The 72089-nt window shown below is 45.5% G+C and overlaps 2 protein-coding genes, 1 non-coding gene and 2 pseudogenes across 3 annotated transcripts; 4 read left to right on the top strand and 1 right to left on the bottom strand.

Annotated features, from left to right (window-relative positions):
• The first annotated feature begins 2387 nt into the window (after positions 1–2387).
• On the top strand, positions 2388–2524 carry LOC136512216 (small nucleolar RNA Z247). Its single transcript, XR_010773008.1, has one exon. It is a non-coding gene; the product is annotated as a small nucleolar RNA Z247 (small nucleolar RNA).
• A 24219-nt stretch (positions 2525–26743) lies between these two features.
• Positions 26744–32871, top strand: LOC136483703 (uncharacterized; annotated as a pseudogene).
• A 392-nt stretch (positions 32872–33263) lies between these two features.
• LOC136483696 (purple acid phosphatase 18-like) lies at positions 33264–37487 on the top strand. Its single transcript, XM_066480838.1, has 5 exons — positions 33264–33588; positions 35534–36202; positions 36524–36712; positions 36829–36917; positions 37010–37487. The coding sequence occupies exons 1-5, from the start codon at positions 33379–33381 to the stop codon at positions 37227–37229; spliced, it is 1377 nt and encodes a 458-aa protein (XP_066336935.1). The 5' UTR covers positions 33264–33378; the 3' UTR covers positions 37230–37487.
• A 4250-nt stretch (positions 37488–41737) lies between these two features.
• LOC136456645 (receptor-like protein EIX2) lies at positions 41738–44260 on the top strand. The gene has a single exon (XM_066456570.1). It carries the CDS (start codon positions 41738–41740, stop codon positions 44063–44065), a length of 2328 nt encoding a protein of 775 aa, XP_066312667.1. The 3' UTR covers positions 44066–44260.
• Positions 44261–45480: 1220 nt separating this feature from the next.
• LOC136456644 (4-coumarate--CoA ligase-like 1) lies at positions 45481–48193 on the bottom strand (annotated as a pseudogene).
• Positions 48194–72089: the final 23896 nt, after the last annotated feature.

Genomic DNA, 72089 nt, shown 5'->3' with positions numbered 1-72089 from the left:
CTTTCTTCTTGGTGGAGGAAGAGCCATCTTGTGGTGTGATGTGCATATACATTTTATGTGCATTGATCTTTCCCAATATTTGTGTTGGTGTAGTAGTGGAAAGATCACCTTGATGAAGCATAGTCACAATATGCCTATATTTGTCAATGGGGAGGACACTCAAAATCTTTCTTACAACATCGGATGGTTGCATTTGTGTGAGTCTAAGCCCATTGACTTCCTCTACAAGAACATTCAAGCGTGAGTATATTTCATTAGCACTTCTTTCGGAAGCATCTCAAATGAATTAAGCTTTTTCATAACAAGATGATAGCGTTCCTCATGCTTACTCTTTATTCCCTCATGGAGCGCACAAATGTCCGACCATAGTGCATGGGCGTCCTTGTGGTTCTACACACGGTTAAACACATCTTTGCAAAGGCCTCTAAAGATGGTGTTTCTAGCCTTTGCATCCCATTTTTCATAATTAACTTCATCGCCTTGAAGGTTGGCGGGATCCTTAGGTTTTGGGAAGCCTTATGAGGCGGCTCTAAAAATTCCAACATCTAAGGCTTCTAAATAAGCCTCCATGTGGATTTTCCAATAAGGAAAATCATCTCCCTCAAAGATAGGAGGAGACCATCCCTGTGGGACATCTTTCTCTAGGTGGTTAAGCCTAATTTTGCGAGCACGAGGCTCTGATACCAATTGAAAGGATCAAGATGCCCAAGAGGAGGGGTGAATTAGGCTAATTCTAAAATTCTTTGCAATAATTAAATCCTACACTTAGCCCACTTAAATCCTTGTGCCTAGAATGTGTTTCTATTGTTCTGCCGCACAAAAGTTTTGTACCCTAAGTTCTAATCCTACTCTAGCATGGCAATTCTAGGAATGTAAAGACAAGAAATGAATTGCTCAAATGTAAATGCTTAAAGTAAAAAGAGGGAAAGGAATACGGCAATGTTTTGCCAAGGTATCAGAGAGTCGCCACTCCCCACTAGTCCTCGTTGGAGCACCCGCGCAAGGGTATAGCTCCCCCTTGACCACGCAAGGATCAAGTGCTCTCTATGGGCTAATTCTTCGACACTCCATCACGGTGAATTGTCCACAACCGCTCACAACTTGAGTTGGGTCATCCACAAGCTCCGCTGGATGATCACCAAACTCTCGATCACCACCGAGCCATCTAGGTAATGGCGATCACCAAGAGTAACAAGCACAAACTCTCACTTGACCACAACAAAGCCTAATGAGAAGGGTGGATGCACACTTGCTACTCTCCTTGCACTAATGAGGCCTTAATCTTGGATTCTCATATCTCAATCACCTCACTAGACTCTTGCTCTCCTTAGCACTCTCAAGGGTGTTTCTCAGCTAAACAAATGGGCAAGAGACCTCCCTTGGATGAGTGGAGTAAGTATTTATACCCCCTCATTCAAAACATAACGTTTGGAGGTTGAGTCATCATTTGCGGGGTGACCGAACGCTCCGGAAAGGGTGACCGGATGCTCCAGTCAGTTATCCCCATCACGGTGTCAGAAAGAGCCGTTAAGTTCTAACTGGACTCTGACCTGCGTTTGGTCATCACTGACCAGACACATCTGGTCATGAAAATTGCTCTTTGGAACCTTACTAATGTTGATTGGACGTTGGCATCTAGAGTCCGGTCACTTCGCTGTTCAGCATCCAGTCAGTTACAGGATCTTGACCAACGTTGGGTCAGCACTGATCGGACGTGTTCAATCAGGAATCTCCCTCTCTAGAACCTCTCTGGAGTTGACCGGACATAGGCACCCAGTGTCTAGTCACTTTTCACTCATCATCTGGTCGCAACCAGACGGCTCTAGTTGATCAAATGAACTAACCGAACTCACCCTTCAGCGTCCGGTCACAACCAGACCAGCGTCTGGTCAGTCATTTGACCTCACAACCAAATGGCTCTAGTTGATCAAATGAACTGACCGGACTCACCCTTTAGCATCCGGTCATAACCAGACCAGCGTTCAGTCAATCATTTGACCCTCCATTCACTTCCAACTCAAAATCATATGTGAATGAAGTTTGCTCCAATTGATCTTAGGGCTACTCCAGAGCTACCTAGTGCTAGATTTGATAAGTGTGCACCACACCTAACCCACTAGACTCACCTAGGTTAAGCTACTAGTCCATACCCCCCTTAATAGTACGGCCAAAGGAAAAACAAAGTCCTAAACTACTCTAAGTGTCTCTTCAACACCACCGCCGCTGAGATCTAGAAATCCATCCAGGATATGACTGCATCTCAATCTCGTGGTTGGTGATCAACACACGCATGGTTTTGGCCACAGCATAGAAAGGATCGTACTCCATTGCTGAGTTTTTCAGCAAGATGAAGGCTCTCGCAGGATGACATGGTGGCGGCCGGCAAGAAGCTGGAGGATGAAGAAATTGCCTCGTACATCCTCGCTGGGCTTGACATGGATTTCAATCTTGTTGTGTCCTCCATGGCATCGCGCATGGAACCGCTCTCCCTCGACGAGCTCTACACCCAACTGGTGAGTTGGGAACAATGGATGGATCTGCTTCATGGCGGCGGCAGCTCTGGGTCCTCGGCTAATGCGGCTGCATGTGGTGGTCGTGGAGGCTTCAACCGCGGCGGTGGCCACGAGCGCAATGGCCGTGGCCATGGGCGCGGCAACAACGGCGACAATGGTGGTCGCCCTCAACAAAACTCCAATGATGAGCGCCCAACTTGCTAGCTTTGTGGCAAGGAAGGCCATACCGTGCTACGTTGCTTCAAGCGCTTCGACGCGTCCTTCACTAGACCGTCGGAGCCATGCTCTGCATCAACGGCCACAACCTCCTATGGCATAGATACAAACTAGTACACTGATACTGGTGCCACCGATCACATTACCGGTGAGCCGGAGAAGCTCACGACCAGGGACAAATACCACGGCAACTACCAAGTCCACACCACCAACGACGCAGGTATGAGAACCAATCAAATTGGTAGAAGTATTGTTCATACCCCAAAACACAATCTTGTCCTTAACAATGTCCTTTACATTCCTGAAGCTAGCAAAAATCTTGCCTCCGTTCATCGTTTTACATCCGATAATCATGCTTTTATTGAGTATCATCCTGATTATTTTGAGATCAAGGATCATGCAACGAGGAAAACGTTCCTTAGAGGGAATTACGGAGGTGGGCTCTACCCGTTGAAGTCTAGGTCATCCTCCTTGAATAAAGTGATGTTTGGCACCATCAAGTCTTCACTGTCTAGATGGCATAGCCGTCTTGGTCACCCGCCGTCTACGGTAGTCCACCAAGTTCTTAGCGAGAACCAAATTCCTTTTGTTTCTGAGTTGAATAAACAAACTATATGTGATGCTTGCCGAAAAGGCAAGAGTCACCAGCTGCCCTATCCTAGATCTACAAGCATTTCATCTAGTCCTCTAGAACTTGTATTTTTTGATGTATGGGGTCCGGCGCCTACTTCTGTAGGCAAGAACAGTTATTATGTGAGCTTTATTGATGACTTTAGTAAGTTTACATGGGTGTTTTTGTTGCACCATAAATCTGATGTCTTTCAAAAATTCCATGAGTTTCAAAAGATGGTAGAACACCAATTTGATAGAAAAATCATAACTATGCAAACAGATTGGGGTGGTGAATATAAAAAAGGAAACGCTTTTTTCCAGAGCATTGGCATCTCCCATCATGTTTCCTGCCCCTATGTGCATCAACAAAATGGGTCAGCTGAGTGCAAACACCGCCATCTCGTTGAAGTAGGCATGTCATTGCTTGCTCATGCTTCCATGCCTCTTCAATTTTGAGATGAGGCGTTCATCACCGCAACCCACCTCATAAACCGTCTCCCTTCTAAAGTCATCAACGGTCAAACACCCTTACAATGTCTTTTTCATCATAAGCCAGACTATTCCTTCCTTAGAACCTTTGGTTGTGCATGTTGGCCTAATCTTAGGCCCTATAATTCTCGTAAGCTTCAATTTAGATCCAAGCAATGTGCGTTCTTGGGCTACAGTAACATGCACAAAGGTTTCAAGTGCCTTGACGTTTTTGAAGGTCATGTTTACATATCCCGTGATGTAGTCTTTGATGAGGATGTCTATTCCTTTGCTCAACTCCATCCTAATGCTGGTGCACGGCTCAGATCCAAAATCCTTCTCCTTTCACCTGCCCTTCTCAATCCTAGTTCTTAGGATAACAATTCTTCTAATCAATTTGATAATGGTTCCCTGCGCACTAATGGTTTAGATGAGCATGCAGGTTCTCGAGAAAATTTGGCATCAAATGATTCAAATTTGGGAGCAAACAAAGGTGATTTTATGCAGGCTCAACACCTTCCTTTTTCGGCAGGGACAAGCGCTAACTCCCAGGTGGATTCTCCTTCGTCACCTGCCCCGTCTCCGATCAGATCCCCCTCGGATCCAGCGTCGACCAGTCCGCGCCTGCGATCCCCGCATCGGCACCCTGCTCCGCCTCTCTGCACGCGCCACCTGGCCCTGGTGTCTCCGCTCCCATCCACCCGGTACCGAGGACGAGGACACAACGCGGGCGCATCCTCCTCGTTACCGGCGCCACTAGGATCTTCTACGCCAACTACGCTGGCTTCGCCTAGAGGCGGATCAGCTGCACCAACCACACTAGATGGACCTAGATCATCTGTGCCAACTAGTTCTGTGCTATCTCCTGTACCGCCACTGCCACAACGACCTTCCATTCGCCCGCAACAAGGTATTCGAAAACTGAAAGTGTATACTGATGGTACTATTCGCTATGGTCAATTAGCTGCCACATCTGAAGGTCCTCCCAATTTACGAGATGCTTTATCTGATAAAAATTGGAAGCATGCAATGGATGTTGAGTTTGATGCTTTACGCAAAAAATAAAACTTGGCATCTAGTACCACCACAAAAGGGAAAGAATGTAATAGATTGCAAGTGGGTTTATAAAATTAAGAGAAGGTCAGATGGGAAGATTGATAGATACAAAGCATGGCTAGTGGCTAAGGGGTTCAAACAAAGATATGGCATAGATTATGAAGATACTTTTAGTCTTGTAGTAAAGGCAACCACAATTCGATTAGTTCTCTCACTTGTTGTTTCGAGAAATTGGTGCCTGAGACAACTAGATGTACAAAATGCCTTTTTGCATGGTTTTCTTGAGGAAGAGGTGTACATGAGGCAACCTCCAGGATATGAGGACAAAACCAAACCACACTATCTGTGCAAACTAGATAAAACCCTTTATGGATTGAAACAAGCTCCTCGAGGTTGGTACTCGCGTGTGTGTCATAAGCTCCAAAGTCTTGGATTTGTTCCCTCCAAGGGTGATACCTCTCTGTTCTTTTATCGGAAAGGAAATCATGTCATATTCATGCTTGTCAATGACATTATTGTGGCTAGTTCCTCACAGGAAGCAGTTGATGCTCTACTCCATGATCTGAAAGAAAATTTTGCTATCAAAGATCAAGGAGAGCTGCACTATTTCTTGGGTATTCAGGTTCAGAGAAAAAATGTGAATTGTTGTTAACCTAAGAAAGGTATGCTTCTGATATACTCAAAAGAGTCAATATGCAGCTTTGTAAACCTATGAAGACGCCACTTAGCACTATAGAGAAATTATCAGTTACCAGTTGGAACTCAGTTGGGAGTAGAAGACTCTACCAGATATAGAAGCATTGTGGGAGCACTCCAATATCTGATCTTAACACGTCCTGATTTGTCTTTTTCAGTGAACAAAGTATGTCAGATTCTTCATTCTCCTACTACAGTCCACTGGGAAGCTGTTAAAAGAATCTTGAGATATGTACAAGGTACAATTGGGCTAGGTCTTAGGTTCAGAAAATCTAACACTATGTTTGTGAGTGCCTTTTCAGATGCATACTGGGCCGTTTGCCCCGATGACAAGCGTTCTACAGGTGGCTTCGCTGTTTTCCTTGGCTATAATCTTGTGTTGTGGTGTGCAAGGAAACAAGCAACAATTTCGAGGTCAAGTAGCATGTCTATGGTGTGACAACATTGGTGCCAAGTATCTTTCGGCTAACCGTGTATTTGATGCCCGCACTAAACACATAGAAATTGATTTTCATTTTGTGCGTGAGCAAGTTGCAGCGAAGCGCCTGGATATTAGGTTCATCAGTACCACTGACCAGATTGCAGATGGCTTTACCAAAGCACTTCCTGAAAAGCAAACCGTGATGTTCAGAGATAATCTCAACTTATCAGATGCATTGCTGTTCTGGTGTGACGTCGATGGATGATAGTTTGTTGCTCTCTCGGTCAAGTTGGTTGCGGCTCCATGTTTTATCTCTAAGTTTGTTGTATACTTGTGTTGTAAGCTAGATGAGATAGGGATCATGTAGATCAACTTGTTGTACAAGATGTAAGCCACGCCGGGGGCTTTTTCTGGCTCTATTTAACACGGAGCCGTGACCCTGATAAGGATCAGGTTACAGCCATTTTCACAGAGAGGTGAAGTCGTGACGAGCTTCAACACTCGTAGATGAGACATTTATTGTGGGTGCTGGACAGGCAAAGCTCCAGCCAAGTCGCTGGACAAAGCCAAAGGTGGATATTTGAAGTTTTGAACGGTGGCTCACATCAATCCGTTGGAACCGAGAACGAGCTAAACAAAGAGACCATTTCAGAGTAACCGGTGCTATCGTAGCAGGATGTTGCAGAACGATATAAAGCATTCATCCAATCACCTATAGGCTACAAAACCCAGTCCGTCATTGCAGTCTTCCAGGGTTTCACGGAAACTATCCAGCCTTTTCAGGAGTAGTAGGTACATCTCGGCGGAGGGCGGACTCGGCCCCAGCCGCCGGCCGGCTGCTGCTCCGAGGAGATGCAGCCTGTTCGATTAGCTGGTTTATATCGTGGCTGGTTCATTTATGTAAGAGAGAAGTACTGCTGACTAGTTTATTGGAACAATATCCATGTGAGAGGGCTGGCCAGTCCAGCCAGCCGAACACGGCGATGGCCGTGGCCGTGGCCGTCGCCGTCGCCGATGGGCGTGTCATGCGCACATGCCTCTGTGTTGCAAGAGGAGGGTGACATGACAATGAATTGCATGGTTGCCCGTGGGCCTTGGCCATGGTGGACTCACCGACACGAAGGTGGAGGTGACTCAACCATGGCTCGGCGTATCCTGGTTCCCAGGGCTAGAGGAGGCTAGCTAGGCCTAGGCTGCCCAGCTGCTAGTCTCTCTCATCAGCATATTTGCTTGGTCGTATTTGACTTATATGCTATGACTTATCAGTTAACAAACAATATCTTTCTTTCATATAAGTTATGGCTTATAAATTAAACCAGCGCAAAGGAACCAGACGAATGCTGCCGTGTGGTGTGGCTACTGGCTAGGCCACCAGCGCCCCTCTCCTGTTCCTGAATGCCGCTGACCTCTCCACGCCCATCCCACCGGGCCATGGCCATGGGCACCAAAACCACGCGAGCAAGCAAAGGAAAGCCGATGACCTTGACCAGACCTCCTGCCGCTGGGCCGCTGCAGCGAGCGGCCTCTGACATGACCGTACTAGATAAACCACGCCACCACGTCCTCACGACCTCACTCCTCGCCCTCGGCCCTGCCCGGCAGGGTGAAAACCATGGATCGAGGATCATGGATGTTATTATGCCATGAACCCACGACCCCCATTCAATTCAATCCTTCCTCTACCGCTTCCTCATCGTAAAAAGAAAAAAAAACTGATTTGAATCAAATACATAAAAAATAATAATAATCATGAAATATATTATCTACAATGATTAATATCAATACTATTTTTTTCTTTACACTAGAGTATGTAGTTATTATTTTTTAAGGAATTGTCTAAAACTATTCAGAGCGAGATTTACACAACAGGGACCACTACAGTCCAAGTCATCTCCGATCAGGCAACCACTGCCTTCTGTGGCTCTTTTTCTTTCCCCGGCGGGTCCGTATGGTTCCGTTCTCGTTTGACTCACGTACTTCATTCAGCTCCTCCGGCCCCAAGAGACGAACGCAAGTATATCTTTGTTCCAGGTTTTTTTTTCTTCTAGTTTTGACCAACGGAATTTTAATAAGACAACGTATAAATTGGAAATACATTTGATGTTCATATCTAATACTACACATCATTAAATAACTTGGCCATATATACATTAATTAATGCACATAAAGCCCTTCCTATACACTGTGATATAGGAGTATTTATTTTTCTGTAGATATTCATAATTAAAGTGACACACCAGAGACCGTGTGGATATTCAAGTGTTCATGTTGCAGGGAACATGATTTACTTGCTCTGATCATGACACATCTAGTTCATCCTAACCTAAGCCAAAAAGTTTTTTTTGACTGTTAATTAATATATAGTATTCATGTAAATTAACAATGTAAGATTGACACTGCGATTACAATGATAGGTGGCGGCGTTTGGGGAATGGGAAATGGTGGTTACGATTGGGGTGAGGGGGGGGGGGGGGGGGGGGGGGGGTGGAATTATGGGATAGATTTGATCCCATATTTGAAAAATAGGAAATGAAGATATGATAGAGAATTATAGACTAGCATACGTATCCCATGTCTTCTCTTTTTATGCCAATCTATTTTTCTTTTCCTATCTTAGTCCCCATCCAGACGCATCCCTAATGTACAAGGTGCGCTACTCTTTTTTGCCCAAATACCACTTTCATTTCATGGGTCGTTGCCTAAGCACCGTTTTGCTCTATCTTTTTTCTATATTTTTCCCCGAGTAGAATCCTTCAATGCAACACTAGTGGTAGTGAACAGTGTGTACGTTATCTGTTTAAGTTATTTAAGGTAAAACCTATTTATCTGAGCTAGAAGTTCACAACTTAATGCGAGTGTTTACATTTTATTAGATTTATATTAAAATTTAACTATACTATTTTTTAAGTAATAGACGATGTACTCCATACTCATAGAGGATAAGACGTCTCCACAAGTCCTTGTCACTAGAAATGCTCGCAGCGTTGCCGTCTATGGCCAGTGTGTGGGCAGTTTGCAGCGTTGATGGATCCTTTTTCCATATGAGTTGTTTTGTCGAGTGTAGTAGGATAAGTATTTATTTCTAGTAATACATGTTTGTTCCTAGTAATGAAATTTCTTGGATCAAATTATCCCCAAATGAGAGCATCTATTGAAGGTGAAGGATCGTGCTGCGTTGAGAGAGTTGCTCTGCCGAGCAGTAGTTCATCTATCTCTTATCCATCCAACAACATCAGCGACAGATCGTCCTCTTCTATGCAGCGCAAGGAGTAGTGACAGGAAGATAGCCATTGTTGGTTGCCAAGGAGGTAATGCTCAGATACATAAACAAGTATCATTGGAGATTGGTAATATTCAGCAACCTGGATGGTAGTTTAGCAGGTAAGGTTTAGTTCCATAACTGAAGAACTATTGCAACATTGTGGGCGGTGAGAAATTGTCAACAGAGCATACTGCTTACAACTGAAAGGATCAATATGCCTAAAAAGGAGGGTGAATTGGGTTAATTCTAAATTCTTTGCAATAATTAAGCCCTACACTTAGCCCACTTCACCCTTTATACCTAGAATGTGTTTCTATTGTTCTACCGCATAAAAGTTTTGTACCCTAGGTTCCAATCCTACTCTAGCATGGCAATTTTAGGAATGTAAAGACATGAAATGAATTGCTCAAATATAAATGCTCAAAGTAAAGAGAGGGAAAGAAACGCGGCGATATTTTTCCGATGTATTGGAGAGTTATCACTCCCTACTAGTCCTCGTTGGAGCACCCGCACAAGGGTGTAGCCCCCCTTGATCTGCGCAAGGATCAAGTGCTCTCTACGGACTGATTCTTTGACACTCCGTCACGGTGAATTGCCCACAACCGCTCACAACTTGACTTGGGTGATCCGTAAGCTCCGCCGGATGATCACCAAGCTCTCAATCACCACCGAGCCGTCTAGGTGATGGCGATCACCAAGAGTAACAAACATAAACTCTCACTTGACCAAAACAAGCCTAATGAGAAGGGTGGATACACACTTGCTACTCTCTGGCCCTGTTCGTTTGTCTTATAATCCGTAGTTTTTAGCTTATTTTTTCAGTCAGAATAGTGTTTTCCTCTCATAGCAAATCAGCCAGAACAGTGTTCCGGCTTATTTTTTCAGCAAAGCGAACGGGGCCTCTATGCACTAATGAGGTCCTTAATCTTGGATTCTCAAATCTCAATCACCTCACTAAGCTCTTGCTCTCTCTTGCACTCCAAAGGTGTTTCTCAGCTGAACAAATGGGCAAGAGACCTCCCATAGACGAGTGGAGTAAGTATTTATACCCCCACATTCAAAACATAACGATTGGAGGCTGAGTCAGTATTCTACGGGTTGACAGGACGCTCCGGTCAGTGTGACTGAATGCTTCAGTCAATTATATCGGTCACTATGTCAGAAAGGGCCGTTAAGCTCTGACCGGACTCTAACCTGCGTCTGGTCAGCACTGATCGGACGCGTCCGGTTAAGAAAAACACTCTCTGGAATCTTACTAATGTTGACCGGACGCTGGCACCCAGAGTCCGGTCACTTCACTGTTCAGCGTCCGGTCAGGTACCAGATCCTGACCAGCGTCCGATCAGCACACACCAGACGTGTTCGGTCAAGAAAAAATCTCTCTGAACCTCTTTAGAGTTGACCGGACGTAGGCACCCAGCGTCCGGTGTACTTCCGCTCAGCGTCCAGTCAGTACCAGACGACTGCAGTTGATCAAATGAACTGATAAGACTCACCCTCCAGCGTCCGGTCGCAACCAGACCAGCGTCTAGTCAGTCATTTGACCCTCCATTCACTTCCAACTCGAAATACTATGTGAATAAAGTTTACTCCAATTAATCTTAGGGCTATTCCTGAGCTACCTAATGCTAGGTTTGACAAGTGTGCACCACACCTAACCCACTAGACTTACCTAGGTCAAGCTACTAGTCCATACCCCCCTTAATAGTACAGTCAAAGGAAAAACAAAGTCCTAAACTACTCTAAGTGTCTCTCCATCACCAAACGACACTTAGAACTAGTCCGTTCTTAACTTTGTCGTCCATCCTTTGAAAACTAAAATGATTTCCATCGACAGGGCATGACAACCATGATTGCCCAATCAATTGCCATTACCATGACCTAACTCAAATTGCCTCTGCAAAACACACGTTAGTCATAGTAATCTCATGTCGTTATTAATCACTGAAACCCAACTAGGGGCCTAGATACTTTCAATCTTTCCCTTTTTGGTGATTGATGACAACACAACCTTGAGTATGTAAAAGAGATGGGTGAGGTTTTCAACATGCTTGGCTCATATAAGCTTTTGATAATAAGAGCAAAGGGGTTAGACATGCTTATATGACCCAAGCCAATAAAGTGTACTCAATAGATATGAATTAAGCATGAGTACATAAAGTAAAGCTCATTTGAATCAAAGTAAAACGCGGAAGCAAAGCAAATGAGCAGAACCAAGTGACATGACATATATATAAATAAATGAAGAGAGCACACATGTCACATAAGTCTCACCATCACATGTAAATAAGACAATGCATGAAAGGAAACATGAATGCATGAAGTCTCACACAAAAGAAACGAATCACATGCTTCCCCTAGATCCAACATAGATCTAACATACTCGCTCCCTCTCCCCCTTTGGCGTCAAGCACCAAAACCTAAGGATCGAACGGCGGGACAGGAGCAGTCGAGTCGGGCGCTGAGGTGCGGTGAGAGATCTGAAACTGAGTTGCATCATCCTCTGACCCTAAACTCTGAGTGGTCTGACCCTCTATAGCTGGAAGTGAAGGTGAAGCGATCGGGGTCTGCTTAGTAACTGGCGTGGCCTGTGACTCTGGAAGTATCACTGTAGGAAGTGGAGCCACATTTGCCTCTGTCGTTGCGCTGAAGCCTCAAGTGTAGGAGTGACTGTCTAAGGTGGCTCGGACGATGCAACAGACGACGAAATCATCTTTGTAGTCCCGGTAATTGGAGCAACTATGGTAGTGTGGGGGTATGGCCCCCAGTATCCATAAGACAAGACATGGGCCGCACTATCAGAGGTGGCCCAGCCCACAAGATCAAGGCGTGCACGGCGCTGCTCGGCGTGCACCGCAAGATATTGTATAGTACCAAATATGCTACTTTCCTTATAACCCTACCTCTCCAGACTATATAAGGAGAGGCAGGGGTCCCCTAGTGGACAACGATCCATACATCTCAATGCAATATAATAGAACACAGTATGTAGGTATTACGTCATACTGATGGCCAAACCTGTCTAAATCTTATGCCTTGGTGCTTGTATTACCATCTCGCTCCTGATCTCGCTCACCTCTACGACAAATCTACCATCGTAGGATACCCCTTGGTAGACTGCCGAGCATCTTTTGTCGACAGTTGGCGCGCTAGGTAGGGGTGTGCGCTTGATCCATGGCGAGCCAGATAGACCTCAAATCAACAGGGCGTTCTCGTCATCAATCTCATGGAGATCCATGCCGATCCACGACGATGATTCATCGCTGGCTACATCAGCCCTGTGACTGCAGATCCGATCTCGAAACCACCTCCGAGGTCACCTTCATCAACAACTCGCCGCCCGCTTCCTCGCTACCAGAGGAGGTAGATCAACAACGACGATCTGATCATATCCATCAATCGGGTCGGTCTAAAGCTCATCGATTGCCTCTCCATTGCCAAATCGGCTCTGGACACTCTGGTTCAGTGCCAACCACCCTCCGATCCAGATCTATTGCAGGCTACTTAGGAAACTCTAGGGGTTATGGCCCTACCCTTCGGGTTCACCAATGCTGCCGCCGCTTACCAACATGCCCCGAGGGGCAGATTCGCCGACCAGGTTGAAGACGTCCATACTCATGCCGACCAGATAACGCCATACGCCGCCGACCAGATTTTCTGTCTAAAGCTAAGTCATGCTTTAATATTTTCCTAAATATTCTCCAATCTCCGTATGTCGCCATAATGTTTCGCCGAGCTGCTTTCTCCATGTTTGCTCTCAAAATGATTTTCTGAATCCCCGAACAGTCATATTGATGCTTGGACGCCTCTAGAGGTGGCCCTATCTCCGACTCCTCCCTACACGTGCTACGGGCTCCGTGCTCTGTGTTATGGGTGGTCGACAGCGGCTCCTTGGTCATGCCTATTCCTCCTACACGTGCACGGGCTCCGCGCTCCGCGTTATGGTTAACGAGCTAGCTAGGTCTAGAGACTCAGCTACACACTAACTAGTCGGCCAGTTTATATTAAATATAAATACATCTTCACACCAACTAATCGTCGAGCTACTTACGCTATTTCATCGCCATTGCTGATTTTTCTCCAAAGTTCATATATTTTACATCATGTACTACCCGTTCTACATGTTTGTATTGTAGGATCATTGTCCAGGTGATCGGACCACCTGGTGCTCGGACTTCTCCACCGATCAACTGGTCGAACCGCTAGGTTCATGGACTTCGTCACCGACCAATTGATCGGACTGTTCACCGGTCGCTTCTAGTCAATGCTCACTTCGCCGCCGACCAGTTGACCAAACTGTTCGTCGCTCGTGCTTCGCCACCAGCTATGCCCAGGACTCCTCGGTGCTCGGTTTCTTCATGCTCGAGGACTAAGTGGGCACACTTCACCACACAGACATCGCCTACTACGCCAGTGCTCGGACCTCGCTAGATTCACTAGAAACTCCTCGGTGCTCGGACCTTGCTAGATTCATCGAGAACTCCTCGGTGCTCGGACATCGCCAGCTACACTGGGGACTCCCCGGTGCTCGGACATCGCCAGCGATGCTGGGGACTCCTCGCTCCTCAGTGCTCGGTCATTGCTAGCGACACCGGGGGCTCCTCGCTCCTCGGTGCTCAGACATCACCAGCAACACCGGGGACTCCTCGCTCCTCGGTGCTCGGTCATCGCCAGCGACGTCAGGGGCTCCTTGCTCCTCAGTGCTCGGTCATTGCCAGCGACACCAGGGACTCCTCGCTCCTCGGTGCTCGGTCATCACCAGCAACACCGGGGACTCCTCGCTCCTCAGTGCTCGATCATCGCCAGCGACATCGGGGACTCCTCGCTCCTCAGTGCTCGGACATCACCAACGACACTGGGGACTCCTCGCTCCTCGGTGCTCGGTCATCGCCGGTGACATCGAGGACTCCTTGTTCCTCGATGCTCGGTCATCACTAGCGACGCCGGGGACTCCTCACTCCCTGGTGCTCGGTCATCACCAGCGACGCTGGGGACTCCTCGCTCCTCGGTGCTTGGTCATCGCCAGTGACGCCGGGGACTCTTCGCTCCTCGGTGCTCGATCATCGCCAGCGACGCCGAGGACTCCTCGCTCCTTAGTGCTCGGTCATCACCAGCGACGCCGAGGACTCCTCACTCCTCGGTGCTTGGTCATCGCCAGCAACGTTAGGGACTCCTCGCTCCTCAGTGCTCGGTCGTCGCCAGCGACGTCTAGGACTCCTCGCTCCTCGGTGCTCGGACATCGCCAGCTACGCCAGGGACTCCTCGATGCTCGGATCTTGCTACATCTCATCGGTGTGCTATCAAGATGCTCCATGCTGTTCAGATCAAGGTGCTAATCTTGGGCAGCATGTCTGGGGCCTTGATACGCGCATGTCAGACGACGTCAGCAAGCTTTCAGACTTCTTTTTCTTTGACCCTGCTACAAGATTCATTCTTCATCTTCCAGTAGGCTTGGGGACTAAGTGAGCACACTTCACCTTATGGTGAATGTGCTTGTTCTCATCTTGAGGCTATGCCTAGGGACTGGCTGCCTGCTCGGCTGGTCTTCTACTTTCTGACCCTGGCACTATGTGACTACGTCACCTACTGCTAGGCTCGGGGACTAGCTGTCGGGGTATGGCCTCCGGTATCCACAAGACAAGACATGGGCCGCACCATCAGAGGTGGCCTAGCCCACAAGATCAAGGCATGCACGGTGCTGCTCGGCGTGCACTGCAAGATATTGCATAGTACCAAATAGGCTACTTTCCTTGTAACCCTACCCCTCTAGACTATATAAGGAGAGGCAGGGGTCCCCTAGTGGACAACGATCCATACATCTCAATGCAATACATTAGAACACACGATATAGATATTACGTCATACTGACGGCTGAACCTGTCTAAATCTTGTGTCTTGATGCTTGTATTACCATCTCGCTCCTGATCTCACTCACCTCTACGATAAATCTACCATCGTGGGATACCCCTCGATGGATTGCCGAGCATCTTTTGTCGACAGGTAGGGATAGGGACTTGTAACTCTTAAGGTGTAGGCTGCCCTATAAGCTTACTGAAGGTAGCACCGAGACTCCTGGAAACTGGGGTGCCCGTCACTAACACTAAAGAACTCTGAGTCAGAGTGAAGCACGTAACAATAGGAGTAAAGTGAGGACCTTGAGCTGTCACTAGTGAAGCAAACCACTGAGACACATGCTCTATAGGTGAAGCAAACTAAGTAGCTGGTGGTCCCTGACTCTGAAGCCCACTGGGCTGTACAGTTAGAGTCACTGGAGTGGTAGTAGCAGGCTGGCCTATGTAACACCCTCAGTGTTACATTGCACTGTTTTTGCTAAAACACTGTATGAGCATCATACTTGTATGTGGATGTGTGTAATATAGGGTATAAAGTAGTGTGCATAACTTGAAACGTTCATCGACAACACAGAACAAATGCTACAATTCATGTCACTTTATATCGTTTAGGGTTCTAAGTAAATTTTTATCGAACAAAAATGTAATAGAACGCTTATGTGAGACTTTGATATAGTTCATAGTGCAAACTTCGTAGGTGACGGTGAAATACTCATGGTCGGGTATGAGAGTCACTAGCTAGCTTAGTGGGTAGCTTCGAAACCGAAAGTGATGTGAATCCGAACGAATGACTTAGTCGTTTATTAAGACGGAGAGTGTGTCGATGAGGCAAAGTTCGGACATTTTTAGAGGAGGATCGGCTTAAGTAATGGCAAGGTGTTTTGGCTTAGTTTGATAGCCCTATGGACCCTCTTGAGTATAGAATAACTGGTTTAGCTTTTGGGTCATCGGGTTTGAGATTTTGGGATGCTTTTAGAAGCGTGCAAGTCACTATCCTGGACGATCTCAGAGTCTAGGCACGATCACCACGCCGGCGCTCACCATCGCCGCGTCTGCTGCCCAGCGAGCGTGCCACATGCGGGCCGCCGCACTAGCCGTCCCTGCCACTGGCGCCGCCCTACTGACCGCGCCGTGTTGCTACCTTGGCACGCCGCACAAGCTCTCGCTCGTGCCCTGCCGCGCGGTCCCGCATCACCGCGCTGCGCTGCACTGCCGTCGCACCTACGCACATCTACCCGAGCACATGGTGTCACACTGCTAGTCACGGCTCCTGCTGCTGTGTCCTGGCATGCGCTCATGCACGCACGCGCACCGCGTCGGTGGGTCGGGCTGCTCTGCTCACCGTCGTGTCGAACTGCGCCCTAGCCGTACTGCGTGCCGACCACTGCCTGCACAGCCACTGCTGCCATTGACCTTTCGCAATGACACGAGCGTAGGCCCGCCGCTTGCCCTCGCCATCGCATCCGAGCATGCTATGTTGCCACACTACCGCTTGCATGACCACTATTGCTGTTGACGCCTCAGGGCTGCACACACATGGGGCGGCTGCCTCATTGCGCCATCACGTCCATGTTTGCTGCCACGCTGCATAGTTGTCTTCCCTGACCTGCCACCCTCTACAACGTTCAGCGCCGAGCTAGCCGTTCCTAACTTCACTGTTGCCCAGTCGCCATGCCGCCATGACTGCCCCTCTGATTTTGCCGTAGTGAAGCCACCACAGTGAAATTAACTCCGCCCTCAGCTTTGCTCGGTAGCCAGCCGCACGACTGACCCCACCTTGCTGCTTGTACCACCTCATAGTGCCCTAATTTTGGAGTCACCCTTAAGACCGGGGTGGCATGTGCCATCGGCAAAACACGTACCCAAAGCATCTCGTGGCGATTCCTTGCGCTGATAGCCTCGTCTCCACCTGCTAAGCACCCTGCGCACCTCGACCGAAGTGCTATCGCAGCCTAGCTTTCCCTGACATGGCCGTGCCATCGCCGTGCGCCGCTGCACCGCCCGTGCGCACATGGCCAGCTCGGCTTGGGCCATCTCCGAACGAATCACCGCCTCGAGGAGTTCCGTGGTGAGTCACTGGAGCTCACTAACTACCCCTTTTGCCCCGACTTCGCTGACATTCACCAAAACGCCATCGCCGAGACTGTAGGATCTCCACCACCATGGTCAGACCACGCTGCTACATCCTGGCTCACGCTTCCTTCGCCCGACGCTTCACGTTCGCTCCTAGGTAAGGGTCGGCTCGGTACTTAGGAAGAAGAAGGTCTGCTGTGGTCAGCGTATGCCGCTGGTGCCAGCGCCGCCGCGCCTGAGCACGTGCGCGGGTGGCGGGGGTGTAGCTGTTGTGAAGGTAGGATTTTTCGAGGGCGTAGCTATAAAATGCTAGACTAGCAAAACAATGCGCTTAGCGCTCGCGGGAATACAGTGTAGTCTGATGGTGTTTTTGCTTCTTGCCCGGCGCGCGCGGGTCCTTCTCGCCATGGGCCAACGTCCGGCTGGGCCGCGTTCCCGCGTGGGCCGCGCTACACATGCGCGCGCGTCGCGTCATTTTGGGCCGAGCCGAAGCGCGTGGGCCGCACGATAGAAGTGTGTTTTCCAATTTCCAGTAAAATAGGAAGTGTTTATCCAATAAAGTTTTTAGCTAAACTTTGATAAATTGTAGTAAATTGTGTAGTTATCCAAAAATAGTGAAACCAAGTTTGTTAGGTTCATAAAAATGCCATCTACCTGTTAGTGTAGTTAGATTACAGTTAGCTGTGACAATGATAGGTTCATAAATTCAAACTAGATGATTTAGTACTATGTAGATTAATAATTGTAGGATTTTTTGTGATAAATTGGTGTTAGCTATAGCTATAAAAATTTTATAGTAGGCTCACTAGATTATTATGTACTTGCTGAAAATTTTGTAGCCCTAGAGTAGGTTGATAAATAGAGTAGCTATTATCCTTACTTTATCATATATATAGCGTAAATCAGCATTAGGAGTAAGAATACCTGTAGCTGCTCTAATAATGTATGCCACACTTCATACTTGTTATTGGTAACAATAGATAATTTAGTACCGTAGTCGGTAGCACTAGCTTAGTAGTTAAATAGATGTAATTTTGTTTTAAGAGTTGTTGTTGCTATATTACTAAGCATTGCATCATCATTTCATGCATATAGATCATGAGCTGGTAGAATTCATGCCCGTCGATGAACAGGAGTACGATGAAGTGATTGAGGAGTACGAGGAGGAGATCCTCGTGTAGGAGGGAGCCCCAGAGCCTGTTGGTGCTGATCTTACTGATCCGTCACCTGCCTAAGGCAAGCCCCGGTGCATAACTCTTATTTTAAATGATCACTGAATATGTATATGATGTGCTTTTATGTTACAGGCATTTTATAAAAACTACATGCATAAATATATCTACCTATGAGTCTTACTAGTATAGGACGACTAGCTGCTATGCTCAGGATATCGATAGCGTGAGTAACCTGCCGTTACTCGCAAATAGGTGATAAAAATGATCACTCATAATAAAATGGTGGAAAGGAAAATGGTGACCGGGCAGGGATATGGTTTGGGTACTTGTGGGTGTAAGGGGTTGTGTCCTGCGGCCAACAGGGATATGGTTTGCACACCTGTCATGATACAAGTGCTTATAGCACTCATTTTTCCTTAATAGCCTTTTGCACATCTTCATTCCACAGTGTCTTTCGAGTCGCATCCGCTCCTTTTTGTCACTCCAAGCACCTCTGAAGCAACCTTCCAAACACATCTTGCCATCTTCTCCCACATGTTGTTTGCATCGTCTTCATCATTTCAAGAGCCCTCTTCAATGACCTTTTCCTTAAAGACCTTTGATGCCTCCTCTTCTAATTTTCGCCACTTCGTTCTAGTAACCCTAGCTTGTTTGTTCCCACGAGCTTGCACTAGAAAGTGGAAATCAGCCACCACCAGCTCGTGTTGAGCAACCACACATTCTACAAGTATCACCTTACAGTCCACGCATGTTCGTTTATCACTCCTTCTTGTAAGGACAAAGTCAATTTGACTACAATATTGGCTGCTACTAAAGGTCAGTAAATGGGACTGTCTCTTACGGAAGAAAGTGTTAGCTATCATCAGATCAAAAACTATGGCGAAGTCTAAGACTCAAACCCCCATGAACCGTCTCGAAACCTGCACTTGATGTACCTACATGACCATTAAGATCACCTCCTATAAAGAGTTTCTCGCTACTAGGGACAGCTCTAACCAAGCGATCTAAATCTTCCTAGAAAAGCCGCTTAGCACTCTCATTATGGCCTACTTAGGGGCATACGTACTAATTATGTTTCAGCAGCTAAAATGTACCAAATTAAACAGGTTAAGCAACTGTATAAATAGCATGAGCTCTACTACAGCACGGTCATTATCTAGAATGGATTATATATTGAGCATTTCAGCTGAGTTATGTTGTCGCAATCTCACAGACAAGTAGTACACATGAAACTGAAACTGAAATTAAATTAAATTAACCCATTCAGGCTCACATAGAAGTTTAGCTAAATTCAAATGATTGGAAATAAGTGATCCCAGATTACATGAAAGCTATTTCTGAAATTACATACCTTTTTTTTTTACTCCTTAGCCTTTACTTATTTGGGATCAGTTCTTCGTGATGATTCCTGAAAATACATGGTAAATTTCTATTGGAATAAGTAGTACTGAAATTGAAGCAATGCAAATTGACATAGCACCACATATAGTAATCTGTGTGGGGGCACTCATGAATGAGCATAGTTTGGGGATCGAATACAAGGCCCTTTTGCTTTATGCGCAGGAGTATCACAGTGTCTACCTATTCTTTTGCTGCTACGACAAGAGGATGAACAGTACAGGCTAATAAGAGCTTGCACATTGGTACTAATCCATGCAGAGGAGCCGGCGCCGCGTCTGGATGCCGCAGCGCCCGGAGCCCGCTGCCGCGCTGGGAGCCCCCGCGTCGCCTGGAGCCCGTTGCCTTGCTAGCTCGCTGGTTGCAGGGATCTACGCCGGTGGCCTGCCGCGCAAGGGACCTGAGCCGGTGGCTTGCGCGTCGCCGCTCGCGCCGGCGACCCGAGGCCGGCCGCACCCACGCCTCGGCCGGGAGGCACCGCGCCGAGGGCACGCCGCCAGATCCCCGCCTCGCTGGTGGCCGCGATTCCAGCCCGCTCCGGTGGCGCGGCAAGCAGAGAGCGGAGTGGAGAGCATGGGGGCGGCGGAGCAGGCCGAGGAGGAAACGGTGAGCAGAGAAACACGTCGTGCGGCCCACGAAGGATCACGATGCCTCGGGTCAAGAACGAAGCGGGTATGAGAACCGATCCGTATCGGACTTACCAGATTGTTTTGTCACCCTATCCAACGGCTCGCCGGTTAGCGGGTGATGTGGCACTATCGGGTGTCCGTTTTTGGTGCAGGAATCGTATTTAGAGACTAGAAAACTTGAGGCGCGGCAACGCCGCACCACTTTGAGCTTGCCCAGTGGAGAGCGAAGCCTGTATCGAGTTAACGCTGCGCCAGCTTGAGGTAATCCAGTGGAGAGGTCCTGCTCGATGTCCATTAAAGATTTGGCTGAAGGGATGTTAAAAGTACTGCTATTACGTTAAGAAAACATTTGTTTTATTCCATGAGATCGATGTGCTGAGAAAGAGAAATATTTTCAAGACTTATATTCAGTTTTAGCACCATTGAATAACATTCAGGCTGAGTGATAACGGAAAAGGTTATATATAAGTAAGAGCATAAAAGCTCAAAACATTTGTTTCAGAAAATATGGTCAATATAAGAGTATAAAACAAAAGTGAGCTACTGATTACTAAAGAATGGGATTAACTGAAACCGAAAAGGTGCATCTCTAATAAAGTGCAGTTTGCTAATGATCTGATATAACAGCCGCATCTTGAAAAGGTTTCGGATGTTCTAACCTGATATCATCAGAACATTTTTTTCGGAAACTGAGATCATCAGAACATTTGTTCTAACCTCATGTCAGCCTCTAAATATTGACCTAAATGATATTTGTTTCAGCGAACCTGATTTCATTGACTGAATGTCTGAATTGAACATCAGAAACTGCAGCCAAAGTTAATTTTTCAGTCAACCAATATCATTGATTGAATCAAAGTAGCAGCTCAATGCTGCTAAAAACAAGGAATCAGTAGCACTCAGCAAATCACTCCTTGTAATCAAAATCTGATATCAAAGTTGAACTTTTTAGTGTTTTACTGAGAATTATTGATACTGTGCAACTGTTTAGCTGTAAAAAACATCAACTGTGATATTTGTGGTGAGTTCAATAAATTTGAAAGAGTGAAAGTATATTGCAATGGCCATACCATTTCAGCAAGATAGGAGCATAAAGTACATTTTAACAAAAAAAATAATTGAAAATAGTGCAGATCCCTAATTGTGGAAAAATATTTGCCTAATGGTATGGAAAACACATATATTGTTCTACCGGATCAAGTGTTGGGTTGTCATCTTGCATCTTGCATTGCTCAACTTGAAAGGCAGTACCGCTTGCTGATTATAGTCATATTTGTCGGGGGGCCTCTCAGTACAGCATGCAACTTGGTGAACAACAGATGGAATCAAGTTCCTTAGTTAAATATGAGTGAGCAGCATCAAGGGGAAAACACCTCTAAATTAAACATGAGCAACTGGCCTCTAGATTTTTGAAATTGACTATCCAGATATAAAAAAGTGAAGGTGAAGAGAAGTGATAGTTGAAACATGACTATCCATCGTTGAGTGATGATCAGTGTGGGGGTGTTCGGCTGGTATGGTTGTGGAGGAATTTAGATGGTTGGGAGGAATTCTGGAGGAATTTGTGAGAGGAAAATACTGTTCTGGATGAAAAAAGAAGCGGATCAAGTCGGGTTTAAAGGCACGCAAACGGAGCCTGTATTTGTTTGGCAGTGAAATTGAGGAACTACAAATAGAGACTGATCAACTAAAAGATGAATATGTCAACCATCACCATCCTTAAAACATGTCAAGCCATGTTGGTAGAGCAAGCTTTATTAATTCAATTTCTTTGTTAAATAGAGTCCAAGGCTTCAAATTCATAAATTCCATCAAGGCATTTTCTGGAGCAATTGGTATGCAGGCAACATTTGCAGAAAGTAATCATGTGATAGCATTTATGTGTATCTTAAGGATACCAGTACAGCATGCAACTTGGTGAACAACAGATGGAATCAAGTTCCTTAGTTAAATATGAGTGAGCAGCATCAAGGGGAAAACACCTCTAAATTAAACATGAGCAACTGGCCTCTAGATTTTTGAAATTGACTATCCAGATATAAAAAAGTGAAGGTGAAGAGAAGTGATAGTTGAAACATGACTATCCATCGTTGAGTGATGATCAGTGTGGGGGTGTTCGGCTGGTATGGTTGTGGAGGAATTTGGATGGTTGGGAGAAATTCTGGAGGAATTTGTGAGAGGAAAATACTGTTCTGGATGAAAAAAAAGCGGATCAAGTCGGGTTTAAAGGCACGCAAACGGAGCCTGTATTTGTTTGGCAGTGAAATTGAGGAACTACAAATAGAGACTGATCAACTAAAAGATGAATATGTCAACCATCACCATCCTTAAAACATGTCAAGCCATGTTGGTAGAGCAAGCTTTATTAATTCAATTTCTTTGTTAAATAGAGTCCAAGGCTTCAAATTCATAAATTCCATCAAGGCATTTTCTGGAGCAATTGGTATGCAGGCAACATTTGCAGAAAGTAATCATGTGATAGCATTTATGTGTATCTTAAGGATACCAGTACAGCATGCAACTTGGTGAACAACAGATGGAATCAAGTTCCTTAGTTAAATATGAGTGAGCAGCATCAAGGGGAAAACACCTCTAAATTAAACATGAGCAACTGGCCTCTAGATTTTTGAAATTGACTATCCAGATATAAAAAAGTGAAGGTGAAGAGAAGTGATAGTTGAAACATGACTATCCATCGTTGAGTGATGATCAGTGTGGGGGTGTTCGGCTGGTATGGTTGTGGAGGAATTTGGATGGTTGGGAGAAATTCTGGAGGAATTTGTGAGAGGAAAATACTGTTCTGGATGAAAAAAAAAAGCGGATCAAGTCGGGTTTAAAGGCACGTAAACGGAGCCTGTATTTGTTTGGCAGTGAAATTGAGGAACTACAAATAGAGACAGATCAACTAAAAGATGAATATGTCAACCATCACCATCCTTAAAACATGTCAAGCCATGTTGGTAGAGCAAGCTTTATTAATTCAGTTTCTTTGTTAAATAGAGTCCAAGGCTTCAAATTCATAAATTCCATCAAGGCATTTTCTAGAGCAATTGGTATGCAGGCAACATTTACAGAAAGTAATCATGTGATAGCATTTATGTGTATCTTAAGGATACCAGTACAACATGCAACTTGGTGAACAACAGATGGAATCAAGTTCCTTAGTTAAATATGAGTGAGCAGCATCAAGGGGAAAACACCTCTAAATTAAACATGAGCAACTGGCCTCTAGATTTTTGAAATTGACTATCCAGATATAAAAAAGTGAAGGTGAAGAGAAGTGATAGTTGAAACATGACTATCCATCGTTGAGTGATGATCAGTGTGGGGGTGTTCGGCTGGTATGGTTGTGGAGGAATTTGGATGGTTGGGAGGAATTCTGGAAGAATTTATGAGAGGAAAATACTGTTCTGGATGAAAAAAGAAGCGGATCAAGTCGGGTTTAAAAGCACGCAAACGGAGCCTGTATTTGTTTGGCAGTGAAATTGAGGAACTACAAATAGAGACAGATCAACTAAAAGATGAATATGTCAACCATCACCATCCTTAAAACATGTCAAGCCATGTTGGTAGAGCAAGCTTTATTAATTCAGTTTCTTTGTTAAATAGAGTCCAAGGCTTCAAATTCATAAATTCCATCAAGGCATTTTCTGGAGCAATTGGTATGCAGGCAACATTTGCAGAAAGTAATCATGTGATAGCATTTATGTGTATCTTAAGGATACCAGTTGTAGCAAGCTAGTAATTTCTATTGTACTAGCAAGAAGTTAACTACAAACAAATGACAGGAGAGAAGGGGGTACGAGAGTATTGTTCTCCCAGTGTACCTTATCCAGTTATCCTGCTCCATCATGACCTACGAACTTTGGCCCGTGGTCACCGGCGGCAACGGCGCATCCCGAGCTGCGCCACCCTCTTCTTTCCCGTAGATTTTGCAGTAGCAGTCGCCCAGCTCTGTGGCAGATGGCACGCACGACATCCTCCATAGCTCCTTCCTGTTCGTCTCTCCCTTCTTCCTCCCCACCACCGCGTGTGTAGCAGATGCTCATCACTGTGGGGGCTGCACTCGCCTAGGCGGCTGCGGCTGCGGAAGCAAGGAGAGGCAGCGAGCTGGCATGCGCCGTAGAGGGTGCGTCGCGGGATCCATTCATGCGAGCTAGTCCTTCACCTCGCAGCTCTCGCGGTAGTTGTGCGCCCCGCCTGTCCATAGGGCCCATGCGTCGCTGCCCGTCCGCTGCACCGTGTGCTGTCGCGCGTCCCCCATGCAGCCGTATCGCAGCCCGCGCGCCGCCGCGCCGCAGCTTGTCCGCCGCTCGTGCCCCTATGGGCAGTACGCTTCTCGAAGTGGCGCAATGGGGTTCGTGACCGTGGCGGCGAGCAGATCCCAGAGGGTCGTGGCGCTGCAGGGGAGGAGGGGTGTCGTGAGGAGAACGGGATGAGCCGTCGGACGAGTGGGTTGGATGGTGGCAGCGTGGTGCCGGAGAGGGTGCAGAAGTCAAGGTCGAGGAGGGCGGTGCCGTGAGCTGCCGCTCGACCGTGGCCCCATGGAGCAACCCCGTGCGCCGCCACGCAGCAGCCCATTCGCGGCCTTGCGACCCAGCGCCGCCGCCAGGCACGCCGCGGAGTAGCTCGTCCGCGACCCCGCGCCGCAGCCCCGTGCGCCGCTTAGGCGCAGCAGCCCTGTCCCGTGGCCCATCTAGATGGCCTGGTCCGGGCCCCGAGCGGGTAGCAACGATTCACGAATGCTCGGGTTTTCAGCTTAGCGGTCGACGGACCCGTGATAGCTCCGATCGAACGGTGGATATAGCGTGATCCTCGGATCCTACGGTTCGCGGGTTAACGGGCGACGTGGCCTGATCCGCTGCCCGTCTTTTGGGTGCAGGATTCCTATAAGAAGATTATCAGGACACAGGTAATTTGATCTAGGTGTGACCGAGGCACATTCAAATCTGCATTTAACTATTAATATTCGGATAATGGGGCAGTAAAAATATATGGTAGTTTCGAACCGATCAGTGGTACTGTACTCTGTAGAAACGGTTCAGCGAAGTCAGTAGTAATATTGCGGTTGTGCCAAGGAAAAAAAAAAAAGAAGAAACCGTGTGGAGAAAGAAGAGATACAAAAACTAATAGTAGCAGTTGGATAGGAGTAGTGGTTTTATCAAAAAGAAAAAAGTTGCTAGCGGTGTAGCGGTTAAGATCTTTTTCTTTCTGTTTCTTGTGATCAACATATACTGTGAAGAACCCTTTTTCTATCTTAATAATTATTATAAATTTATAATAAATTCTACGTCAGCACTCGTTTTATAGACCCCGTTCGCTGGTCTGAAACTTGACTGAAAAACACTGTTCTGACTGAATTGTTGTGAGAAAAAACACTGTTCTGATTGAAAAAATAAGCTAAATATGAGATAAGTCGAACAGGGTCATAGTCCACTATAAGTTAGTCTGATGATTGATGCCTGAATTAACTTGTATTTAGGTATATGCCGTGCAGTTTGTTTATGTTTAGTTATTTTATAGACTCTTATATACATGATTGTACAGTGTTATAGTATAGGTTTACATACTCGATACACACATAATAACAATAAAATATTTTCAACTTTATACTTCTACGAGACATATAAGGTCACATGTAATAAAACATAAAAATAACTACATGCAACAAATTATAAAAAACCAAATAGGAGTATTTACTTTGGATTTGGTCAATACAAAACTTTAATGCAAGCATTTTTTTCTATCATCACGCCTCCGCTCTGGCCGCCTCCTGCATTGCTCCACCTCTTTTCCTCTCCTTTTCCTCCTCTCGTTTCTCAGTGCGCCGCCCCCACCCTTCCGCCGCTCTCGCGTCGCGGGACTCGGACTCCTCGTACTCATTGGAGGCCGTCGGGACTCGGGACACCGGCATTGACGTCGGTAAACTCCTCGCCCTCCCTCGCGATCGTCCTGTCCGTTCGTCTTGCAACGGTCGCCTTCTCCTCTCTTATCTTGCCGGTGCAATCGCTGGCGGTTACGGGGCGAGTGTTTAGGGTTTAAAAGTAACCACCCCAGTGCGGATTGCCTCCAAGGTGGGATCTTGGCTTTTCATCCTGTTCGCTCCAGTTCTTTGCACTTTTTTTTTTTTTTTTGCATCTTCTTTTAAAGATTTTGAGAGGAGACGCTAGTACTTTATACTTAATGAAGATTCGAATCCTTTGCATCATTTCTACCTTTTATTTATTGCGCTTTTAAATTGAGTTTTTTTTTGCTTCCCTTTTTATTCCCCGTAAAATCGCCGCTACTACTCCTCCTACTTTGATTTCTCTCTATTAATGTGCATTTATTTGCACCATCGATTACTACTTTGGGGTTTTGGTCCTCATGTTTGGCACTCTTGAGTTCTTTGGCTGGACGTTGATTGGTGTCACGTGAACAGCATCGCCTATCTGATCATCGTCTGATGTTTTATGGATCTCAGATTAATCTGTGACGCCGACGACCTGAGGTCAGGGCGAACTTCACACGTCCACACCGGCTGCGGGGACGACAAGGCGACAAGGTATTGCTCTTCTCTCCATTGTTCGGATTATTTACATATTTACCCATTGTTCCATGCATGGACTGCTCCTAGTTCTGCTACACACTAGCATTACTTCAGTCTATTCGCATCTATGGCCCTCTCCACCTGCCGGTCTCAGTGCTTTCACTCCTAAATTGGGCATTTTCTGTCTGGGATCAATTGCGAAGTTCATGTTTGTTTTATCAAGATTCAAAGGTTGGGCGGGATGCAGTGCTTGTTTGGTCGGTGGTCGCCAAGCGTATCCTTTTTGTTGCTCAACTAACCATTTTGATTTTGGGGCCCCTCTTGTCTCTACCTGGGGAGACCAAATGCATGGGCTGGGGTGCTGGGCACTACTGATGCTTGCTTTCTTTCGCTGTCAAATGTAGTACAAGGAAACTAGGAAAGTTTAGAGACTCAATTTGGCAGTGTCACATTTTTCTACAGTTCTATATCTGGATGGAGGTGCTTTTGGCTTGTTTGTGGTATTATTGTGCGCATATTTGTGGATACCATTTCTTCTTAGATGTGAAAGTAGTACTCCATATGCTTTTTTTAACACAAGGTCCACATGTATCAAATATTTACCAAGTGGAACACATGACATTAATAGAATTCTAACTTCAAATTCAAGAATTTTAACTCCAAAATCATGCTGTCTCGCTTATTTATTTATCACAAAAATGATGGTAGTATTCAATTCAAGTCTTTTACAGGTATATATTACTTTGCACATACACAATATATATTGGGGTATCTCTCACAAATTATTCCTGGGTCCTATTGTATATCTCTTTAGTTAACGTAACAAATTCGCACAAAAAATGATCTCTAAGCAATGTGAGGAGTGCTATAAATTATATGCTACTAAATAAATTTTCACATAGAAACTCATCATCAGTCATCATACGCTAAGAAACAGCTATATATTACATGTGGGGCTACCAGAGTTTTTCTTGTAAGAAAAAAAATCTTTCAATAAGGTTTATTTGTGATTTATCTTGTTACTACATATAACAAAGTTTGAGTATCGACATAAAATTTTAGCATACGTTGATGATGACTTTGATGGCACTGCTTACAGTTTTAAAATCTTTTCTTGTTGATTTGAAGGCATAACGAAAGGGCGAAAGGGTAAGCATGGTAGTTGGCGCAGGCTTGGAGTAGATATGGACTTTGTATCTACCATCGTATAGGCCTTTTAATTACTAAGTAGTACGCATGATTGCAGGACTTATGCATATATTATTATTGTCAATGCATATTAGGCAACCGGAAACAAAATTTACATATGCGTACATGTCAACTTTTGCATTTATTTGTTTTCTTACATCAAACTCCAGCTGTTCTAAAATTTATGGTATAGTTTTGTTTTTGCCATTTTGCTTTTCCTTCAAAGTATAAGGTTTCCATGCTGTTTGGACTGTCCACTCATTTGCCATCACCAATCTATCTCTTCTGTTTCGACATTTGAGTAAATACAAAGCAACTATTCTCTCCCTTCTTGCCAAGACATTATTAATCACATATACTATCTATTCCTCTACCATTTTCTTGTCTCCATAAGCTCCTTATCCTTTGTGGCCAGTGATAGTATGCCCTATAAAGGAAATGCGGGGACTCTCTTTCAGGTAGATGCCAGATTTTACAGTTCAGTTTTTATTGTAGACTCTACCATTTTTTTTTCGAGAACATGACTTCACGTGTACTGCAGACTCTACCATTCAATTCTACTTATTACTATTTTCCTATGCCATAATTATAGGGCCGGATGCTACCATTGACTGATATTTGAAGGATGATTTAGGGAGTATGAACTAAAGTGATCCTTGGTAGAAACTGGTAATTCATCTGCTAAATTGCTTATCAAGGGCCATGTTGCAAGATTTATCCAATGATTATCTATGGGTATTGTTGCTAGGAAGCAAGTGAGATGAATAAGGATTCAAACCAGCTTCCCATCTGTGATATTTGAGCTTTCATGTCAGTGTCCTCTTCATTCAAGTGCAGCTGGATAACAAATGGGTTCAAAAAGGATATTGTTGTCATCAGTACATGGAGAAATTTTTGGACAAGCATCACAAAGCTATTCGCGCTCCGAGAAGTATGAGTGGGAAAACTTAATCCTTCGTCAAAGTGATCAAGCAACAAGGGAGCAACCTGATCATGTTGCAACCCTGCACTTGCCTCTGGATATGCCTGACAGGTTGTTCTCTTCATCAACACATCAACACATGAATTAAATTTCAGATTCCATGCTATGCTGATATTGCTGTTAGTTTTATAGATTCAAATTTATCTCCTATTGTTGGATTTATGTGATATTGTGATGTGAAAACAGGGTAGAAGATTCTAGGACTGAACCTAGAGGTGGTTATGATTTGCACAGAACTGGAGAAGTTGTGAGCAATAGACATTGTAACTTTTCTACGTATGGTGTAAAGAGGTATGCCGTGTGCACCTATTTCCAAGCTTGGATGCTCATTATTATTTATTACTTATACCAAACATTTCAGTTTTGTGGAACTTTGATGCTTTGGCATGCAGGTCGGGGCCATCACATGGTCATCGACATTCTTCTGCGATTTATGGCTCTGGAGATGGAGTAGGTGGATGCCATCTATCTTGCTGTTCTTATGGTGGACGCTGCGGTCAATATCATGCTTGCCACAACCATTCATCGGAATGTACCAGGCACAGCATTTCACCTGAACCTGGTCCCATCAGATCTTACCGGTAATCTCTTGTTCTGAACTTAAATATTTGTCGTTACGCATTTCCAACAACTTCTCATACTATTTAGTCCTGGCCATTTAAATAGTTTGGTTCTTAATCCAGGAGAAAGAAATGCCCTTCCTTCGATCATGTTCCTCATTGTGCAAAAGGACATGACGGACAGATACATCCAGCAGGAGGTTGTAGGAAGAATTATTCTGCTAACCAGGGGAGTGGCAGTCAGAACAGACAGTATCATGATGATAGATATCCACCAACTAAATTCCTGGATGACCATTTTTCTGAGATAGATGACCATTTTTCTGAGATAGATGCAGCAAGACATCGGTCTTACTTGTCCAATTTTCAATCTTCAAGTAAGCATATTCCTGTTCACCCCTCACATGGTGAATCGTGTCAAAGGGATGAAGTAGCAAAAGCTCACCCCAAGAGACCAATTAATGGATTTCGTCCCATCCACCATGAGCAACCTGAGCTTTCTCCCAATGAAGATTTTCGTGAATGCTCTGATAACAGTCGAAATTTTAGAAATGCTTATAATGGCAAGGTAGTAAAAAGGAAATTTATAAAACAAGATTTCCTTGGAAACACTAGCAATGGTGCTTGTGCTGGTAAATATGATAGAAACAATAGCAGGAAAAGGAATGCAGATCATTTGGGTGGAAAGAAAGCTAGGAAGAATCACGCTAATAAGGACAAATCTAAAAGGCTCCGCTGCTCCATTGAGCAGGACCAACAACAACAGGTTGAGTATGACAAGATGAGAAATGATAGTCGGGAGGGAAATGTTGAAATAACCAAGTTAGTGTGTCAAGATGGAGCAAAAGGGAACTTCAACCCAAAGAAGAATGCTAAAGCTCCCGCTTCTAGCGGCCCAATAAAGTGTGATGGGAAAAACATGTTAAAGTCCCAAGTGCAGCAAAACTATTGCTTCATCACACGCACCAAATTTGAGCGAAGGAAGTAAAGACATGGATCTAGAATCCGACAACGATGTTGATGGTTGCACTGAAAGAGGTATACTGCAGCATATTCCAGTCACCCATACAGAGAGGAATATACAACTGAAAATATCAGATAATGTTTCTCAGTCTGAGGCACTTCGCCGAGATTGTTTAATCCTGTGGAGAGAGAGACAATTAAGAAAGAATAGTGCTGCCAAGGCTGATAACATCGTGAAAGTTGACCAACAACAGACTGCACAAAGAAGCAAGATGTCAACTGGAAGAAGAGTGAGGAGTGGAGGACCTGCTGCGTCGTCTAGCTCAGAAAGTGATAATAAAGATGACACTGCTTCAGAGTGTTCTGACCAATTTAGTAGCACAACATCATCTGCTATACAAAAGTGTGGTGAAGGAAGAGCTAACAAAAAGTTAGAGCAGACCATCAAATTCCCTAGTAACAGTAAATGCAACAAAAGGCCTCAAAACGCAACAGCTGAGAAAGGACTGAAGTGTAGTCTCAAGCTTCTGCCAGAAGCAAATCCTCTTGAAATTGCACAACCTAAAGAAAAGGAAAAACTTGTTGACAGGAGGCAGGTATCAACTGATCATCCCAAGGTGCATAGTAGTTTGAATGGTTGTTCTGACACTTGTAAGGTGGATCAAGCAGCTGTTTCACACTGTGATAATAGTGCACATCAGAATATTTCTCAACAGGAGACAAATAATGCTGATTCGGATGCAGGAAGGAAAGAGAAACCAGGTGTAAAATGTGAAAAGAAAGCAGGAGGCCATGGTGCCAAATTGGCTGAACAATCTACTGGTATGTATACTGACCCAATATTGCTTGACAAAGAGACTGTTGCTAGTTGCTCAAGGCATGGCACTTCGAAGGTAAATGCACTAAGGGTTCCAGATCATGAGATTGTAAGTACTTCATGCGATGGGTCAATGCTGCCTAGAGGAACTGCAAACATGTCCCAAAAGAAGTCCATCAATCAGTCTAGTGAAAGTTACTACATAGATTTCGAAAATTGTTTAGATGGAAATGATTGTAGAGACAACCAACAGGAAACCACGTATGATAATGTTTTAAGGAAGAAGCAAGAATGTTCCCTGCTGGCAGAGACTGAAGATGAGCTGAACGCGAAAGCTAGAAAGGAGGATTGTCAGCCTCAAGCCCGTAGGGTTGAGATCGCATCAAATCAACGGATAACAACAGAGGATTGTGCTTCTGATACAATTCATTTTGGCGCTGCTAAACAAGATGACCGGATCCTACGTCCTTCAATACCAGACTTAAATTGCTCGCCTAGTATGATCAGTGATGAAGATTTTACGGCACCACCTGAGGAACCGGTTTGCCAGGTAACTGCAGACAGTTTCAAACCCCAGAGCATTTCTACGAGTCTTTCAACTTCATTAACTGGACCCACTTCGAAGGGAGAACAGTTTAAGGAGGTAGAGGAAAAACAGTGTAATCAAGCTGATGCAACAAACCAAATCACCAGAGAAGTTTGCAAAGACGGTACCCCTGAAGCAGCAACTCAGTTGCAGATCTCCGAGTCAAATACTGGGCCTCCGCAGCTAAGCGCAGTTGAAGAAAGTAGCACCTCAATGAATGCGCTCAAGTGCGCCTTGTGCGAATTTGTCAAAGGCTTTGTAAAACCTCTGTGGGAAAACGGTCTGCTGTCACGGGAAGTCCACAAGATTGTAGTGAAGAAGGCTGTGGATAAAGTGGCAGCCGTCTGGGCTCACTCGGCAGAAATAGACATCCCAAGAATTTTGTCCGATGAAGTTGAAAATATAAGGACCCTTGTTAAGGTAGATTACCAATCCTCGTTACGGTATATTCTATGCTGCAATGATGTGTAATACCACGATTAATTGGCTAATGTAACATTCACTGTCTTGCAGGGCTACCTACAGATGTATGTGGGAAGGGAAGTCCTCAAGAAAAGTATCCCCAGAAGTTCTCGAGCAAAGTGAAACACGATGTAGGTGCCTTTGGTTCCCAGTTTCTGTATTTTCGTAGTTTTTCTCCATAGTTTCTGCAGGTAGCTCTGCACAGGTAAGACGTGAAGTTTTACAAGGCGATGGATATTGACAGATTGAACGCTGACAAAGTTTGACCATCTTGGAACCCTGTCTAGTTGGTCGTGATGTGCGCCTGTTTAATTTAAGCCCATCATCATCGAGTGCTGTAACCTTTACCTATGTAACTTTGTGTGTGTGTGTTCTGTTTACTCGGCTTTCGGCCGGTGATTGCGTCACTTTTCCTCTGCAATCATGAAAGTGTCACTCTGGTTGTGAAATGGTGCGAAGGGCGCAGCCGAAAAGGCAAAGTGGGGTGTGGTTCTGAAATGGTGCGCGTCTTGATTTGATTCATTTCATGGGCTCTGGTGGTGCGTGATGCTTTTTGAGCAAATGTTGCTTCCAGCACGGAGGCTGTCAGGCAACTTCTGGAAGACACATTTTATCGTGTTTTTACTTTTCTTCACTTGTATCTTTCAGGCTTTTAATTGTTCATTCAAACAAATTCTACATGACACATTTTGAGCAAATGTCTGCTTCAAACACATCTTTTTTTTAAGAAGAAAAAGAAAAGATTGGTGCGTCCGTCGACAGTCCAGCAGTCGAAAAGAAAAAAAATACTAAAAATGGCGCCTTCGTTGACAGTTGACACGGAGGTTGAACTGTGCTCTACCAGAAATGACCTGAGGTAGTCCGTCGTACAAGGATACAGCCCAGTGGAAGATTGGTCCGCCGTACCTCAATCTCCTGCCATGGCCGCGCCGCCTCCGCTCCCCCTCCCCCTCATCCTCCTGATACTCCTGCTCGCCGTATCCTCCTGCGCCTCCGCCGCGGCAGCCGGGGCTCCGGTGGTGGGGGAGGACTACGTCCGTCCGCCGCCGGCGCGGTGCCACCGCAAGGCACTCCTTAGCCTCTTCCCTTGGAGCAAGAAGAAGGAGTCCTCCGCCTCCGATCCGCAGCAGGTGAAATCTCGTGCCTCATCCCTATCGATTTGATACCTTGAGCTGAATTTTGGGGTGTTCTGGGGATTGGCCCAGCAAAGGAAACTTTCTTGTTTTGGCAGCAACCGGCCCTATTCGGATACTTCTTCATCTAGTGATGCTCGGCTGGATCGAAGTAGTCGATTTGGTGCTGTTTATGGCTATCTATCAACATCTCTCTCTTTTTTTTTGGGTGCAAGTCTGTCACCATATTCCCCTTACTAACTACACTTAATATGTTCATTCAAGGGCTTGAGCTGATTTACTGTGTATTGAAGGGTTCCACCTCGGTATCTGTGTTCAGAAATAGCTCCGTTCGTCCAATTCGCCGAATGTTCACTCCCCTTGTCGTCTCTGACTAGTCTTGGATGAGTGAGGTCATGCCAATTCCAACCAAAACTAGTCATGACTAGCATGGTGCACTCAGTCGCGATTCTCGATTAGTAACTAAATCAAAATCAACTTCATTCCTGGTTGATTTTACCATGTTTTTAGTGATGTAAGGGAGAGATCACTAATTGTTGCTTCTAAGATGCCCAGGAGGCTAGGAGCTTTGTGGGATGGCCTCAGAATAATAGATCTAGGCTGAACTAACCTATGAAGCCTGAAGGTATTTGATGTTCAACTTTCCAGTGTGATAATGCAGAAACTCTATCAGCCTGTTCGGCTGGTGCTGATACGATCGTATACGATCGTGGATTATTACTGCTGGCTGGTTTGGTGTGAGAGAAAAATACTGTTCTGGCTGGAAATTTACGATCGTTTACGACCAAGCGAACAGGCTGTATATATCAGTGCATGCTTGGGCACTTCACTAATGTGCATTCAATATCCATTCCACTTGGTAACATGTTAGTGGCACACAGTTCTGACCATACAGTTACTAGTCCTGCAACGTATTTCTTCTTTCTTATCCTTTATAGTCCGTCTTGGCTGTTCCTATGACCATAGAGTTTACTAGTCCTGCAATGTTTTTCTTCTTTCTTATCCTTTATAGTCCGTCTTGGCTGTTCATACTTTGTAGGAACACTGACAGATAATATAAGACCACAAGCTCATGAAGCCTACAAAAACCACCGCTAAATAGTTGAATCATGATTCTGGACGGCTAATTTTTGTTTTCCAGATTTCTACCTTTTTTTTCATTTGTATGACCATACTCCACTCAGCGACAACCTTGATGAGGGCTTTCTGTTGGATTTTATGGCTTTACACCCAAATGTTAATTGCATTACATGCGACTTGGTGCCTAAATTTTGAAGATGTTAACATCCACTGTAGATCTTTCAGCATCTTTAGTGTGAAACATAAGGTAGTTTTTTAGTCCCTAGCTATAATATAAAAGATTTGGAACTTGGCATGACCAGTTGAATTTAATGGCGCCTCCATCCATTTCATTAGACCTCTACTAAATTCAAGGACACATTTTAAATGATTCCCTACTTACAGGAGCAGGTTATTAGCTCTACATATGATAAGAGCAGACTAGTCACCTAAACTGTCACCATTTTAAACCTGGGAGAAGTATAATTTGACCTTGTATTATGAAGTTGAGGGAATGCTTAATTTTCATGAGGTTAGTTGATGGCAAATTTAATTATTGGCACATAAAAATAACTAGTTGTGTTAGTATTCATGGGTAATCTGTTAATGTGCCATATGGATGTCTTAGGCCTTCTTATTTGGGTTTTTTCTTGATGTATATCCTAGCTTCTCTATGTCCATGATAAACAAGAGGGTCATAATTTGAGATATAAGGAAGTAATTGACTGCATTAGTTTATCTGTTCTCCGAAGCTAAATTTCTTTGCAGCAGATCCTTTGCGCAGTTCATTAGTACTTGCTTAGTCCTTTACTAGTGTTTTTACTTCCTTTTATTGTTGACAATATTTGCTCTTGAACCACTCATGTAATGGCACGATTTTCAGGTGCACATTTCACTAGCTGGAGAAAAGCACATGAGAATAACATGGATTACCGATGATAACTCTGTCCCATCTGTGGTGGACTATGGAACCAAAGAAGGTACATACACAATGAAATTTCAAGGAGAAAGCACATCCTACAGCTACTTATTGTATAGCTCAGGAAAAATTCATCATGTTGTCGTTGGACCTCTTGAAGACAACACTATTTATTACTACCGATGTGGAGGCCAAGGTCCAGAATTCCAATTTAAGACCCCGCCCTCCCAGTTTCCACTGTCATTGGCTGTTGTTGGTGATCTTGGTCAGACTAGTTGGACAACATCAACCCTGAATCACATTAAGCAGTGTGAGCATGATATGCTTTTACTCCCTGGTGATCTCTCTTATGCTGATTATATGCAACATTTGTGGGATTCCTTCGGCACATTGGTGGAGCCACTTGCTAGCAACCGGCCTTGGATGGTGACGGAAGGCAACCATGAGAAGGAGCAGATTCTATTTTTTGAGTCAGGATTTCAATCTTATAATGCACGATGGAAAATGCCTTATGAAGAGAGTGGATCTAGATCAAATTTGTACTACTCTTTTGAAGTTGCAGGTGCACACTTCATAATGCTAGGTTCATACACAGATTATGATGATAGCTCAGATCAGTATGCTTGGCTAAAGGTATGAAACTCTGTAATGATAACATCCATATCAGAGCGCATTACAATTGTTTGGAGGGAGAAGGGATTGTGTATACTGAAAGGAACCATGTTTTTGCTAACAGTACATTGCTAAGAAGAGTAAAGATAGACTAATGATTGGAATTCAATACCTAGTGTATTGCTCATCTTGAATTTTAATTACTAGTTATTTTATCTATGGTCAATGTATATTTTATTTGTCTTAACTTAAAGAGGATGTCTTTAACTTCAAAACCCCTCAGCTATTCTTGCTGATAGTAGATTTGATTTTTTTTGGTATATTAACTTCTCTTCTTTTCAGGCTGATCTTGCCAAGGTTGATAGAAAGAGGACACCCTGGCTCATTGTGTTGTTGCATGTACCATGGTACAATAGCAATTGGGCTCATCAGGGTGAAGGTGACAGTATGATGGCTTCAATGGAGCCTTTGCTGTATGCTGCTCATGTGGATATGGTAATAGCAGGTCATGTCCATGCTTATGAACGTGCGGTATGACTCCCTATATATCCCCAAACTGCAGTCTGCAGAAGTATTCAAATTTGAGCAAGTAACCATTTGGTCGATCTGAATGAAAATTACATGTGGTTATTTCACTCTTCCTGCAGGAGCGAGTCTACAATGGCAGACTTGATCCTTGTGGCGCTGTTCACATAACTATTGGGGACGGTGGGAACCGTGAAGGCTTGGCCCACAGGTACCACTTGACCACCACTGTATTTGTGCCTCTGAATCTTAGCAACTTCAGCATCACTATAGGTATGCTTAATTGCTTCTTGGCGTCTTCAGGTATCGTAACCCGAAGCCAGCTTGGTCAGTCTTCAGGGAAGCGAGCTTTGGTCACGGCGAGCTAAAGATCGTGAACTCCACCCATGCCCACTGGACCTGGCACAGGAATGACGACGAAGAGCCCGTGAGAACTGATGACGTGTGGATCAACTCTCTTGCTGGTTCAGGGTGCATCGTGGAAGGCAGCCGTGAGTTGAGGAAGATCCTAATGTCTCCTTGATGCTACTTTGTTGTATAGCTTAGTCTAAAAGGGCCTTCGATGTACTTACTGTGTATATATGCGTGCGACTTGATAATCTAACACCTGAAAGTTAATGCGTTGTGCTGCCTGTATATTGTAGACTGGTTGATCGAGGGTGTTTGCTGCTTTGAGTGCTCTTATTGTACCACTACGGATGTTTGTAGCAAGTGACATTTCTGTATACGATGGTGTTGTAATGGACTGGAGAAGATGTTTCAGAAAGGAGTATTTTTTTTTTCAGTGTATCGGAAGATACAGTAATTGTTCTACGATGTACTGGTAGGAATGAAATGCACCAAAAGCCAAAACAAGCCACCTGAAATAAACCTAGTTTGTTGAGGTATCTGAAAAACTAAAATGGCTATATGGGCGCCTTCAGTAAGGGCGTGATTGGTTGCTTTGGTGAGAGGGAGTCGGGATAGAGAGCCGGTTCAGGATGGTGAGATGCATGCTCAAACTGTGCATTCAGTCGTGTTTGGTTGTCTTTGTTGTTGGTCCAAGATGAGATGAGATCTTGTTTGGTTGCATGTATGGATGAAAGTTTTGAGTGTATGACACATGGGTCTCTGCGCTATGCCTGAATCAAGCCATCCTGTATGAAGAGGGAAGTGAAAATTAAGATATAGTCGTGCGGGATGGAGGAGGGCAGATGAATGAAAGGATACAGGCGAAAGGTGCGAGGAGAACAACCAAACACACTGCATGAATGAGGTCAGACATCAAACGGTGCGGAGACGGTCCGATTCGGCCTACCAATCACGCCCTAAGTAGGCTGCAGAAGTTGTGAGCGAGGCCCATGCGGGTGTAGCGGCCCGTGATTGGTAGGCTGGAGATGGAACGGGCTAGGCCCACACATGATTTTGGCCCCATTTGGATTGGCGAAAATTCAAAAGAAAACTACAGGAATCAGAAAGCAGAGGAAAGAAACTGCGAACAAGCGTTTAGAACAAAGGAATTGTAGATTAAAAAAAACAAAAACAAAGGAATTGTACTGTTTTGACAATTATCTGCGGACATTTTTGCTCCGCCACGTTGATTAGTCCTAACGTACACGCTCTGGCACATGCTTTGCCCTGACCAGCAGTAGGGTCTTCGTGAACACGATCACGGGTCCAACGGGAACTCCCACGTCCACGCACCAGCAGCCTAGCACGGCTCCATCAGACTATTGACGCTTCCAGAAGGCACACCAACAAGTGAAATATCACATCCTAGCCCATACGTCTCCCATATGCATGTCTCACGGAGTAATCATCATCATGTGCATTATTTTCTAGTCTAAACTACCACAAACATTTTTTTTTACGGATATCTCAATTTCTCCCTAAACTTAGTCCTAAAATCTCAGTTCCTTCCTCAACATAGTTCTATTACGTCATTATTTATGTTCCGCCTCAAGCACCACATACACACGTTGAACGTAACCGTGTCCGAGCAGAAGTGACTACAACTTGACTAAAGTCAATCCGCACGACACCATACATGAGACTGTCATGCAATAATATCAAAACTGCTACACTACCTTGAGTGTATCAAACCCGTCGTGGTATCATAACATAAATATAGCAGCATATGCATATTACCCGTGCCACAATTTTTCAATCACGTACTTTGTAATGTCAATTTCATCTCGAACCAATTTTTCATCACATGATCTCACGTATTGGTAATAAATTTATCAACAGTTTTATATGAATACGTATGTCAAACATTCTATCTCATACTTCCTCCATCCTAGAAAGAATGACGTTATGGGACACGTGCTGGTTAAACTTTCTCAAGTTTGATAGCTTTATAGAAAATATTAAAAATATTTGTATCACTAAACAAATTTATTATAAAAATATATTCAGTGATTCATCTAATGGTATAAATTGTGCATTATAAATATTAATATTTTTTAGAAGTGTCTATTTATCTGTCGACAGATTTTATGGGGTCAAATTTGTCAGATTTTCTATAAATACAACCCAGTAGACAGCTGTAGCACAATCCTAAAGCAGAATCAAACATATAGAAATCTGATAGATTTTAAATCTTTTTAACAGATAAATAGCAGAAGTCATATTCTTTTATATATAATTGGTTAAAAAAATGTTTGATTTATTAGAAGTGGGAATGACATTCTTAGGACAGAGGGAGTACACGAGTACGAATCCATACACATAGACTGCTGGTGGGTCTTCACGCGGTGGAGTTCGTTTACTCCACCTCACGACGCGGCAGGTTCTCAGTCACGCACACTGGCCTGTTCGCCGGTTGGTTTCTAAGCTGGTTTAAGCTAGCTGATGCTGGTTTGTTGTGAGAAAAAAATACTATTGGTTGACTGGTTTAGACTGGCTGAAACCAATAAGCGAACATGGTGCTTCATGCAGCAGTGGCCACCATGCCATGTGCAGAGAAGGTAAGAAAATTCTTTCACTGACCTTCATGCAGCAGTGGCCGCCATGCCAGAGAAGGAAAGAAAATTCTTTCACTGACCTTCATGCCATGTGCAGAGAAGGAAAGAAAATTCTTTCACACTGGCGCCACGCCTAGCATCAGGGCCTTTCATATATTGGCACCGGCACGGTGCCCAATTTTTTACTATTTGATTTTTTTTCTGAAGAAAATTTACGTTTAGCTTTTTGTGAGACTTAAACTATCTTTGGATCCTAGGGGTCGACGTCAACAGATCTTGGCGTCGAAGTACCTGGGCGTGCACTATAAAGAATCCTAGGTGGCGTTGACGTGACCGGTACTCGAGCTCGGCTTCGTAGATCTTGGCGTCGAGCTCGAGCATGTATTCTGGCGCGTTGATGGCGCGCGTGGCGAGGCGGACAAGGCTGGCAAGGACGGCCGCAGCGACGTGGGTGGAGCAGGGACGTGTGTGATAAATGCTTACGTAGCTAGCTTGCACTGTCAGATTTTTATTACACAAGACAATATCGACAAAGATCCACAACCCGCTAATAAATACAGCTGAGTTGATACGTGCCTGCTGCTCACTGCTTTTGCTGCTGCTGCTCACTGTGCTGCTCACTGCGCTGTGCTCACTAGCAAATACAGTGGATGCAAAAATCTTGTAACTCTTTGGCTTGGGGAAGAACTGCATAGTTGATTTCAGACCAAATTGTCAAATCCAAACATGACCGGAAAGAATCTGAAATGGCATCAAGAGAAAAAGGTGAACCATACGCACAGTGAGTTAACTTAGTTGCCGGTTCGTTTCGTTATAAACGATCGTGGATTATTTACTACTGGTTGTTTTGGTGTGAAAGAAAAATATTGTTCCAGCTTATAATCCACGATAGTATACAAGAAAAGATTCAAAAGCAAAAAACAAAATGGAAGTTCACTTATATTGCCCATTGCAATGAGCCCCTTGTCAATGAAGAAAACGATTCCTAGAAAGGAGAAGAATATTCCAAAGCATGTTAGGCCAAGCCCAATCACTATCCAAGATAAAATTCAGACGTCACACTGAGTTGAAAGAATAGACTGTGTAATATATGAACCAGCGAATATGCTTTTACAACCTCGCACAAAAGATTTTGCAAGCCAGAATTTTTCGTCACACTTCAAACATTTAACATGATCTTTTTAATACAGCCAAAGCACTAAAAATGTGGTATTTTACACTTGATGATTCTACCAAGATTCATTAAAAATTTGCATCAGAACCCGACAGAACAAGAGGATTTCAAAGTGATTTAGCATCTATTCCTTATAGTGATCAATCAGAAACTAGCATAGACCTTGCAGCAGCAGCAGCATATCTAGTTTCTGATGCTAACTCCGTAGATATGCATCCACTGTATTTGCTAGTGAGCACAACGCAGGGAGCAGCAGCAGCAAAAGCAGTAAGCAGCACAGCGAGCAGCAGCGAGCAGCAGGCGCGCATCAACTCAGCTGTATTTGTTAACGGGTTGTAGATCTTTGTTCGATATTGTCTTGTGTAATAAAAATCTGACAGAGCAAGCTAGCCACGCAAGCATTTATCACGCACGTCGCCCTGCTCCACCCACGTCGCTGCGGTCGTCCTCGCCAGCCTTGTCCGCCTAGTCGCGCGTGCCATCAACACGCCAGAATACATGCCTCGAGCTCGGCGTCAAGATCTACGATGGTGTTGAGGTACCGGTCACGTCAACGCCGCTTAGAATTCCTTGTAGTGCACGGTCAGGCACCTCGGCGTCAGGACTTATGGCGCCGATCCCTAGGGTGCAAAGATGAGTTTTGCCCATTCGCGTGTCCTTAGACCCGGCTTGATGCGCTTTTTCTTCATCTAGAACAGTGTTTTCCTCTCACAAATTTTTCCAGATTTATCCAGATTCCTTTAGAATTCCTCCAAGCGAACCGGGTTTTAAGTCTTCAGGGGCCATAAATTTTCTTCAGAAAAATGATCAAATACTAAAAAATTGGGGGCACGGTGCTTCTTCTGTTTTTAAACAACGGCTGATGATGAGAGCTAGTAGTACATGTCAGTCACCTGAAAATTGTCTTGAAACATGTCCACCTCCGATTTCCTGCTCCTCGTTATCCTAGTAGCCGCTGCCGCTTCCTCTTGGTTCACCAGCGTCGGCTTAGTCGATGCCTGTGTGCCCAAGGAGAAGGAGGCCCTCCTTGAATTCAAGAAAGCCATCACCATCGACCACGACCGCATGCTCCAGGCATGGCAGCCAGACGAGGAGGACGACTGCTGCCAATGGGATTACGTCCACTGCAGCAACCTCACGGGGGGCCATGTCGTCGAGCTGCACCTTGGCGACTACCATGGCAGTGGTGGTCTGACCGGCGAGATAAGTCCTTCTCTGCTCTCTCTGCAGCATCTGGAATTTCTCGATCTCAGAGGGAATAGCCTCCAGGGCCGGACCGGCAAAATTCCTGAGTTCTTAGGCTCTCTTCAGAGCCTAAGATATCTAGACCTCTCTCTCGTATCATTTTCCGGCAGTGTGCCTCCCCAGCTTGGGAATCTCTCAAAGCTGGAGGAACTCCGTCTCTTAGGCGCTGGAGTGCAGATGCACTCCACTGATCTCTGGTGGTTGACACATCTACCTCTGTTGTGGAACCTCGATCTTGGTTCGAACAACATCACTGGGCCTTTTCCGGCATTTATGGGGAATTTGACAAATCTGAGGACCCTTGACCTGGGTGTCAACCACCTTAGTGGACATTTGCCATCTGAGATAAGTAGGTTAGCCAAGTTGACTAGTCTGGATCTAACACAGAATTACTTGTTGGATGGCTTGGTCACGGAAGAACACCTGGACGGTTTGAAGAGCTTAGATCACATTGACTTGTCTTATACCAACTTGAAGATTATGGTCTATTCAAAATGGACACCCACCTTTAGACTACATGAAGCATATTTTTCAGGTTGCGAAATCGGTCCTCTGTTTCCAGCATGGTTGAAACTGCAAGTGAATCTTCATCGGCTTGATATCTCGAACGCAAGTATAAATGATAGGCTTCCAGATTGGTTTTCTAATACATTTTCTAAGGTAACATATCTAGATATCTCCAATAATCAAATTAGTGGTGGCTTGCCAAAAAATATGGATATTATGTCATTGGAAGTACTCTATTCCAGTTCAAACAACCTGACCGGTCAAATTCCTCCATTGCCTAGAAGCCTGAACTTTATGGATATATCAAAGAACTCTTTATCAGGACCATTGCCAACGAAATTTGGAGCCCCAAACCTAGATATCATACTGTATTCTAATTATTTGAGTGGTCAGGTCCCAACATCTATCTGCGAGCTCAGCCTGTGGGGCTTGGATTTGGCCAATAATCTTTTTGAAGGAGAGTTTCCCCAATGTTTGAATATGACACAAATGGCATATCTGTTATTAGGTAACAATAGCTTCTCTGGCAGCTTCCCACCATTCATACGAAGATGCACAAATCTATCTTTTCTAGATCTGGCTTGGAATCGATTCACTGGAACAGTACCAGAGTGGATTGGGAGTTGCAGGTCGTTGCAGTTCTTACGACTGAATCACAACATGTTCCATGGGAATATTCCAAATAATATCACAAGTCTCACAAAACTTTATCATCTGAATCTGGCAGACAACTGGATATCAGGAGCCATACCTCAACATTTGTCAAATCTCACATCTCTGACAAGAAAGTTTGCACTGGATCCTTACAGTGTTCCAGCTGGGTTCCAAAATACAGTTGGTGATTTGTCAATAGACATAAAGAGGCAAAAACTGAATTACCATGGTGCTGTCATTTTGGAGTTACTGAGCATTGACTTGTCATCAAACTATTTACGTGGTAAAATTCCAGAAGAAATAACATCTCTTGGAGGATTGGTAAATCTGAACTTGTCTCATAACCAATTGGATGGAGAAATTTCTGACCAGATTGGGGCCATGCTGTGGTTGGAGTCACTTGACCTCTCCAGCAACCATCTTTCAGGAGAAATCCCATCAAGCATATCAATTTTGGCACATTTGAGCGTTTTGGACTTGTCTAATAACAATCTGTCAAGAAGAATACCATCAGGAGGTCAACTTGACACTCTCTACAGTTATATGCCCTCTATGTATGATGGAAACAAGGGTCTGTGTGGGCCTCCTCTCCAACAGACTTGTCCAAGCAATAATATACCTGTTCATGGAGATGATGAACACTATTCCAAGTCAATGTCCTTCGGACTTGGCATCGGATATGTAGTTGGTCTTTGGGTGGTGTTTGTTACGCTACTATTCCAGAAAACCAGGAGGATTGCTTATTTTCTCCTACTCGACAAGTTCTATGATAAAATTTATGTCTTTGTAGCGGTGACTTGTAGATTGTTTACAAGAAAGGCAGACACAAGCTAAGGGCTTCAAAGCAACTGATGGTAACCTGGCTCCAAAGGGAACAAAATGCTATAAACATGTGAAGGTGAACCGGTGGAGTTTGTGAAATCTCTATTGTAATCTTGTTTTTGACGAAGCTTGAGATAATGGATGTTTGTCAAAAGCTGGCAATGCTACTAATTTGTACTCGTTGGTGACAATGATCCCAACAGTTTGGCTTTCTTCTGTTTCAGTTATAATTTCTTTTAGTACTCGTCCATCAATGGGATATGCTTTGGCATATAATTTTTCAAATTAATACATTTAATTAACGAGATGTTCCAACTTTATATATGTATCTAGTTTAGAATGTTTTTAAGGACAAAACGATCCTTACACAACTACCAATCTTACTATTACTGCTAGTTAAAGGCCCAAATAATCCTACAAGATAATCCACATAAGGAAAAAGATAAATCCTTGAAAGTGCACATAGCCCCGTCGGACTGTTCGACGACCACCGTTGGACTGCTCGATTCGCATGAGGCAAAGTCCAATGGAGTAAGAACTACGAGAGGAAGGATGGAGTACTGATAACATAACCCACGTCTGCTAGTTGACAGTAAATCATGGTATCAAATGACCTTTTATCATTCTTACATTTTAAAGATTATTATGATTACTGTGTTTTGATTCCTGCGTTAATCTCACACAGGCTTGATTGCTCTTCCAATATATCAGTAATTCAGTATCCTGTAGGGATTCGAGTATTCGATCTGCAAACCCACAAATAAATCATTTGGAGCGAGTTTGTGTTTAAAAAAGCATACTTGCGGGTTCGGCAACAAACCCACTTGCATTCGTACTTGCCTACAACATCCATGGCCTGCATTCATAGGAATCCATTCCTTTGAAAAGGTTTCTAGAAATGCTATTTGGAATGAAGGAAACTTCAACAGTAAAACAAAGGAAAGTTTCCTCCCTTCATTCATTTCACGGGAAACAAAACATCCAGTCCAAACCAATGGATTCTCGAAGACCAAGACAGCAAGAGAAGAGAAACAAAAAATAATGCTACTTCCAGCGTTTTTCCTGTGTTATAGATTCCTGCGTTCCAAACACCCCTTCTAGTTATTTCCTGCGTTTTCCTTTCCTCTGTTTTACTACATACTCACCCCATTCCTGCGTTTTTTTCTATTCCCGTGTTTTTTATTCCTACGTTCCAAACATGCCCCTAGTGTCTAGCATACCGCTATACTCATTCGTCCATGGATATTAGAAACCAGAATGCTTTATTCCTTCATTTTTTTCAAAAAAAAAACTCAAGTGTCTGGCCGTCTAGACTGAATGTGTGGTTTCTGACAGTACTTGATAGATAAACCTTTACAGCGCTTAGCCGAGATTCTGTACTTTTGCATCTAGACAAGCACTGAAATGAAATTGAGAAGATCAATTTGCTACAGCTTGGATGATCCGACTTGGGCGATGAGCTCTCTTCTCAAAATCTTTCCAGCAGCAGATTTCGGTACACTGTCCACAAACGTCACCTTCCTCAGTCTCTTGTAGTGCGCGACCTGAAATGTAGTTCACCCAAAGTCATTACGGTGTTATTAGAAGGGTCATATATTCAGTTGATGCAGGAGTACAGAACATTGTCCATTCAGGAATTACAAATGGTTCATTCTATTAGTGAGTGAGATACTATGGTCTTTTTACTATAGTAAAACTAGTTGCTGGTCACAACTAAGCTTGGCTTCTACTAGCCAACATCACCTGCTTCTCAATAAATTTCTGGACATCAACTTCAGCCAGTGAACTCTTTGGTGATCGTACAACATAGGCGATAGGAACTTCCCCTGCTTCAGGATCAGGATACCTTGGAGAAAGTAGATTTCCAAAATAAGAGACAAGAAAACAAAAGAATTGAAGGTATTTTTTTTATCTTACAAGAAGCTACAAAAACTAGAATCTAAGTTGTTCAGCTTACGGGATAACAGCAGCATCATGAATTTCTGGATGAGACAAAAGCAGTCCTTCAAGCTCAGCAGGAGCAATCTGCCAGTAAATAAAGGAACATATAAAGTTCCTACTGAAAAAATGGGTCTACGGACATTCTGCTTCACTTGAAAATTTCTGGTACGAGGAGGGGAAACTAATTTTCCCTCACATGATTATAAGAAAAGGGTTGCTAAAACTGAAAAGAATTTCCAGGAAAAAAACTGAAATTCTTTACCTGGAATCCTTTGTACTTAATCAGCTCTTTAAGTCTATCCACAACATGAAGCTGGCCTCTTTCATCAAAGTATCCAAGATCACCAGTATGCAACCACCCATACATGATTGTAAACTCAGTGGCTTGCACATTGTTGAAATAACCTATCAACAATTTCCCCAATTAAATAAGTAAAGAGAAGTTGACGTTTGGGCCTGTTGTCGGTGAGAAACATTGTAGATATGCACATAGCTCATGACAGGGAACTTTGTAGGAGGTGGTATTAGATATGTATAGCACATGGCTATACATATCTAATAGATGGAGCATCTTGATCTATCTAATAGATGGGGCATCTTGATCTAAAACACTAGCTACCTTTTCCTTTCAAACCATGTCAGTCATTAACAATTGGCATATCCTAATTCTCGATAAACAATTGCAATGCCAAAAAATAATACTACTGACAATTGATGTGGTTTCAGTGCAATATCATTTGAGTGAGCTCGGTATTTTAATTTGTAAATAGTTGACCAAGAAATTGATGTTATATTTAGTGAATACAGCTCCCCTTCTGATCATAAATGACAGGTTTAAAATTTTAAATTTACACAGACCACAATTCAAATTTACCTTCCATTATGTTTGGTCCTCGAACACAGATTTCTCCTAGTTGGTTCGGAGGCAGATGCTTCATTGTCTTTGCATCAACAATCTTTGCTTCAACTCCGGTGACAAGTGCTCCAGTTTAACCAAACTGACGGGCACGGCCCTTTTGCAGGTACTCCAGGGATATAATCCCGCAGGTTTCAGTCATACCATAACCCTCCAAGAGGAGCACCCCTGAGTTTATAGGTAGCTATCATTGTAATCATGACTCTTGATACAAAAGAATGGCAGCAAAACTACAACTATACTTTTTTTCTCGCAAAAAAAGTAAACATTTTTCAGCATTTTGAACAGCATAGGGAGTATTATATGTCTGGTCTAAAGGTAACACTACAGGATGCACTCCAACAAATACTACATGTTCAACACAGTTATCATTGTGCTGTTTTATAGTAATCACCTAAACCTGTCACAATTCTAAATACAGGGCCTGCGCAGCTCATTAGCATGCCAGATCAAATGATCATTGTTACCATTGTTCTTTACAATCACAGGTGAGCACACCATTCAATTCTTGAGAATCACAGGTGAGCATACCAAAACCTAGGCCTCGTTTAGATTGCGAAAAAATTTCAACCCGATAAATAGTAGCACTTTCATCTTATTTGACAAATATTGTCCAATCGTGGACCAACTAGGCTCAAAAGATTCATCTCGTGATTTCGAACTAAACTGTGCAATTAGTTATTTTTTTTACCTACATTTAATACTTCATGCAAGCGGCTAAAAATTAATATGATGGAGAGAAAGTGAAAAAACTTGGAATTTGGATGGCATCTAAACAAGGCCCTAGCATCAGTTCCAAACTAGCATGTCAAAATATGCCACATTGAGCCTAAAAAAAGAAAAAGTAGTACTAGTACTCTCTCTCTCTCTCTCTCTTGGGCAAGAGGTCGGAGACGGTGACGACGAGCCTGGCGCGGGCGTCGGCGGCCTGCTTGGCGATCTCCGGCGGGGTGTAGAGCGGGTTAGCCGTGGTCGCGACGGCGCCGAGTGCGGTGACGGCGAGGAAGCAGACCGGGTAGAGCACGCCATTGGGCGCGAGGAGCAGCACGGCGTCGCCGCGGCGGACGCCCGCGCGGGAGGAGAGCGCGGCGTCCACGAACGCGGGCGCGGAGGGGCACGCCGCGGCGCGGCGCAGGACGAGGTCCGCGAGGGAGAGGCCCGGCTCGGAGGCGATGGGCGCCGCCGCGCGCGGCGAGCGGTACACGCCGTCGGAGCCGTAGCCCGCGGCCGGTGACGCCGCCGTGCCCGCCATTCGTGCGTTGACTCCTCTTGCTCTTGCTTCCCCCGCGATATGTTGGAATCTTGCTGCTGCGACGTGCGGATCGCTGGTGACAGCTGATCAGAGTGCCAGAGTGTTGGAGCTCTGCTTTGGTATCTGCGATACGAATACGATATAGGGTGCAGTTTAGTTTGCAAAAAATTTTGCAAAATTTTTTCCATTCTCCGTCACATCGAATCTTTGACGCATGTATGAAGCATTAAATATAAATAAAAAATAAAACTAATTACACAGTTTAGACGAAATCCACGAGATGAAACTTTTAAGCCTAATTAGACTATGATTGGACACTATTTACCAAATAACAACGAAAATACTACAGTGCCCATTCTGCCAAAAAAAAAAAAATTTAGAACTAAACTGGGCCTAGGAGCGGCGAGCATAATATATTGCTCACCGTCACCTCCGGTCAGAAAAATACAAACGTGCAGCGACATGCGTGGTCTACGTCTACCCTTTGCAATTTGGCAACTAACTTTATATAACTTGCTCTCTTAAATAAAAAATTGCTTTTATATTTTTTTCACTCTCTAACATTTTTTCTATATTTTATGCACAATTTTATTTAGAGAAGCAATATGGTGCACTTTTACATCGTTCACCATTGATTCAGGAACAAAGCTAGGGGTTTATTGACCCAAATACAAACAACGACGAACCCCCGCAGCAGTGAGAAACAATCGTCATAAATTGGAGCACCTGCTGAAGACGAAAACCCCAGTCTCATGGTTTCCACGACCTCAAGCAGTCTGAATGTATGATGAGATCATTGCAACCAATTCGTTGAGTTAGCAGGAGTCCCTCTTTGAGAACCATTTTCTCCGATATTGAGGCATCCACCACATGTTCCAAATAAGAGCATGATCTGTAATAAACGAACCATTGTAGTCTCTGATGACGACTCCTGTTCCTCCATTACCTTGTCCCTCTCTGAAAAGTCTGAAACTGCCATCAATATTCATCAGAAGCTTCCCTTCCGATGGTTTCTTCCATCTCTCCCTCCGTCTGACGGTCTTCCTCATAGCTCTATGATAATTTATTGTTAGACAAGCAATTGATAAGGTTGATCGCGCCGTCTATTGGATGGATTCTCCATGGATAAACTTCCTACGCTCCCACCATATGAACCAGCCACCCGTCAAAATCAATTCCGCGAGGCTGACTCGGTTCAACTTCCGCAGGGAAATCTTCTACGCACTTTAAATAGTCATTCTCGTTCTTTAGCTAGCGAGAAATCTAGAATAGAAGATGACTATATTAAAAAAATCTAATTAAAGAGCTGTTGGAATATAATCTTTTTACTAAAATCTTTATTCCTAACAATTAGGAAGAATAAGTCTCTTGGAGTTTCTCTAACACTCCTAACAAATTACACCATTTCTCAAAAGAAAATCGTTGTTAAATGTTACTGCCTCTTTCTGAAACATATACATATAGGTACTAGTTTTATTTATAAGTGATTTTCATACTTCCACTAAACTCATAGAAAAATACGTATGTCGACATCTACCGTTCTAAGTAAATGCACTATCACAGTGTATTATATTTTATGATGGATTTTATAAAACTAATTTAATGTTATAGATGGTGGTGTTTTTTTGTGTGTGTAGATTTTGTCAAAAGGAGAAGTTTAATGTAGGCACAACCAAAACGACCTTATGTAAGCCATGGAATACTTTTGTAATGTAGCAAGTAGACATGCCTAAAAGCCACGATAACTTTTTCCCAGATGTAACGGTACACGGAGTGTTTGAAATGAAAATTTAATTTTAAAGTTACTGTCATCGACGATTGAACGTGGCGATGCACGTGTATAGAAAATTTAAGCGCGAAGATGAATGCGTTCGGGAAGAAAAAACGTCGAGTTGCATGTGCTTCAACTTCTGACCACAATTTGGGATCTGCGACTTTTTTCGTTATTTTGGAATTTGTTTAGAGATTGGAGTGGAAAAAGTATTTACCACCTAATTCATTGCACTGGAACAGAAAAGAGTTTGCTGTTCAAACTGAATACTTATGGATATTTATCCATGACCTGTTGCTGAACCTGTTCAAACTGAATACTTATGGATATTTTCAGACAGAAAAAACGTGAATATAGTTTAACTGTAGCAACTGGTGGAGAAACAAAACATTCCTACAATTGCAAAGTGATACTCACTAATTACATACAGGCTCCGTATGGCTTGTTTGGTTACCTGCATTAACATTTATCCAGACTGGTGCATTATATTTTGCCCATTTGGTTCCTTGTAGAGGTTGTTACGCAAACTTACACAGTGCTCAAAACATGAATTATACAAAAAAGAAATATTCTCATTTGCCATACGCCCATACCTCTAGTAAAAGCATGAGACCTCTATTAAAACATGGAGGCGAATACATAAAACACAACATCTAGATAGAACAACTAAACACCAAAGACATTGCATACATTTGTGCTGGCTTTGGTTGTACTGCACAAGGTCTAATGCAGACCAAGACTAATGCAAACAACCAATCATTATCTTAGGATGCATAGAGCCAACATGATCATTGTCCCATGTTCATAATTCCTTAAAATGATTGAACTTTTCAAAGCAGTATAATTGAGTTCAGTTGCAAAAGTGCTTTTAGAGTATTGGATTTGTAGACAAGCTAAAAACAACTAAATCCTATAAAAAAATAAAAACAACTAAAATGTTTTTTTAAGAAAAAACAGTCAAATTACTAATTGAGCTGCGACAAGCTATCCAGCCATTTATAGAACTGAAACTGGGACCAAAACTGGCACTAGAGCGGAACAATAACTAAAACTAAAAAAAATAGACAGACAACCACCCTATAAGCCATGATCTCTTACCCAAATATCTTGTTGGCATCATTATGCCATCCTCTCATTCCTTCCAACCGCTCTTACGACGGCCAGCGAAATGAAAGATACAACTTCCACCATGCTCAGATATTACATGCAATGCAATTACAGAGCATTTATGTAAAGATTCAATGGTAGAGTTGCATAAACCTCATACAGCCATACTAGGAAGTGTCCCCACTAAAAAGGTAATACCTCTGTGCTAATCACCTGACGTATGGCCACAGTAGCGTGTTCCACTGCCTAAGAAAATGTTACCACAAAATTCCTCGGCTCCGAGCGCGCGCGCCTGTGCGGCCTCCGGTGGGGCGCCCTTTCCCTGCTTCGGCCCCTGGTTCTGCGGAGGACATCAACCGGGTGGATGGCGAGGTGCTGTCGAGCCCCTGTGCCAGCATCTGCAGCGTCGCCTTGGGTCGGCTGCCGGGCACCCTGGCAAGCCGCGTCGCCGCCTGTGGTCGTCTGGTGAGCACCGCGGCCATCCGCGTCGTTGTGCAGTGGGCGTCAGTAGCGTGTTCCACTGCCTAAGGAAATGTTACCACAAAAAAGAACCTTTAAAAAATCTACACACGGATCAAACTTTGGCCCCGATGGAACCGTTACGCTCCCCTCCTCCGCCCCCACCCCCGCCCCCGCCCCCGTACGCCGCCCACCAGCCCAGATCCGCCACCGCCGGCCGCGGCCCCCGGTCCCCGCGTGTTTCTGCGCGCTCCCCTCCCCACGGCCATCCTCCCCATCCCGCTCGCGCTGCTCGCGGTGGCTCATGGCCACAGATCGAGCAACCCTCCCGCCGCTGCTCACCCCGTGCGCCGCATCCCCGCCGCCCGGTCCCCGGCGCGTCCGCCGCTGCACCCGCTACACTCGCTGCGGCTCGTGGCGAGTCCACTGTCCCCTTTCCGAGGCCAAACCTCCGCCTCGGCGCCACCACCGTCGTGTCCACTGTTGTTGCTGCCGGGTCGGAAAGGACGGGAGGCACGTCGTCCAGACGCGTCAAGTTCGCCTCTACCCTCTGCTGCCGTCCGGTGAGGCATTACTACCCCGCCAGTGCTGCGCCTACAAAATCTTGCCTCAGATCCGCTACGGGGAGGCGCAGCGCTCATTCCGCCGGGCTGTCATCTCCACCACTCCAGTCTCCGCCCAGCTTTGAAGGGGATTTCCCTTCCCGAGGGGGGAGACCCAGAGCTGTCACCGGGGCGTGGCAGAGGGCCGGTGCGGCGCATTCACGCGAAGGTGAGGATGGCTGGTCAATGGTGCGTCCGCGATACTGGTGGCGTCTCCCCGAGTTCAAGACCAAGGCGCATTCAACACCCTCAACCACCCAGGTCATATCAGCGCGCCATCACCTCAGTGAGGAACTGCTGTGGCGCTTGAGAGATAAATGTTTCCGCTGCCTCTCCCCTAGCCACGCCGCGGTGAGTTGCAGGGACCCAGTGCGCTGCTTCTCTTGCGGCCGTTGGGGACATAAAAGCAATGTGTGCTTTGCCAGATCTTCATCGCCAGGCAGCAACCCCCCCCTGCCCAAGGTTGCTCCTCCTCCCCTCGACGGCACAAACTTCCCACCTCTGCAAGTGAGCGGCATGGCCAGGCCCGAGGACCCCTCTGTTCATCCCCTGGACACCTGTGCTGTGGCTTTCTTCGTCGACACTATGGACCAGGAGCTCGACCGCCTCTCCATGCATGGCATGGTGGCCTGGCTGGGGGGGAACCGGCCGGTGGTTGAGCCGGAGCTAATCAAGCGGGCCATCTGCCACTAGTTTCCGGTTCGTCCGGAAGATGTCTTCGTCGTCAGGCACGCGCCCGAGGACTTCTTCATCGACTTCAAGCACCGCCACCACCGCGACGAAGCGGTGTCACGGGGGACCTTCCCCTATCGCAACCTCAACATCCACATAAGGCCATGGCAGCTGGTGACACACGGCGACATCTGCGACCTCAAGTACCGCGTCCGCCTATGCCTTGAGGGCATCCCCCTCCACGCCTGGAACGAGAGCATCGCCAAGAGGGTAGTTGCCAGTGCTTGCGACCTCGACTATGTTGAGAAGACCTCGCTGGACCGTGCCAACACCAGGGCACTCTACGTCTGGGCATGGACGCACAACCCGTCCGACATCCCAAAGGTAACCTAGCTGACTTTGTCATGCAGAAAGGCAGAGGCCCACAGTTCGCAGGCTGCTCGCGGCTGCCGGGGACTCACCTTCAGGGTGCTGGTGCACCTTGCCATGGTGTAGGACCCTTCGGATAGAGACGGCCGTGCTGCTCCCCGGGTCTACACGTGGGACTACGAGATTGTGGATGGAGAAAGGATGCCACGCGACCGCCATGACCCTCCACCGGCTGACACCCATGGCGACCACCGTGATGATGACAGCGACCATCGTGGGCACCGTGAACGCCAAGGGGACAAATGGTACTCGTGCCTCACCCACAGCCTGTCGTGAGCGCCCAAGGACCGCGAGCGGGAGCACTCGGTGTCCAGGCACGGTGGCCGTCGACACCACAGCCCGAAACCTAGGGGCCGCCGATGCCCACTACACAATGACGCGGATGGCTGCGGTGCTCACTAGACGACCATAGGCGGCGACGCGGCTTGCCAGGGTGCCCAGTAGCCAACCCAAGGCGACGCTACAGATGCTGGCATGGGGGCTCGACAGCACCTCGCCATCCACCTGGTTGATGTCCTCTGCAGAACCAGGGGCCAAAGTAGGGAAAGGGCGCCCCACTGGAGGCCGCACAGGCACGCGCGCTCGGAGCCGAGGAACACGATGCCGCGCTCAAAAACACCATCACCGTGCCTACGCTGCAAGTCACCTGACTTCAACGGAGGCAATGGCAACAACCACCACCCGTCGCCAAGTCCTCCCAAGGTGCGTGCAGAACACAGTCAATGCGACGATTTGCCCTTCATCCCTTCGATCTCTGCCCCTCCAACCTGTGAACCGAACGTCCCTCCAGTTGCCGCTGCACAGGGTACGGACGCACCACCGAACAGCTCCTCTTCGGTGCACCTGACTGGAAATGTATCTCCTTCTTGTCTGAATGAACTACAGGTTCCCCCATCGACGACCATGATGTCGCGACAAAGCAGCGTGCGCGCCTCGCGGTTGATCGATGCTTTCGCATGGGCCAGGTCTACACCAGGTGGCCAAGCCCTCTTCGCACACACCGCGCCCATGCACAGCCGGCCAGAAATGCCCTAGTGGTGTGTTTCTGCCCTGGCGTCGTCTACTCCAGGCGCCATGTCCGTGGGATGCCCAGCAACTGCTCTAGCCACACATGCATGGCAAATGGCCTTCACCACCTGCTGCCGGAACAGAACACCAACACCAAGGAGGTAAACAATGTTGGCCAAACGATGACTGCCAACGCTGCACTGGTATCTGAATTCCTACAGGGGATTTCACAGCCCCTGCCTCCACCCATCTTGCAGGTCCCGACGCGTCAGCACAGCACACCACAGCGATGCAAGAGGCCCCTACTCCCGGCGTGAAGGAGCGTCTGCATAGCTGCCATGAATTGGCCAAGGGGCGACACCCAAGCGAAGGCCAGGCTAGTGCTGATGAAAAGACTGGGCATCCTCGACATGGAAGGACTCAACCATGACGACGCGTTGCTGCACTACTTCAGCTTGTTCAAGGGACCACTTAACGACGATGCCGTGAAGGCAATGACGGCTTTGTGTGGCCTCGACGCTGAGGAGGTGTGCCGCACGCCTAGATGCCTGCTGTCGCAAATGGGTTGACCGATGTAATAATGTTAGTGATCGTTTGCCACTGCGGAAGCTCTTCGAGCTCCACATCTTTTGTGACCATCCTGTCATGGTGCTTGGGTTCAGCGACAGCTAGAGGCCTACAGTCGCCAACCCACCCCACTACAATGAACCGTCAGCTGGTAGTTAGATGTAGCAAGAATTCAGCAAGCAGGAAGCGAGTGCTTTGTATCTTTGGGCCGACAGCCAGTGACTTTTAGTTGTATCGGCCACTCCAAGTTGATGCTTTCGTAATCTCTGTGTGCTTATGCCTCTGTGTGCTTAACTCTATGCCTGTTGCCTATACTGAACCAACATATGGCTTCCTACTTGTCTCCTTCCGAAGAATTATTTTAGATAGGGGCCCATTGGTTGACATATGGCACAGATGAATTGTCAGTTACTTAATTGGAACGTCAGGGGTCTAAATGATGGCGCCCGATAGGACTCGGACAGTGAGCTCGTGAGAACCACCGACGCCACCATTGTATGTTTACAAGAAACAAAGATGCAAGCTATGGACTGTAATGTGGTTCGCCGAACAATCGGAGCAAAATTTGAAAACTCCTATAGTGTGCTCCCGGTGGAACAGACACGAGGAGGCATCTTCCTTGCGGTCAACGAAGACTTCTTCGACCTCTCCGACATTGCACTTACCGCGAGCACTATAACTGCGCAGATCAACATGAGGGTAGATGGAACAAGGTGGCAAATTATGGTGGTATATGGGCCGCAAGGGGAGGAGGCCAAACTTCAATTCCTCCAAGAACTGAAAAACATTCCGCCGTCGGAGAATGATAGATGGCTCATCCTAGGAGATTTCAACCTCATCTACTAGGCAAAAGATAAGAACAACGCCAATCTCAACCGACGTTTCATGGGGGCATTTAAAGTGACGATCGATCATTTGAGGCTCAAAGAAATCAAGCTAAATGGCCATCGATTTACCTGGAGCAATCAACAGCAAAACCCCACGCTCACTAGAATCAACAGACTACTATGTACCCCCGAGTGGGAGCTGTCCTTCCCATCATGTTTCTTGCACTCCCTTCCATCGCTCATGTCGGACCATACACCGCTGCTACTCCAGGGACAACTTGACCACAATCACAGCACTTCCTTCCGCTTTGAAAATTACTGGACTAAGATGGATGGCTTCCAAGATCTTGTCCACAACATTTGGAATAGACCGGTCACCACCGCTCTCCCGATCAAACGCTTGCATATCAAAATGGCGCGTGTGGCAAAAGGTATCAAGCATTGGAAGAAAGAGAAGATAGGGGATACAAGGATGCAGCTCGCCATAGTCAAAGAAGTGCTACTACAATTAGAAGCAGCCCAAGAGCATAGGTTGCTCACTACCATGGAACTTCACCTATGTCGCCGCCTCAAAGCCCGTAGCACTGGACTCGCGGCCATCGAAAAATCAAGAATCAGACAGAGATCGAGACTAACATACATTCGCTGTGGGGATGCTAACACAAAGTTCTTCCACACTCGAGCAAACGCACGCCGGAGAAAGAATTACATACATTGTCTACATACGGATGGGGGGATCACGGTGGCTCATCAAGAGAAAGAAAAAGGTGATTCGAGATTATTTTAAAAATCACATTGGCGCCGCAATGCCAAGAGTTTCCACACTAAATTGGCAATCCCTTGAATACAACCAACACGATCTCTCCGACCTAGAGTTGCCTTTCTCCCAGGAAGAGATAAAAAACACTATATATTCCATGCCTTCTGACAAAGCACCAGGACCGGATGGATTCACGGGGGCCTTCTTCAAAGCGTGTTGGGAAATCATTAAAGATGATGTAATGGCGGCCATGAACAACCTATTCAACTTGAATGCCCAGGGCTTCGAATGGCTAAATTCGGCTTGCATCATCCTTCTACCCAAAAAAGGAGATGCAACAAGAGTTACTGATTTCAGACCCATCGGCCTCGTCCACAACATTGCAAAGATCTTCTCTAAGGTGTTAGCTAACAGACTTGCCCCTCGACTCAACCAACTTGTCTCCAACTGCCAGAGCGCATTCATAAAAAAGAGAAGCATCCATGATAACTTCCTATATGTCCAGGGTGCGGTTCAAAGGTTGCACAAGCAAAAGATACATGCTTTATTCATGAAACTAGATATCCACAAGGCTTTTGATACGGTTCATTGGGGGTACCTGCTCGAGATTCTGCAAGCCCTAGGCTTCGAACAGCGATGGCATGAATGGATCTCTATCCTCCTGCATACATCCACTTCCACACCCTTGCTTAATGGGCGATAGGGTGCCGCTTTTAGCCATGCCAGAGGCATCCGGCAAGGAGATCCACTCTCACCCATGCTATTCATCCTTGCTATGGACCCGCTTCAACGTTTGCTTGACTGGGCAATCGACCATGGGATACTCACCCCCTTACCAATCATGGCGGCAAAATGGAGAACCTCCATGTATACAGATGATGCCGCCATTTTCATCAGTCCCACAAAAGACGATGTTCAAGCCGTCAAATCCATCCTACACGCTTTTGGATCATTCTTGGGACTACATATCAACCTACAAAAGAGCTCGGTGCACCCAATCAGCTGCGTAGACGTTGATCTAGACCAAGTCCTCTCACCCTTCACTGGTTCTAGAGGGACCTTCCCTTGCAAGTACTTGGGCCTACAACTCCACATCAGAGCACTGCAAAAGATACACGTGCAACCTCTCATAGACCGTATCGGGCAGAGGTTACCCAAATGGAAAGGAAGATGGCTTAACAGAGCGGGACGTCTCACTCTAGTAACATCTGTCCTCTCCTCCATGCCAACCTACCACCTCACGCTATTTCCTCTAGCTGCATGGGCTAAGAAAAAGATTGACAAAATCAAGAGATCGTTCCTCTGGAAGGGGGAGGAGAACACCAATGGCGGACACTGTCTTGTTAACTGGCCAATAGTTACCAAGCCAAAGGATCTGGGTGGTTTAGGTGTCATCGATCTTGATAGATTTGGGAGAGCCCTCTGGTTACGATGGCTTTGGTAGGAATGGATGGACGACTCCAAGCCTTGGAACGACTCCGAGCTTCCATGTTCTGATGATGATCGTCTCCTCTTCAACTCCTCAATCATTATAACTTTGGGGGATGGTGCAAAGACTAGATTTTGGCACCACAATTGGCTCGATGGACACGCGCCGAGGTACTTAGCACCAAACTTGTTTTGCCTAGTTTCAAGGAAAAACCGAACGGTGAAACAGGAGCTCCGAAACAACAATTGGATACGCAAGCTACAAAGGAAAATCACCTCCGCTGTCCACATAGAGGAGTTTGTGTCCCTTTGGATACGGATACAAGATGTGTGAAAGGATCAAGATGCCCAAGAGGGTGGTGAATTGGGCTAATTCTAAATTTTCTTGCAATAATCAAATCCTACGGATAGCCCAATTAACCCCTTGTGCCTAGAAAAGTATTTCTATCAAACTAACGCACAAAAGACTTACAACCTATGTTCCAAACTTACTCTAGCATGGAAATTCTATGAATGTAACAAGTATTGAATTGCACAAAGTAAATACTCAAAGTAAATGCTCAAAGTAAAGAGAGAGGAACGCGGCGATGTTTTGCCGAGGTATCGGAGAGTCGCCACTCCCCACTAGTCCTCGTTGGAGCACCCATGCAAGGGTGTAGCTCCCCCTTGATCCGCGCAAGGATTAAGTGCTCTCTATGGGTTGATTCTTCGACACTCCGTCACAGCGAATCACCCAAAGCCGCTCACAACTTGAGTTGGGTCACCCACACGCTCCGCTGGGTGATCACCAAGCTCCCAACCACCACCAAGCCATCTAGGTGATGGCAATCACCAAGAGTAACAAGCACGAACTATCACTTGACCACGCGAAGCCTAATGAGAAGATGGATGCACACTTGGCTACTCTTGATTCACTAATGATGCTACTCTCTTAGATTCTCAAATCTCAATCACCTCACTAGGACCTTGCTCTTCTTGGCACTCACAAACGTGTTTCTCAACTGTTGGAATGAGCAAAAGTAACTCCACACATGAGTGGAGCTTTTATTTATAAGGCAGCCTAAAAAACGAACCGTTATGAGCTTCTATGGGGTGACCGGACGCTCTGGTCGTATTGACCGGACGCTCCAGTCAGTTCAACCCACGAACTAGTAAAAATGAGTTGACCGGACGCTAGCAGGGTCCGGTCAGCACTGACCGGACGCGTCCGGTCGCATGAAACCCTTACTGGACCCTTACTGGACTCGATCGGACGCTAAACCCTCAAGGTCCGGTCAGTACTGACCGGACACGTCTGGTCATAGATTCCCTTCTCTAGAACCTTACTGGAGTCGACCAGACGCTGCCTTTCAGCGTCCGGTCACATGACCCCTTCAGCGTCCGGTCGCACCGAACACAGACAGCTGATCAAATGAACTGACCAGACCTTGTGGCCAGCGTCTGGTCGCACCAGGGCCAGCGTTCGGTCAGCATTTGACCCTTCATTCACTTCCAACTCTCGATCATATGTGAATGAAGTTTGCTCCAAAGGATCTTAGGCATTCATAGGAGCTACCTAGAGCTAGTTTTAACAAGTGTGCACCACATCTAACTCACTAGACTCAACTAGGTCAAGCTACCCGTCCATACCCCCTTTAATAGTACGGCCAAAGGAAAAACAAAGTCATAAACTTCTCTAAGTGTCACTCCAACTCCAATCAACACTTAGAACTAGTCATCCTTAACCTTGTCATCCATCCTTTAAAAACCAAAACGATTTCCATCGTAGGGGCATGACAACTTTGATTGCCCAATCGATCTCCATTACCATGACCTAACTTAATTGCCTCTGCAAAACACACGTTAGTCATAGTAATCTTGTATTGTCATTAATCACCAAAACCCAACTAGGAGCCTAGATGCTTTCAATCTCCCCCTTTTTGGTGATTGATGACAATACCACCTCGAGTATGTGAAAGAGTGAGGTTTTTGACGGGCTTGGTTCATATAAACTTTTGTCGGTAAGAACAAAAGTGTTAGTCAAGCTTATATGACCCAAGCCAACACAATGTACTCAAAGAATATGAATTAAGCATGAGTACAAGTAACAAAGCTCATTTGCATCGGAGTATAAGCGCGGAAGCAAAGGCAAATGAGCATAACACAAGTGATATGACATATACATAATATAACATAGAGAGCACACATGTTATAAATCACAATCACGTAGATAGCACTATCACATAGATAAAATAATGTGCACGAAAGTAGACACACAAATGCATAAGTAATAGTGTATCACACAAATAAAACTCCAAAAGTATAAGCTAATACTATATAACTAGCTCCCCCTAGATCACGCTCTCCCTGAGTCTACATACTTGAACCATCTCCCCCTTTGGTGTCAAACACCAAAACCTAAGGGTCGGTCGGTGGGGCTGTAGCGGATGAGTCAGGCGTTGAAGTATGTGGGGCAAGCTGGAACTGGGCACCATCATCATCTGACCCTGAGCTCTGTACTGACTGACCCTCTATGGCAGGAAGTGTCGCTGAAGCGGTCTGGGTCTAAGATGGGGCTGGTGCTGCCTGTGAAGCTGCTAGTATGTCTATCGTAGGATCTGAAGAGGTGACAGACGAGGGGAGCCTCTGAGTAGTCACTACGACTAGAGCTACTATAGAAGGACCGGCGGTATGCATATGAGGTGGTGTAGGCATGCCTGTCAGCTTGCTGAAAGATGCTCCAAGACTCTTGGAGACTAACATGTCAGGCATAAACAGTGAGGGTGACTGCTCTAGTGAGAAGCCCATGTGATATGGAGTGAACTACGGGGCAACCACTAGTGAGGACAACCACTAGGACACCTGAACTATAGGTGAAGCAAACTGAGCTGGAGGCTATCCCTGACTCTGAAGCCCGTTGGGCTATATAGCTGGAGTCGTTGTGGTGGAGGCAGGCTGAGCAAGCTGGGGCGAAGGCTGTGGCAGTGGGGCCCCAAGTGCTGTCACTACATGCTGCATAAAGCCCATAAGCTGCTGCTGCATGAGTATCTGCTGGTGATGCATCTACTACTGCTGCTGCTGGAGAAGCTGCTGCTGCCTCTGGAACTCATCCTGATGAGCCTAGAACTGTGCGAAGTTGGCAGTGGTCTCCTGTGCCTGTCGTGCCTGGTCCTACTGCATCCGCTCAAGAATAGCAATCAATGTGGGGTCCGTCTGCGGTGCTGGTGGAGCTGAGCTGGAACTGTCGGCCTCTGCATCATGTCTGCATGGAGGCATCTGAGGAATCGGTAGATAGTCATCATCCGAGCTATCACTGGACTCGGTCATCTCCTACTGTGCCTCAAGCTGCTCCTCCTCTGTAGTGGCTATGCCTCTAATGATCTCGTCCTACTGAGCTGCTGACTCGAGAACATCTGGACGATGGCTGGGCTGAGCTGATGCCTATGGAGTGCTATGCCTGATCCTCTATGCCATGTTGTATGCTGGAAACTCTGTGGTGGCAGCCTTGTACTCGGCAACTAACTCAGGAGTCCTGACCTGCACACACTTGAGCATCAAGAATGTGACCCAATGTGCATAAGGAAGCTATCGGCGACCCTTGAAGCCCTCAGCAATAGTATCCTCCATCTCTGATAGAAGGAGGTCCCAAATGTCGAATACGATCTGCTGCATTAGGGCATTAAGGAGCCAGAGCTGTAAACAAGTCAGACCCTCCCTGTATCCCAACCTAGGAAGCAATGTCCTCCTAATAATGGCCTCTAGCACTCTCGCTGTAGGAGTCAAGTCACTGGGGTTCCTGCTTGACCCCTCACCAAACGGCTCCTTGAAGCAATGTCGCACCAGATCTGTCGGGGGCACCATCCCTCCATGAGGACGCCTAGGAGGCTCCTGCTGTCCATAGCATACCTCATGCAGCTTGATAGGCTGATCCTGTAGTCGCAGTATCTCCTGGGCTCTGAAGCTCATCACCCTATAATCTCTGCCGTTGAATGCAAAATGAATGAAGTTGTGATGCGGATCAACGTAGAGTGAAGCATAGAACTGCTGAACCCAAGATGGTACACATACTCCTATCCGGCCAATCAGATCTGCAAGCCCCGACAAATATGACTAGGGGCGGATGTGCTCTCCAACTGCTGCCACAATAGACTCCAAACTGTAGACCCTCTAAGATCTGAACACTGCCTCACTGTTCAGATATGCGTTGTAGAAGTCCTCCTAGAGCGGTGTATATAACCCCTCAGCTGCTCTCTCATCCCTCCTTAGAGGGAACCACACGTCGAACTCAACAAAACGCAGCTGGCGAACCTGTCTGGCTGTGGCGGCCCTCAAGTCGAGGTGAACCACTAGAGGCAGACCCTGAGGTCTGGGCAGAGGGCATGAACCCCTACGCTGTGTAGCTAGCCTTAGTGGAACTATAACACTGGTATGACCCGAGCAGCGTAGCTGAGGTGCTAGCTTGGTCTCCTCGGTCTACTGACCCTCCTAAGTCTCCTGGGCTGGCTGAGGCTCTACTGGTGGGGGCTGCTGCTGTGCCTCCTGCTGGGACTCCCCCTGAGGTTGAGCCTCCTCAATAGCCAGTCGACGTCCTACCATCATGACAGTCCCAGGTGGACCACCATGATGATGCTCAGCCTCCTCAAGTGCTACCCTCTGAATTGGTGTGAGCTATGGATCTGCTATGAGAACACCACTACGAGCGCCTCCTCTCTCGGCACGCTCTGCGGCCTCTACAACAGCTGCTGCTCTCGCTGTCTCTGCGTTGGGGTACTTGCGCTTCTTGGATGTCACCTACTTTGTTGACTTGCCTTTTGATCCTACAGGCTGGCGAGGCGGGGGCCTCCGATCATCATCACCTGGGCCACCACCAACGTTCTTGGTGCGAGCCATCTGAACTGACAAGAGGGTGAACTGCTGCTGATGAAGATCAATTGTCAAACTAACACTCCCGAGGCTTGGCCTCGATCCATACTCGTGAGCTTGGCTCCGAGTTGACTGCCAACTGCCACAAGAACCACAACAGCACCGACTCGCTGTACGATGGAATAGATGGATATACAAATAAATACGATATATCAAATAGATGCGAAAACCTAGGAAGCAAGCAATGTAGGTACGAAATTGAGACGACGGGCAAGCTACCTGATGAATCGGCGATTCGAGAAAAGAAAAGACGTCGCGTGGGGGAACCTCAGAACCAGCTAGGGTTAGGTCGAAAGCCCTGAATGCGATTGGGAATCAGTGCACTGCAGTTTGATCTAGGTCACAATTGAAAAGATCAAGATTGAAATTGTCTTGCCTTACCAATCAAGGAGGTAGGGTAAGGGTTGGATCAATGGCCTTGAGAGCCCCTCGGTCTTGACTCCGGTGTCGCAGACACGCGAGAGGCGGGTGGTGAGGCTCGGCAGCGGGTTCCCCAGCGGCAGCGCGGTGGCGAGCGAGGCTGGTGCAAGAAGCATGGCACAAGGGTTGCGGCAGCGCGGCGAGCTTGGGCGCGGGAGCCACGGCGCTGTCACGGGCTCGGCGGCGTGGCAGCTTGGGTGCGGGAGTCGGGCACGGTGGATGTGGCGGTGTGGTTAGGTCAAGAAAACAAATGATGGTTGCGGTTATATGAGGGTCCCCAAGCGCAACAGATAAGGAAATGGAAAAGAGTCCTGAAGCCGCGCGAGATCCACTGACCGGACGCTCCGGTGGTAGCGACCGGACGCTACCACCCAGCGTCCGATCGATTCCAGAGAGGTCCAATTCCTCTAGAATTGGGACCGGATGTGTCCGGTGGTCCATGACCGGACACAGGTAGGGTCCGGTCAGTACAGCTTGTTCTACCTTCGATCGACCGGACGCTGGATCCCCTTCTGACCGGACGCACAAACGCAGTGTCCGGTCACTCCTTCAGCAGCAGTTCACCTCCTGTGAATAGACCGGACGCTGGACAGCAGCATCCGATGCAGCGTCCAGTGCACCTTTTCCAGCAAATCTTCAAAGTTCCTCCACGCTGCCTGTTCCCAATCAAGTCCCAACTTGAATAAGATTCAAATAAACACCAATTGGGACTGATGTGAGTGACCTCTCTCAAACCCTCAGATTTTTTAAAATATTTTGCCTTAGGCTATAATTCTTTTTAAGAAAATAGGCAACAAGAGGACAAATGGAACAAAACGACAAAACAACATTCAGGCATATGCAATACTTGTAAGTAAATCTAGTTGCTTGTCAAGTTTGATCCAAGGTTAAGCTTCTTCACACGCTTTTCGGCGGTTATCTTAACCATGTTAGACAAGCCCTATATGCATTGCCACAATTTAAATATGTTGTATATTACAATGAATGCACGGGACAACACAAGTTCCATTTTTAGTGAAGTTACTAAAATCAAGCACATTGAGCTCATTCCGCAATCTACAAAATGTAGCCTCATCTAGCGGTTTAGTGAAGATATCCGCTAATTGATCTTCGGTTCTTACACCTTCTAGTGATATATCATTTTTAGCAACATGATCTCTTAGAAAGTGATGCGGATATCTATGTGCTTGGTGTGAGAGTGTTGAACCGGATAATTTGCAAGTTTTACCGCACTTTCATTGTCGCACAAAAGAGGTACTTTTTCTAGACCTACACCATAGTCTAGCAAAGTTTGTTTCATGTATAAAATTTGTGCACAACAAGCACCCGTGGCAATGTATTTCGCTTCGGTGGTGGATAAAGCCACACTATTTTGTTTCTTGGAGGACCAAGACACAAGTGATCTACCAAGCAAATGGCACCCTCCGGATGTGCTTTTTCTATCAACTTTGCATCCGGCGTAATCCGAATCGGAATAGCCAACTAACTCAAATATAGCTCCTTTGGGATACCAAAGGCCAATGCTTGGTGTGTGCTTAAGATACCTAAGGATTCTTTTTACGGCAATTAAATGAGTTTCCTTAGGACTAGCATGAAATCTAGCACACATACATACACTAAACATGATGTCGGGCCTAGATGCGGTTAAATATAACAAACTACCAATTATAGAACGGTAGAGAGTTTGATCAACTGGGTTACCTCCCTCATCTAGATCGAGATGTCCATTGGTAGGCATTGGTGTCTTGATTGGCTTACATTCATCCATCTTGAATCTCTTGAGAAGATCTTTTGTGTATTTCTCTTGAGAGATGAAGATGCCTTCTTTCATTTGCTTGACTTGAAAACCAAGAAAGAATGTAAGCTCACCAATCATGGACATCTCGAACTCCTTCGACATCAATTCACCAAATTCTTTGCATGAGTCTTCATTTGATGATCTAAAGATGATATCATCAACATATACTTGACAAATGAAGATATGCCCATCAAGCTTCTTGGTGAATAGTGTGGTGTCGACCTTCCCAATGGTAAAGCCCTTCTCAATTAGGAAGTCCCAAAGGCGCTCATACCATGCTCTTGGGGCTTGCTTAAGCCCATATAGTGTCTTGGACAACCTATAAACATGATTAGGATATCTAGGGTCCTCAAACCCAGGAGGTTGATCAACATAGACTAGTTCATTAATAAAGCCATTTAAGAATGTACTTTTCACATCCATTTGATATAGTTTCATTTCATGATGTGATGCATATGCAAGAAGGATACGAATGGCTTCTAATCTTGCAACTGGTGCAAAGGTCTCTCCAAAATCCAAACCTTTAACTTGATAGAACCCCTTTACAACTAGTCTTGCCTTGTTCCTCACAACAACACCTTAATCATCTTGCTTGTTGCGGAACACCCACTTCGTTCCAATGACTCTTGCACCTTTTGGTCGCTCTTCAAGAGTCCAAACTTTATTGCGAGTAAAGTTGTTCAACTCTTCATGCATGGCATTGATCCAATCTGGATCTTTTAGAGCTTCTTCTACCTTGGTAGGCTCATAGCAAGAGACAAAAGAGTGATGAGCAATAAAAGAAGCAAGTTTTTGAGATTGAGTCATTACTTCCTTTGATGGACTCCCTATGTTGAGATCTTGTGGATGATCTTGTAGGAGAGGTGTATTTCTTCTATTGACCACTTGAGGAGGAGGTTATGGAGCATCAACATCTTGTGCTTGTACCACCATTTGCTCATGGGAGATATGAGTATCTTCATTTTCTACTCTCCCATCTTTTTCACCATCTTGTGGCACACTTGATGAATGAGGTTGGTTGATGACTTGTATATTATCTTCATCATCTTTTGGCTTGATGTCTCCCACCGAAATATTCTTCATAGCCTCCCTCAATGGTTCATCACCTACATCATCAAGATTCTCATGTGCTCCTTGGGAGCCGTTAGATTCATCAAATTCCACATCATATGTTTCTTCAACCAAGCCGGTGGCATGATTAAATACTCTATATGCTTTGGACTTTGATGAGTAACCAACAAGAAAGACAATATCACAACGTCTTTAGAACTTCCCTAGGTGTTGCCGCTTCTTGTAGATATAGCATTTGCAACCAAACACCCTAAAGAAGGAGACGTCTGGCTTCTTCCCATTGAGCAACTCATAAGGTGTCTTGCCAAGAAACTTTTAAAGGAATAGGCGGTTTGATGCATAGCATGCGGTGTTGATTGCTTCCGCCCATAGAGCTTTGGAGGTGTTGTACTCATCTAGCATTGTTCTTGCAAGAGTGATCAAAGTCCGGTTCTTCCTCTCAACTACACCATTTTGTTGAGGAGTATAAGTTGCGGAGACTTCATGCTTGATCCCAACTTCATCACAATAAGCTTCAATGTTTGTGTTGTCAAATTCTTTCCCATTGTCACTTCTAATCTTTTTGAGCTTCACTTCAAATTCATTTTGAGCTCTCTTGGCAAACTTCTTGAAGCAAGATGCAATTTCGGATTTGTTATGAAGGAAGAACACCCATGTATACCTTGAATAGTCATCCACAATCACAAGACAATAGAGATTTCCTCCCAAACTCTTGTATGTTGTTGGTCCAAATAAATCCATGTGTAGGAGTTCTAGCACTCTTGTGGTTGACATGAAAGCTTTGGTTGGATGAGTGTTTGCAACTTGCTTGCCGGCTTGACATACACTACAAAGCTTGTCCTTTTTAAACTTCACATCCTTCAACCCTCTCACCAAATCATTCTTCATAAGCTTCTTGAGTGAGCTCATCCCAACATGAGCAAGTCTTCTATGCCATAGCCACCCAAGTGTTGTTTTGGTGAATAGGCAAGTCTTCAAATTAGCATCTTCGGAGGTAAAGTCAACTAGATATAAGTTATTGTATCTAAATCCATTGAATATCACTTGATTGTCATCTACCTTGGATACAACAACCTCTTTCTCGGTGAACAAGCATTGAAAGCCAAGATCACACAATTGCCCAACGGATAGCAAGTTGAAACTCAATGAAGCAATATAGAGCACATTGGAGATGGAATGATCATTTGATATTGCCACTTTGCCCAATCCTTTAACCTTGCCCTTTGAATTATCTCAAAATGTTATTTTTTCTTGTCCATCTACCTCTTCATCTAGTGAGGTGAACATACGAGGATCACCGGTCATATGTTGAGTGCAACCACTATCAATAACCCAATGACTTCCACCGGTCTTGTAGTTCACCTACACACATGAGATTCAAACTTTCGGAATCCAAACTTGTTGAGGGCCCTTCACCTTCTCAACAAGTGACTTAGCCACCCAAATCTTCTTAGGCCTACTCTTGTTGGGGGGTCCTAAGAATATGACTTTCATCTTTCCACTAGAATCTTTTCTAAGCATGTAGTGAGCATTGAAAGCAAAGGGTCTAGCATGCTTAGGCAAGGGTTGTGGCGGTGGAGTTTGACATTCATGAGCAAAAGTGGCCTTCTTGTCCACACTCAAAATATCTCTTTGGCTTTGGCTTTGGCTTTGATTGGTGTTGTTGAGATTGAGCCTTCTTCTTCTCTATATTTGCCACATATCCAATGCCACTTCTATCCATTTTCATGATGGTGTTCATGAGTAGCTCACTTTGGAGATGCTTGCCTCTAGCAAACTTGCTCAATCCCACCTTGAGATGCTCTTTCTCCATCTTGAGCTTCTTGTTCTCTTCCTTGAGAACATCATTGTTCTTCTCTTCCTTGAGCTTCTTGTTTTCTTCTTTGAGCTTCTCATTCTCAAGAATCAACTCTTTGTCATGATCAAGAGTTTCTAGCACAATGGTGTTGTGGCTTTTTATCTCTTCAAGATCTTTCATGAGCTTCTCATTATCACTCTTGAGCTTGACATACTCATCATAGTCATTGCACTCAACCACTTGCTTGCCTTTGCTACTAGATCCATGCTCAATGCTCTCATCAATTAAATTATCATATGAAGTAGCTATATCAATCTTAACAACATGGTTAGTAGCATCATGTGGCTCATTTGGTAAAAATTCTTGAGCAATAACAAGAGTATCATGATTAATCTTAAGAGTAGTGTATTTATTTTTTAGCTTGTTGTGGCTAGTGATGAGTTCATTATGCACCCACTCAAGTTTATCATGTTTATCTTTAAGTTCTTTCTTAGAAGATTTTAACTCCTTGAGTTTGGATGATATAGCATCATTAGTTTCTCTAAGCTCATCATTAGCCTTTTCCAATGTATCACACTTAGCTAAGAGTGAATCATTTTTAGCATCAAGCTTTTCATTGGTAGCTCTACTCTTTCTAATGATCTTAGTGTATTTTCTTAATATTTTGACAAGATCATCATATGTAGGTAAATCATCATCATTGCTATCGCTATTATCATCACTAGCATGCTCATCATCACTACTATCATCACTCTTGGTTACCTTGCGTTCACCCTTGGCCATAAGGCATAGGTGTGTAGAGGATGATGGCGATGGAGGCGGTGAAGATGCAAGATCAATAGTAATGGTGGCCACCTTTTCATTGTCACTATCTTCATTGGATGATCCACTTGATGAATCAATGTCCATGAGCCAATCACCGACAATGTAGGCCTTTCTACTCTTCTTCTTCTTGTGGAAGTCCCTCTTCTTGCCATCTCTCTTCTTGTATGGCTTGTTCTTTTTCTTCTCATCTTCATCTTCATTGCTTGAGTCATCTTTCTTGCCCTTGTTCTTGTTCTTGAACTTGTCTTTCTTGGGCTTTGTGCATTCATGAGCTAGATGACCAAGTTCGCCACAATTGTAGCAATCCATCTCGGAGATTGGCTTTCTTCTTGAGCTAGTGAAGAACTTCTTCTTGCCGTCAAACTTGATGCCACTCTTGTTTAGCTTCTTTAGCATCTTGGCGGTCTTCTTCACCATGAGAGCAAGACTTTCTTCATTAGCTTCATCACTTGAGCTCTCATACTCAAGTCTTACTTTGCCCTTATCTTGGCTAGCTTTGAATGCTAAGTCCTTCTCTTTCTTCTTTGTAGAGGATGAGCCATCTTGTGGCGTGATGTGCATGTACATCTCATGAGCATTGATCTTTCCTAAGATTTGTGTCGGTGTAGCGGTGGAAAGATCACCTTGATGTAGCACGATCACAATATGCCCATATTTGTCAATGGGGAGGACACTCAAGATCTTTCTCACAACGTCGGATGGTGACATTTGAGTAAGTCCAAGCCCATTGACTTCCTCTACAAGAACATTTAAACGAGAATACATCTCATTAGCATTTTCTTTGGGAAGCATTTCAAATGAATTTAGCTTTTTAATCACAAGATGATAGCGTTCCTCACGCTCACTCTTGGTTCCCTCATGGAGCGCACAAACGTCCGACCATAGTGCATGGGCGTCTTTGTGGTTCCTTACACGGTTAAACACATCTTTGCAAAGGCCTCTAAAGATGGTGTTTTGAGCCTTTGCATTCCATTTTTCATAGTTAATCTCATCGCCTTGTAGGTTTGTAGCATCCTGAGGTTTTGGGAAGCCTTGTGAGGCGGCTCTAAGAATTTCAACGTCTAGAGCTTCTAAGTACGTCTCCATGCGAATTTTCCAATAAGGAAAGTCATCTCCCTCAAAGATAGGAGGTCCATCCCCGTGAGACATCTTGCTCTAAGCGGTTAGGCTTAAAAACGTGAGCACGAGGCTCCGATACCAATTGAAAGGATCAAGATGCCCAAGAGGGGGGGTGAATTGGGCTAATTCTAAATTTTCTTGCAATAATCAAATCCTACGGATAGCCTAATTAACCCCTTGTGCCTAGAAAAGTGTTTCTATCAAACTAACGCACAGAAGACTTACAACCTATGTTCCAAACTTACTCTAGCATGGTAATTCTATGAATGTAACAACAAGTATTGAATTACACAAAGTAAATACTCAAAGTAAATGCTCAAAGTAAAGAGAGAGAGGAACGCGGCGATGTTTTGCCGAGGTATCGGAGAGTCGCCACTCCCCACTAGTCCTCGTTGGAGCACCCGCGCAAGGGTGTAGCTCCCCCTTGATCCGCACAAGGATCAAGTGCTCTCTACGGGTTGATTCTTCGACACTTCATCGTGGCGAATCACCCAAAGCCGCTCACAACTTGAGTTGGGTCACCCACACGCTCCGCCGGGTGATCACCAAGCTCCCAACCACTACCAAGCCGTCTAGGTGATGGCGATCACCAAGAGTAACAAGCACGAACTCTCACTTGACCACGCGAAGCCTAATGAGAAGATGGATGCACACTTGGCTACTCTTGATTCACTAATGAGGCTACTCTCTTAGATTCTCAAATCTCAATCACCTCACTAGGACCTTGCTCTTCTTGGCACTCGCAAATGTGTTTCTCAGTTGTTGAAATGAGCAAAAGTAACTCCACACACGAGTGGAGCTTCTATTTATAAGGCAGCCTGAAAAACGAACCGTTATGAGCTTCTACGGGGTGACCAGACGCTCCGGTCGTATTGACCGGACGCTCCGGTCAGTTCAACCCGCGAACCAGTAAAAATGAGTTGACTGGACGCTGGCAGGGTCCGGTCAGCACTGACCGGACGCGTCCGGTCGCATGAAACCTTTACTGGACTCAACCGGACGCTAAACCCTCAAGGTCCGGTCAGTACTGACCGGACACGTCCGGTCGCAGATTCCCTTCTCTGGAACCTTACTGGAGTCGACCGGACGCTGCCTTTCAGCGTCCGGTCACATGACCCCTTCAGCGTCCGATCGCACCGAACGCAGACAGCTGATCAAATGAACTGACCGGACCCTGCGGCCAGCGTCCGGTCGCACCGGGGCCAGCGTCCGGTCAGCATTTGACCCTCCATTCACTTCCAACTCTCGATCATATGTGAATAAAGTTTGCTCCAAAGGATCTTAGGCATTCATAGGAGCTACCTAGAGCTAGTTTTAACAAGTGTGCACTACATCTAACTCACTAGACTCAACTAGGTCAAGCTACCCGTCCATACCCCCCTTAATAGTACGACCAAAGGAAAAACAAAGTCCTAAACTTCTCTAAGTGTCACTCCAACTCCAATCGACACTTAGAACTAGTCATCCTTAACCTTGTCGTCCATCCTTTAAAAACCGAAACGATTTCCATCGTAGGGGCATGACAACTTTGATTGCCCAATCGATCTCCATTACCATGACCTAACTTAATTGCCTCTGCAAAACACACGTTAGTCATAGTAATCTTGTATTGTCATTAACCATCGTAGGGGGCCTAGATGCTTTCAATGTGCACTTGCAGCAGGGCGTCCAGGACACCATCACCTGGCGGTGGACCGGTGATGGGAAATACTCCACCCGCTCGGCCTACAGAATACAGTTCAGAGGCTCGCTCGCCCCCTTCAGTACAGAGTTGATCTAGAAAGCGCATGTGGAGAACAGATGCAAGATTTTTGCCTGGATCTTAGTGCAAGATAAAATTCTAACGGCACAAAACCTACAGAGGAGAGGGTGGCCACACCATCAACAATGCGTGCTCTGCAATGGTCCTTTAGAGACCGGCCTCCACCTATGCCTAAGTTGCCCCTTCGCTAAGGGGGTTTGGAATCAAATCCTCTCGTGGGAGAACTTCACTCAGATCCAGCAGCAACCCCAGGTGCAACCCATCGATATCAGATCATGGTGGGAAGAGGTGGCGACGAAAGTGCCAAGATCAGAGCGTAGGCGGCTGAACGGGGTAGTAATCTACACCTTCTGGAACATTTGGAAAGAGAAAAATAGGAGAATCTTCGACAACAAGATACAGACGGTGCCGCAGGTGGCCGCAAAGATAAAGGATGATATAGAGCAAAGGAAGAGAGCACAAGATTATGTGTAGCCGATGCCCCCTCACCTTTGGGCCGTGTGTTTCCCTAACTTGCATGCTTGGGGGGGGGGGGGGGTTCATTCCTATCCTCGTCTAACTTAGTATGTACATAAACTCTCTTTTCCTTAGCTTAATTGAAA

The sequence above is a fragment of the Miscanthus floridulus genome, chromosome 1 (assembly GCF_019320115.1).
Source record: "Miscanthus floridulus cultivar M001 chromosome 1, ASM1932011v1, whole genome shotgun sequence".
Lineage (NCBI taxonomy): Eukaryota > Viridiplantae > Streptophyta > Magnoliopsida > Poales > Poaceae > Miscanthus > Miscanthus floridulus.
Note: the sequence above shows the minus strand (reverse complement) of the source record. Positions and strands in the feature narration are given on the sequence as shown.

What these genes read in the sequence shown, in the direction of transcription:
- LOC136456645 (XM_066456570.1), top strand. Translation starts at nt 41,738, where the DNA reads ATGTCCACCTCCGATTTCCTGCTCCTCGTTATCCTAGTAGCCGCTGCC.
- LOC136483696 (XM_066480838.1), top strand. Translation starts at nt 33,379, where the DNA reads ATGGCCGCGCCGCCTCCGCTCCCCCTCCCCCTCATCCTCCTGATACTC. An exon ending in TCCATGCTTATGAACGTGCG is followed by an intron (nt 36,713 to 36,828) that starts GTATGACTCCCT and finishes CTCTTCCTGCAG; the next exon opens with GAGCGAGTCTACAATGGCAG. An exon ending in CGTGAAGGCTTGGCCCACAG is followed by an intron (nt 36,918 to 37,009) that starts GTACCACTTGAC and finishes TGGCGTCTTCAG; the next exon opens with GTATCGTAACCCGAAGCCAG.